Consider the following 60,948-nt stretch of genomic DNA (forward strand, 5'->3'; position numbering starts at 1 on the left):
TTGAAGCCTCAAACTCCCATAGTTTGTGATGAGTAATGCAAAACTGGCAGCTCCTAGGCTCTGTTGTAAAACTCTAACCACTTTGAAGAAACACCCATGAGTTACAGACCTAAATGTTGACAACAGAATCATAGGAGCACATAACCAAATGACTCACCATTCTGCTCATCAGCTTTACTGTTTTCTTCTTCCCTGTACACCCAGCTCTATGAAAAATGATAGCCACCAGGACATTTTAACATAAGTCATGCAGCTTAATTAGGGAACAAAACAGATTTTTTTGTTTTTATCTCTAAATAGGTTAGCAACTTGTGTTGTAATCTGTGTTGTAGTCTTGCTAATGCTCTGCTTATTCCATACTTAGCATCTGTTATGTTACCAGTTTTTATCATCTCTAAAAATAAAGTAATTTTTCGAAATGATTAAATCTACTGAGCAGGTAAAGAATGAGATTCTGGGGCATTGGCAGATGGCTCAGATCCACATGTATGCCTTTCCCAAAATGGGTCATGCATCAGTGAGCCTGCCTCCTGTCCCTGACTATTCTGCAGTTTTTTATAAATTGCAAGATGAATGAAAAGATCAAAGAGAGAATATAGAGTAGGAGATACCTTTTATTGGCTAATTTAGTAGATTAAAAAAATTACAAGCTTTCAGGACTGCTTAGGTCACTATACCATGCCTGAAGCAGGGACCAAAGTAGTCTTAAAAGCTTGCATTTTTTTAATCTACTAAGTTAGCCAATAAAAGACATCGCCTACTCTATATTTTCTATTTTTGTTTTATTGTACAACATTCTGCTATTAAGGGTCAAAGGGGAAAGGATACAAGAGCAAAGTTCTTTGCTTTATTTAGGTAATGTGAAATATTTTGGGATGCTCTTACTAAAAGTTCAATATATTTCAAACTATTCATTTTAATTAACTCCCTGGTGTTGCCAAAGAAATCTTTTGGGATAAGGAGCAGGTAGGTACAACTACTAAGGAAAGACTAGAGCACAAAGAAGAGATCTGGCAAACAGTCAGATGCTGATAAATGTGATGCACGTATACAAACTAACGTGAATTCTACCTATATAATGGAATTGTATTGGGTACCTTCTTCCTGAAGAAGGATTTGAAACATTTTTGCAGATAAAAGAATTTACAACTTTGTGCAGCATCAGTCATCCGCTGTTGATTTGAGGGATGAAATAATTTGTATAATGAGCTGCTCCTTATTGGAGGGCTTAAACCGCTGCAGTTTGTTTATGCAGATAGTTTCTCAGTAGACTGCTTGAATGAGAGAACACATTTTTTTCTGAGATCTTCTCATGTCTTGCACTGAATCCTGAATATGAATATTTTAAAGGGCAAGCAACTCCAAAAATTAAAGCTTTGTTTCAAAATCTCTAATCTTATTAGTATGTATACTGCCAAGCTATTTGAAAAACTCATTTACTGCATTGTACAAATATACAGAGCTGCATACACAGTAGTGTTTACACACACATATATATATATATATATATATATATGTTCCAACTGAGCCGCACTCCCAAATGGTAAAATATAGCTTTTATTAAAGCATTGTTAAAATCCGTTACAGCGAATATTCAAAGCAAAAAAGTTCATACTTATCAGTATAGCTTGCCATATACACGCGACGTTTCGGGGGCATTCCTCCCCCTTTCTCAAGCGTACCTCATGGCAGTCGCAAACAATGAATCATATACCTGTTACTTCCTTGTATAGCGTAAAACCGGAAGTGACGGGACGGGTCGTCATGGAGACGAAATACACAACACCAGTGTATCCAGTATACACGAGAGCCGTCACATCTACCCCGTATATAATGTGCATTATCAAGAAAACTTCTATATCCACAAGACATCTCAATATCATATAGTGGCTCCAGGAAATATATCTTAAGGCATCAGAGTCTAGCAAGTTTAAGTAATATTCAGCCCGGGACAAGGGTTAAGACACCCATTACTATTGGCTATTATCATAGACATTTACAATATATGCAAAACTCAACATAAATGATAAACAAAAAAAGGTTTTTCACAAAAGCAACATCACAAGAACAAATGTAAGTCAAAATCCTTATTTAACCCGTTTGGTGCTAAAGTATTTAGGCGGTGAATCCATTCCACCTCAGTTTGCCTCAAGAGTTTGACCCGATCACCCCCTCTTCTAGGGGGAGGAACATGTTGTATAACTCGATATCTAAGATCGTCCGATGTATGTCCCATATCTAAACAGTGCCTAGACACCGGAAGAATTCTGTTTCCAGTGTTAACTGTAGATCTATGTTGTGAAAATCTGTCCCTAACTTTTTGGATAGTTTCTCCAATATAGATTAGATTGCATGGGCAAATCAACATGTACACTACATAGTTAGTATCACATGTATAATGTTCACGTATTTTATATGATCTCCCTGTATGGGGATCACTAAACTGTGGCCCAACCAATACAAAACGACACTGAGAGCAACCTTTACATTTATACATACCTTCCCTGGGTGGTCCCAGGAAGGTAAATTTCCTCGGTGCAGAGGGAACCTCAGCTCTTACCAATTTACTACCTATAGTGTTGCCCCTGCGGTAAGACATCATAGGAGTCTGTTGAAAAGTTTCAATAGTGGGATATGATTCTCTTAATAGATGCCAATGTTTTTGTAAAATAGAGTGTAACCGACCACTTTGTGTATGGTATTGGGAGACAAACGTCATACGTTGTTCATTGCCACGTTTATGACGTTGGCCAGCTCCTTCCTGTCTGTTAACCCTTAATAAACTATCTTGTAAAACCTGCCGGGGATAGCCTCTACTTATCAGTTTCTTGTTCATTTTACAAAGTAGAGAATGCTGAATGTGGGTTTGATATAAGTAGAGTTGGTTTAAGATCACGTAGCCATTTTGTTCCCCCTACAACATACCCAGCAGTTGAGATGTATATTCAAAAGGTTCGGTCTGAGGTTGAGACTGATATTCAACATAGTGCCTCTAAGGGCCCGTATAATATGTCTAAAATGGAGATTGATGTATTAACTGAACTTAAATCGATGTCCAGTATAACTATCAAGCCCTCCGATAAAGGTGGTGCGATAGTTGTTATGGACACTGACAAATACATTGCTGAGATTGAACGTCAATTGGGAGACACTGGGGTTTATATCCTATTAAGGGGAGATCCAACGGAGCCCTTCAAACAGGAATTAGACCTTTTATTGAAAGATGCAGTACAATCTAATGTAATTACGCTTTCCACATCTCAATATATGTGGATTGACTTCCCTATAGTGCCTGTAATTTATGTCCTTCCTAAAATACATAAGGATCCTGTGAATCCACCGGGTAGGCCTATAGTTGCTGGGGTAGGTTCACTTACCAGCAATATAGCAGAGGTCTTGGATAAGATACTCAGCCCACTGATACAGAAAACACGATCATATATACGTGATACTCAAGATTTCTTACATAAACTGTCTAATGTGAGTGAATTGACTGGTGAGGTGTGGCTAGTGACATTTGATGTCGCCAGCCTTTATACATCCATACCCCATATTGAAGGAATTCTGGCGGTAAAGATGTTATTAGTGAATAGTGGACAATATAATGAGATGGAAATTAACTTTTTTGTGGGTATTCTTACTTTTATTCTATACAAAAATTTCTTTAAATTTCAGGACAGGTTCTATCTGCAGATACGGGGGACGGCCATGGGCTCCAAGGTCGCCCCTGCCTATGCCAACTCATTTATGAGTTGGTTTGAGGATGAGCACGTCTATCGTGATGTACTCTTCACAATGCATTGTTTTGCATGGTGGAGGTACATCGATGACGTGTTCCTCCTCTGGCGTGGTGACCTGGAGTCCTTGTCCGCCTTCCGTGATCAGATAAACAGGGCCCACCCAGATATACAATTTACAATGTCAGCAGATTCCCACAAGATCGTTTTCTTAGACGTTGAAGTTATAAGAAATGAACAAAAATTCCTCACTCGGATTTACACGAAACCTACAGATCGTAATCAGCTGTTAAAATTTGACAGCTTTCATCCTATATCTGTCAAAAAATCCATCCCTACCAGCCAATTTTCACGGGTTTACAGGATAGCCAATGACCCAAATATTACTAAAGAGGATTTGAGTAAAATGAACAAGAAACTGATAAGTAGAGGCTATCCCCGGCAGGTTTTACAAGATAGTTTATTAAGGGTTAACAGACAGGAAGGAGCTGGCCAACGTCATAAACGTGGCAATGAACAACGTATGACGTTTGTCTCCCAATACCATACACAAAGTGGTCGGTTACACTCTATTTTACAAAAACATTGGCATCTATTAAGAGAATCATATCCCACTATTGAAACTTTTCAACAGACTCCTATGATGTCTTACCGCAGGGGCAACACTATAGGTAGTAAATTGGTAAGAGCTGAGGTTCCCTCTGCACCGAGGAAATTTACCTTCCTGGGACCACCCAGGGAAGGTATGTATAAATGTAAAGGTTGCTCTCAGTGTCGTTTTGTATTGGTTGGGCCACAGTTTAGTGATCCCCATACAGGGAGATCATATAAAATACGTGAACATTATACATGTGATACTAACTATGTAGTGTACATGTTGATTTGCCCATGCAATCTAATCTATATTGGAGAAACTATCCAAAAAGTTAGGGACAGATTTTCACAACATAGATCTACAGTTAACACTGGAAACAGAATTCTTCCGGTGTCTAGGCACTGTTTAGATATGGGACATACATCGGACGATCTTAGATATCGAGTTATACAACATGTTCCTCCCCCTAGAAGAGGGGGTGATCGGGTCAAACTCTTGAGGCAAACTGAGGTGGAATGGATTCACCGCCTAAATACTTTAGCACCAAACGGGTTAAATAAGGATTTTGACTTACATTTGTTCTTGTGATGTTGCTTTTGTGAAAAACCTTTTTTTGTTTATCATTTATGTTGAGTTTTGCATATATTGTAAATGTCTATGATAATAGCCAATAGTAATGGGTGTCTTAACCCTTGTCCCGGGCTGAATATTACTTAAACTTGCTAGACTCTGATGCCTTAAGATATATTTCCTGGAGCCACTATATGATATTGAGATGTCTTGTGGATATAGAAGTTTTCTTGATAATGCACATTATATACGGGGTAGATGTGACGGCTCTCGTGTATACTGGATACACTGGTGTTGTGTATTTCGTCTCCATGACGACCCGTCCCGTCACTTCCGGTTTTACGCTATACAAGGAAGTAACAGGTATATGATTCATTGTTTGCGACTGCCATGAGGTACGCTTGAGAAAGGGGGAGGAATGCCCCCGAAACGTCGCGTGTATATGGCAAGCTATACTGATAAGTATGAACTTTTTTGCTTTGAATATTCGCTGTAACGGATTTTAACAATGCTTTAATAAAAGCTATATTTTACCATTTGGGAGTGCGGCTCAGTTGGAACATATATTATTGCACAATTGGACTCTTTGTGCTTGGAGCCTTTCACGCACCCACATTATCTTCCTAAGTTTGAGTGCACCATTCGTTGGTTTTTCTATATATATATATATATATATATATATATATATATATACACACTCACCTAAAGGTTTATTAGGAACACCAGTTCAATTTCTCATTAATGCAATTATCTAATCAACCAATCACATGGCAGTTGCTTCAATGCATTTAGGGGTGTGGTCCTGGTCAAGACAATCTCCTGAACTCCAAACTGAATGTCAGAATCGGAAAGAAAGGTGATTTAAGCAATTTTGAGCGTGGCATGGTTGTTGGTGCCAGACAGGCCAGTCTGAGTATTTCACAATCTGCTCAGTTACTGGGATTTTCACGCACAACCATTTCTAGGGTTTACAAAGAATGGTGTGAAAAGGGAAAAACATGCAGTATGCGGCAGTCCTGTGGGCGAAAATGCCTTGTTGATGCTAGAGGTCAGAGAAGGGTATTAGTATGGTGTTCCTAATAATCCTTTAGGTGAGTGTATATATGTATATATGTATATATATATACATACACAGTTTAGCAATGAATTTGCAATAATAGCTCTCTATATGCTAACAGGGAGAAAGGTAAAGGTGCTGTGCATTATAAGCTAGTAAAAAGGTACAGGGATTCTACTATTGGCTAACTTATAGCACCAAGTTTCCAGAAAATGTTGATTCTTTAGTGCCTGAAGTTCACACAGCTGGCAATCAGAACACTTTAGACTGTACTATCTTTAAGCAAGGTATTTCCATGCACACAGTCATGTTTGTGCAAGCTGGTGGTTTAAAGCAACGTGTTGAAACTATGATATCACCCCACCTCTCATAGCACACCCAGTATGTCATCAGATCATGAATGGATGGAAATGATGTAGGCATTTATACATAAAATAAGCAACTCTATTAACGGTGAAGCACACACCCCAAGATGGAATCTTTATGCAATAAATACATCTACCTATAACTATTATAGTGCTTTGGTACACAACCATATATATATATATATATATATATATAACACTATATCTTTATATACAGGGCAAAGGACGTCACTAGTTTCATGACCCAATTAAATGCATGTCTTTAAGGACATGTTACCCTCCCACAAAAAAATGTAATCAGTGAACAGCGTCTTTATTAAATACCTGCCATTCCAGTAGTTAAAAGGTTAATAGTAAGGCGGCAGCATCCTCTTAAGGTGGCCAAACAAGCACATCATCTCCTGATATGCCTACCTAAGGTGTGATATATTTGGCTAATTTGATTTCTTAGCCCACGGTGGGTGTGTATATGGGACATTGGCCCAAGGACTGCATCGATGAGCGATGCGATCCCTGACCTGATGGGAAAATCAAATCTGCCCGATCATGATATGCCCAATCTTAGGCCAGATACTGGTAGGGTAGGCCAGTCGCAGGTGCTTATACATGGTCCGATAAGCTTCCAGATCAGTCTGAAGGACCCGAATCGGGAGCTGAAATCTGCCTGGATATGGCCACCATTAATCATTTAGGATTTCATCTCCTCTTCTAATTCACTTGGCCCCCTCCCTTAGGAATTTACTTTGGCTCTTGGCTACTGAGCCTACTCAATTTTTCTCAACTCAGGTTACTAAACACACCCTTTAGTCTAGCAGCCAATGAAGAGGTGGCAGTACTGGATTCTATAGAAACTCTGCTCTTTTTGTGCACTCTGCTGGAGAACATGTTTTTCACCTAACCTCCTCTCCCGTCACAGTGCTTAATCCAAGCAGAACTTTTTATCAAAGTAAGTTCTGTCCGTGTAAAGGTGGCCATACACGTGGCGATCCGACGATGTTTCGTGCGACCATCGGTCGCACGAAACATCGTAAGATCCGCCACACACCATTCAGGACTGAATCGGCAGGTAAGGAGGTAGAAACAATAGGATTTCTACCTCCTTCTGCCGATTCAGCTCTGAAGGGAGAATTTTGGTCAGGCGCCTTCTATGGCGCCCGATCAAAATTTTCAAACTTGTCCGATCGGCGAGTCGTCCGATATCGGCAGCTTCCTGCGATATCGGTCGACTCGCCGACATGCCATACACGCACCGATTATCGTACGAAACGAGGTTTCGTACGATAATATCGGTGCGTGTATGGCCACCTTAAGCCTGCATTCTGCATTGCAAGAATGTTACAGCACATATGTGGTGTTTGCAGATGTAAATGTTACTGATAATGTCAGAGGGAAAATGGCTGCCGGGTGAAAGCTATTTGTTTTAGGAAAATGTGATGGTTCTGGGAACTGAAGGGATATATGCAGTACAAATGATGCGTTGTGTGTGGGGGAGATGTGCCCGACTTACATACATGGTAGGAATATGTAGGGTTTATGTGTTCATTAAAACTAGGTGGCTGCAAAGGTGCCCACAGCACCTTTGCCCGCAGCACAACCCAATTCTATGAACTTGTTTTGCCTGCCCCTGGCACTGCACATACTCAGTGTATCCTGGGCTGCTGTTAAGTTTGCTAAAAATGATCAAACATTAGCAGAAAGTGGGGTTACACCTGGCCTAGTGGCTGATGCTTCACAGCTAATTATGACTTGGCCCTGGACACCATGGGAAAAGCCCCTGCCAACCCATACCTAAATCCAACTGCCCTCCTCTATCCCTCCCCTGCTGCCCTCTTCCTCGGATTATGGCAAAAGTATGTATAATGTGCACACTGGCGGGAGGGGTGGGTGGTGGTTAAGTGGGTGGGCAAGGCCCACCGAGGACCCCACACTCCCTCTAGGGCCCCCTGGGGTTGCAGCCTCTGCATGCTTCACACACAGTAGCATCCCTTTGCTTTAGAGCTTTTCCATATGACTAAACAGAGGGAGAGGGTTTTAAGATATTCTGTTTAATTAAGTGTAATTCCACATCAGTGTTTTGTCTGCAACTGCAATTAAGGGGGGTGGCAGCATTCTTTTGCATCCTATGAAAAACAGGTCTCCTTGCAAAGAATATGTACTTTGTAAAAAAGTGTACTGTAAAAACATAAAGGTAGGCCTCTTAATTTAATCAGTTGGATGAGAAATATTATTAACAGTCCAGGGAAATGCATAATGAGATGTTATATTCCTTTTACTGTTCCACAGAGTTTAAATTCTTTAGTATCCATTAAACAGAATGGCACTGATTCCTCATGCAATCTATGAAAATGACCCAAAAATAAACTTGAAAAGAAAATATTTTAATATACTGCATAAAATATTTTATTACTGTAAAATATTTAGGAAAGTCATGCAAATGCTTTAGGCATTCTTAGTCAAGGCCAAGCTAGCAAGTACATTTCTTGTAACATTACATAAGGAACAAGAATGGGAACAAATATACAAATAAAATGAAAATACATTCAAAAGTGCTTTCTGTAGGACATCACAGACAGAGCCCCTTGTAGTTATGTACACTCACTTTACAGGACTGTCATATTTGCCAAAACATATTTATATCTCTATAAAACAAAAAGGTATTTTTATCTTACAAAACAAGCATAATGTCCGACAGGCAAGAAAAGGGAAATGTAAGGGTAATGACAAAACCAAGAGAAAACATGGCGACACAAGTAGATAGAGACTAGAGGGAAAGGCATTAAAACATTTAAAAATAACGATATTTTGCCATATGAAAACTTACATTTAAATACATGACAAATAATATAACCAGCAAAACTGCATTTGTCTTTAGAGCCTGTTTTTTCCAACATCACTGAAATAAAAAAAAAACTATTCGATACTCTTTTCCATACAGAGCATTTTAAATGTATCAATGGTCACCCAGTGTGTATGAAAACTAATCTAGTAAACAAACAGCAGCAATGTTTTATAAGCTTAGCAGTTACTTGTCACCCGCCACTCATCTAGGGTAGGCCTGTAAGGCAGACAACATTGAGAAAAAGAACATTTAGCATAAACAAAATTAGATATTTTTTTCAGTGTTCCTTATTGAAGATTTGCTTTGGGTGAAATAGTCAATGTGGTAAAGTTTATGGTTGCACTTCCGCCAGGGAAAACCTCTGATCCCTACTAGAAGGTGGCTGTAAAGTTCAGCAGGCAGAAGAAGGCAGTGGCCTCACATGTATCCTCCTTGGTAGGTATTGGAAATAGGCTGCCTAGTGCCCGGTCTCACAGTGAAGGTCATACCTGGGTAGGAAGTCTGCGGTCTACAATGGAAAACAAAAGTAAAACCTGTCAAATCAGTAGAAAAAAGCATGTATTGTTCAGCATTTAAGCACACTGTTGTATTCTTTCTTGCACCATTCTAAAAAATGTACAATATCCTTTTAATTGCACATGACTGGGATATCTTTTGTTTTTTTATATTCATGGCAGCAAACTGAATCCCATTGCAGTTGTACACGGTTTCAGCCAATTTTGGATGTAAAATATAGGTACTTGATGGTAACTAAGCTACAGTAATAGTGAGCAAACTAAGGAAAAAAAACCTGTTTCCAGGCCCCAAGTATTCTGGATAACAGATCCCATTCCTGTAGCTGTAAAATGTGTAAGTCCCCCAGCTTTAAGCCTTTGTTATACAAGCTGTTTGTAGCTGTATATTGGAAGCAGACATATGGATTTTATTTTTTTATTATGAGAGAAGATAAATGGTCTACAAATTACAATACTTCCTTAGTGGGGAAGAATGTCATCTCGTTTAACTCCCTAAAATTGTGATATGCAAGTAACTTATTTGGCAGTGCCCTAAAGAATTGAGCCAAACTTGCCAAAACATATTTTAACTTGGTAATGGTATGTAGCCAAATCAGCCATGCAGTGTATCTAGTTTTAAAACAGCGATAAAATAACTCCGTAGCTTAAAAAAAAAAATCAATGCGGTCTGTAATAGAGCTGATGAGCCCTGCAGCCACTGCTTCTCTGACTGCCCAGACTGAAAGCATGAATTGTTACTGTCACATGTTTGGTACATTAAAATCAGCACATAAGGTACTGTACTGCATTTGTTCAGTCTTTAGTTCTCTTTAAAAATAACCTTTCTTCTGCCTGTGATTGTTATAAAGTGCCTTTTTTCCCCATCATTTAGCAACATTTGCTTAGGACCTAATAAGCGGGGACAGTTGCCCAGTACCTGTTAAAGGCACCTGAACAGCAAGACCAATAGCCTATTGTCAGTCATTTGTAATTTCCAAGCCACACACAGCTCTGAATGCTTTACTGGTTATGGGCCCACAAGGCTTAGTAAGGCTACACTGTCGTACAAGAATGAGGAAGACATGTAATTGCTGCTGAATCTACACAACATTCTTGCCAAGCAGGTTCTAAATAAGCCTTTACCTATGAGCCACAATATATCATATTACAACAGAAAATGGCAGGGAAAAACACTTTAGTACATTAAATGGTTACCTTTCCAGTACAGCAAAGTACTGTATTTTATAACTAATACAAATGAGAAGGTGAAGCATGATAAAATGTATTACCTTTTCTTTTACTTCTAAAGTAATATATATACAGCACTTTTGCCCGAGCGAATGGCTGCGATTTGCATCTTGGGTTATATAAATAAGGAGGAATGGGGGAATTGAATTTATATAGTGTTTTTCTTTCATGGGGCTTAAAACACTTTTAAAGCAAGCAAGGCAGCTATTATAGTAGCACTATGTATGCTTATGTAATAAAAGGCACTAAGTTTGCCAGGAGCAGTAGTCCATAGCAACCAATCAGCAGGTAGACTTTACTGGTCACCTATTTAAGAGCAATGTGTTGCTACGTGTTACCGTTTCTGGGTAAAATGAGTGCCTTTTTTTACATATGAGCATGAGATCCCACATCAATGGCTCCTCACTTAACCTCTAAGCCAGTGTCATGGGGCGCAGGCCTGCCCTGTCCTGTTCTCTTGTTGCAGCTCATACTGTAAAAGTCCAAGTGATGGAAGTGTAAAATTAAAGTATAATTGTATTACACAATTTATCCACTATTTATAACATCACAAATATCAATTTTATTTCAAATAAGAGAAATCGGAACCAGAGGTGATGCACGCTGTGTTTTATTTTCCCTCCCTAAGATCAACCAAAAGTAATCTCTGAAATGAATTAGAAGTCAAGACAAGTTATGCAAAACTAGAAAAGGCCACAGACAGCGAGTGCTTCAATAGCAATAACATTTACAAAGAACTTAAAAATCAATCAAATGTTTAATGCTGAAAAGCTGCTTAAAACTATATTATCTTTCTTTATGCAAAATGTCATTGTTTTCATTAGTTGGGTAGAGTTCAACTTTATACATGTTATATGGAATGTTGTACAGGTATGAGACCTGCTATCCAGAACCCTCAGGACATAGGGTTTTCTGGATCAGGGATCTTTCCTTAATTTGGATCTCCATACCTTAAGTCTACCAAAAAAATGATGTAAAGATTAAATAAACCCAATAGGATTGTTTTGCCTCCGATAAGGATTCATTATATCTTAGTTGGGATCAAGTACAAGGTACTGTTTTATTATTGCAGCCTATGCAAGATGGCCTTCTTGTATTTTAAAACTTCCTGGATAACGGGTTTCTGGAAAGCAGGTCCCACACCTGTACTGGCTAATTAATGGCCGCAATTGCAAGTGTATGTAATATAGGGGTTAAGATTGTGCACACTCAGGTCTTTCCTTAAAGTGATACTGACACCAAAAAAATTCTTTTAAAAATGTAAACCTACTTCCAAACCTACCTATAAGTCATGTTGACTGTTTTTTCCTAAAAGTCATGTTTCTCTACATAAATCCTACTGAAGATCCTGAACCTGACTTTCTGGCAGCCCGACTGTAGCTTCTCAATCTGTCAAAAGGACTACGTCATAAACTGGGAACTTGCCGTTTGCTTCAAAGAGGTCCCCCTCCCTCCCTCGCATGGCATTGTGAACTAGATCGCAGGCAGGCTTGACCCTTCCATTGCCTGCCTGCTTCAAAGGGCTGTGCCCCCCTCTCTGCTCTTCGCACAAAGAATTTAAATAGCAGGCCAGTTTAAGCTTTCCCATGCCTGCCTGCCTGCCTGCCTGCTTCTAAAGGCTCTCCCTCCCCTTCCCCATTACACATAGACAACAGAGCTGAGCTGGTCACACACCGGCTGAAAGCAAAAGGGGCATTGCAGGTTTGTGATTGGGCATATTTATTCACTGGGAGGCATTTAAATGAAAACCCAGAAGAGGGGAACAAACATGGCTGCTCCGTGGGTGCTACCATAATTATGAAGCAAAAACACTTTGCAGATTTAGTTTATAAGGAATTTAAAGCTCATACAAATTAAAACACAACAGCAGGTGTAAAAAAAATTGTAATTGGCTGTCAGTATCACTTTAAAGGAACTATTCAGTGTAAAAATTAAACTGGGTAAATAGATAGACTGTGCAAAATAAAAAATGTTTTCAATGTAATATATAAGGGCTGGAGTGGGAAGCGGTATAATGGCCATAACACTACTTCCTTCTTTACAGCTCTGTAACCTGTAACCAGTCAATAACCAATCAGTGACAAGGGATGGGGGGTCATATGGGACATAACTGTTTGCTTTTAAATCAGACCTGTATGCTTAGGATCAAAAGCAAACTAACTGAAGAGTTACTGTATATCCCACGTGCCGCTCCCCACTCCCTCAAGTCGCTGACTAACTAAGAGGTTAGAGAGCTGAAAGTAGGAAGTAGTTCTCTGGCTATTATGTTAGATATCTGCTCACTCCAGCCTTTATAGATTACATGTTTGCCTAACCAACTATATTAGAATCATTTTTTTTATATTTTGCTGAGCTTATCTGTTTACCCAGTTTTATTTTTACAGATACAGATTTGAATCAAACAGGTAATCAGCCAACTTCTTGGATATATTAAACTGGAGTTTGAAGTGTTGATATGAGAAATACTTGCACTCCCCTCTATATACTCATACATTAATACTCTAAATCTTTGACACGAGTCTTGATTTGTACTTTACGGGGCAGAAGGCTGTACTTGTTGGTGTCAGTAACTCCTGTTAGTACTCTGAACACCACTGGCTTTGTTTGTAAGTTGCCATGTTTTTCACACTTTGCACCCTGCCCACTGGCAGCATCTCTGGATCCAAGTCCTGGTGTGCAAGGATCTACATATCCACCAAGAATATAGCACTGCTTCAGCAGATTGTTGGCACTCTGATCTGCACCTAGTCCTGGATCCAAAATCCAGCAGTAAGGGAAGACTACAGCCAGACCCCGAACACAAATGCTCTTTTAATGAGCGCCAAAAGCTTTAACTCCTCTCTTCTCTGCCTAAACTACTGCCCAAATCTTTCCTCTAAAAAGGATACAGGAAATACTTCTGAAATTTGGATGAGACAGACAAACCATATCAAATATAAATAGGTATAAACTAGTCTAAAGGTGGCCATACATACAATGGGTGGCCACCCCTTTGGCGATCTTCTCCTGATATGTCCACCTAAGGTGGGAGATATTGGGCTAATTCAGTCATTTGACCCTAGGGCTAAACAATAGAATTAAACCGGTGGCCCCGGCTGGCCAGATCTTGGTCGGGTAAGCCCGTCGGAGTGCCCATACACAGGCTGCCAAATTGGTCTAAAGGACCCGAATCGGCAGCCTAAATCTGCCTGTGCATAGCCACCTTTATACGATGCCTTTGGGTAATTAATTATTTGATTATACTTATCAAAAGTCTGCTGATCTTAAAAATTATCAATAAAGCAATATGTCCTCTTGGTCATACATCTTTTTTGAGATTGTTACTGTACTATATGTACTATGTGCATCTGGATATTTACTCCTTAAAGGAAAACTATACCCCCAGAATGTATACCTAACCAACAGATAGTTTATATCATAAGTGGCGACCCATAAATGAATCTTAAAAAAATGTAATATGTATTCCAGTTGATATTTCCCTAAGTACACATGAATATAAACTCATGCACTCATGAGGAGAACAACCAAATGCAACCAAGAGAAAGCCATGGTAAGAACCAACTGCAGGATGTCAGTACTGTCAGTCACCAGTTTTAAGAACTGCTCTCAGCTGCCAACTTCTACACTTAACTACTTGGTTATATTGAAATGATTTTTTATGTTATGCAGATTTTAAAAAAAGTTAAATTCATGGTAAGAGCTAAAAAGGGTAAACAAATAGTTAAATACACACAGGCTTAATTACAGGGGCATAACAGATCATGCAGTTGCTGAGGGGCACAAGGGTATAGAGTGCCACGAGGAGTGCTGAATGGTGGGCAGTTTTTGCATGTGTGTACAAAGCATATGACTTTCCTTATATCATTTGAAAATCCTATTGTGTAAATAAAAATGCATTTAGAATGCAATCAGTGCTTATTTAATGTGCCTATGATTTTGCTCTAGTTACGATATCCAAATAATAGGTATGAAAATTGTAACCTTCCAGATGTGGATTTTAGAAGCTGTAGTTTTGCATAAACTGGATGACCACAGCTTGCCCATCTTTATACCAAGGGAACAGAGATCAGTGCAAACTCGCAGATGAGAGACAACATAATAATACCCCACAGGACGTATTTCAATACTGCAGTGAAATATTAAAAGCACCTAAACGTTAATTCCCATGATCACCAGAATACACTTTGTTCTGCCGCTCTGATTGACTCAGCAGATCAAATGTAGGTGTTTAATAATAGGCCCAGTACAAAGGCCAACCTCCTCGTTGGTGTAACCATTCATTACTGCTATTCAGTGTCTAATACATTGCAGGTAGCTCCTGTAGAAGGCAGTAACTGCAGCAAAAACGGTACTGAAGCCATGGAAATCCTTTGTGTGTGAACAAAGAAGGCGATGCCTTAAAGTAGCTCCCACACAAAATTAGCCATTAAACCCTTCTCAAATTCTCAATGATTAATATTCATGTATGGGCTGCAAAGCTCCATCAACAGCGAAAAGACTAAAGGTGTATGCATTCTTAAAGTGGAAGCAGTACTAATCAAATAACATTGACGTAATATATATTGCGGAGCTTGTGCACCTGATCTAAGCAAGGGGTCTGCAATTTATTGATGCCTGGTACAGAAAACCACTGTGTCACTGAAAGAAAATCTACAGATAGAAATAGGGTTGTTATTGCAGCTTGTGCATAACTGATGAAACTGTTTGGATGTTTTAAAAGCACAAGCATTTGAACAAAAACCATCTGCTTGAAATGGCAAATGTCTCAGCAAGAAGTCCAATACAACAGATTCCCTTTTGGGAGGCAGCCCTGCGTGGTTCTATCTGAAGAAGCTAGGGGGCATTTAAGGGAAAACTAAAGCTTAACGAAAGAAGTAGGCTAGAAATGTTGTACATTATGTTTTAGGCTTCTGTCCCAGCCCAAGGCAACCCCCAGCCCTTTAGCAGGGAAGATCTGTGCCTCCCCAATAGCTCCCCATCTTCTTTTCTGCTGATTCTCTGCACATGCTCTGTGCTGCTCTCAGTTACTGAGCTTAGGGACTGACGTACAATATACTATATATATATATATATATATATATATAAATATATATATATATATATAAATATATATATATATATATATAAATATAAATATATATATATATAAATATATATATATATTAGAAAAAGGCTGAGGCACACACTTATAGGGATAACAACCTGGGTGCAAATCAGGACCGAAACGTTGATCTTAATAAAATAAGTATCTTTTTTTAAATTTTCCTGGTGTGCATCAGCATTTTTTACATATATATTATATATATATATATATATATATATATAATATATATATATATATATATATATATATATATATATATATATATATAATATTATATATATATATATATATATATATATATACAGTATATATATATAGAGAGAGAGAGAGAGAATATAAATGTCACAATATAAGGATGATTAGTAAATAATACAGATTATTAGTACATGGCAGCTCTGAAACCAGTGGAGAAATTAATAATTAGACCTCTAGCATCACCCTCTATAACAGACAAACTTCATTTTCTGCTTGATAATTTTCTGTGACCCCTAATCTTAGCTTCTCAACAGCTGCTCAGAACATACTGAGCATGTGAGCATTACAGACACTTCTAACAGATTCCAATATGGTGACCATCTCTGGCAACTCTGATGGCCTGCATCATTACTACTATAGAGGTGATGAACCTTTAGTCTGGTTCAGTAAGTTCAGTATGTGAAATATGGCATTTCTAGCAATATTCATTTTTGGGTTTAGTTCTCCTTAAATTCAGCAGTTTGTAGGGTGTTTCTGCAATATCACTGCTCATGTTGTGACTCACGGCAACTGTCTGCGCCGCCAAGTCTCACGGAGCAGTCAGCATGGGGCTCAGCAGTCACAATCAACTAATAAGTTTCACTCGACAAACCTTGAGTGTAGTGCTACCTGGCAGTCATGGTTCCCTGAACCTGGCAAAGACCATTAAAATGTATTGCACAAAAGTCAAATCCAGTTAAAAAGTAACTGGTGTAGCTATGCTGGTGCCTATGCATCTTACACAATTGTACCTGCTTTGTCATACCTTCGCAGTCTGATAGACTTGCATTGATTTCTACTTCATTATTCAATAAAATATGCATGTAAATAATTATGTATGTGGGTGCGGGTGTATGCTATTTATAGACATACATATATAATTAGACAATATACCTGTACATCCTCTGGAGGCTGACTGGGCTGGGTGTTTTGTCAGACTATGGCTCCAGCTCTTAGTCACATACTAGTGAAGTAGGCAACACCAGACTTTTAGAAACACACAGCAGAACAAATACTTTTACTAGTCCAGTAAACTAGCAGTCAATCAACATTTCATTTTAAAGGAAAACTATACCCCCAAAATGAATACTTAACCAACAGATAGGCCACTTAATATTATATAAATAGTATAAATATTGCCCTAGTACATCTTTACCCTTGAATCATATGATCCCAGGGGGCGGCCCTTAGTACTTCAAATGGCAATTTTCTATTTAGGATTACCCAAAGGCAAATGGTTTATTTAGAAGCAGGGTTTTACATATGGGCTGTTATATACAATATATTTTTATGGAGACCAACATAGTTTGCCGACATAGCAGGCTATAGTTTTCCTTTAACTATTCCAGCTGCTCCAGACCACTTCTAGCCACCATTTGGTTACTTTTACTGAAATGGGGAATGTTTTGCCTGTGTCACTAACATAGCCCCCTGTTTATTGTCTGATAGTTACTGTATACATGTATGCTCTACAGTGGCTTCCTCTGTTTTCATTAGTATCTTGGGTTTCTGAATTAGTTTCTTCTTGCATGCATTCTTTGTCTGTCAAAAAATCTAGCCTTGCTTATGCTGATGTATGATTACATGCTTGTGTGTGTGTGTTTTTTAATTGAGGAATGCCAATACAGCAGATGTATTTTATCAAAGCTACTGACGTTTTCAAAAGCTAATATTGCTAAAGGTGCCCATACATTAGAAGATTCACTCATTTGGTGAGACCACCTAATGAGATAAATTCAGGCTCCAATTACAACGACAGAGATAGGAGTGGTCTGAGCATGGACAATATCAATAGGGTATGATAGCTGATGTGGTCCCTGATCTGGCAAAAAAAAAAAAAAATGATTTTTTAGCCAGAAATCGGTTGGCTAGGGCTGTCTGGGGTCCCCATACATGGGTAGATCAAAAGCAGTCGAATCGGTCTAAAGGAGTCGAATCAGCAGCTTAAATCTGCCCATGTATGGCCACCTTTAGGTCTGTTATGTACATTTATACATTCATATAGAAAAGAAAAGCTTGTAACTATATAACATAATTTCATGTTTTAATGTATGAAACTGTATTCTTATCTACTAATCCATGGTGTACACACAAACTTACCTGTTTGGTCTAGAAACAGGATACTCTGGAGTTTGGGCTTTATATTTCATATCATTTTGAGAAGGTACCACTCTGATGAGATTTTCTGTGGACATTCTTCTTCCTTGTGCAATGAACCTTGGGGTAGAACTGGAACGTCGAGGATCAAGAACCATGGTTGGATTGGGCGGGGGTAGCCTATGGCTATATGATGCTGGCAAAGCTGCAGACCTTAATGTACTTGGTTTCCCATAATTTCTTGAACTCTCTGGCTCAGGCATGTACAGTCTTTTCTTAATTAGAGAGCCTTTTTGTGAATCTCTAGAGAACCCACTGATATAGTGATCATCCAGGTATTTGTCCCTGCTGTTCATTGTTTGCGAAATGACGGTCTGATTTGATTTATAATTTTGTTCATAGGATGGCTTACCGTAATCCGACATAATATTATCACCATAAAGGAAAGGTCTTTCTTTTTGTTGTGTATTGTGCACACTCATGTTTGACATTGTTGGACTATTCATGAACTCTGCAGGAGGTGGAATAATTTCATATTCTATTTCCTCATTTGACCTCAAAACTGGACTAGGTGAAGGATATGAAGAGATATTAAAGTTCTCTAATTTTGGAGACTTATTTTCAGCCATGGGGTGAACAATCTTGATTTGTGGATTTAAAGAATCCTGTAGTTTGTATGCACTACTCCAACTTCTAGAATTGTCCCCACTGGGATGCTGAGAGTCAAAAACTTGAATGCTTACAGAAGGCTTTGGTAGACCCTGATTACTCCACTCCAAGTTTTCAGATTTATCTGCACTGCTGCTTAAGGAGGAGGCAATGCTACTGTTTTTCAGATAAGGTGAGCTACCTTCTGGTAGTGTCTGTTGAGTGTTCTCTTTCATGGGCACAACAACAAATGTATTAGGATTTATTTCATTGTTCTGAGAATTTAAGGAACTTATCACAGCTCCATTAGCAACAGATATCTTGGGCAGATTACTGCGTTCAACAGAGCGTGGTCCTTTTTGTGCACGTTTCTTTGCTGCCATGAGTAAAGCCATTGGAGAGCCTTCATCAACCTTCTCCCCAGTATTAGGGTGATTTAATCCTTTTTCATTTTCTCTCTGTGATATGGATTCTGAATTTGTTAAAGATGTTAAAGGAGATAAAGCTTCTTTAGGCTCATGATTAGTGTCTGCTTTGAAACTTAAAACTGGCTCTGACTTAAATGCCACTGATGAGATCGGTTCTTTGGTCCAGCTGCCAGCAAAGACCCTTATCTGACTTGATTCTGAGTTTACTAAAGATGCTAAAGGAGATAAAGCTTCTTTAGGCTCTTGATCAGTTTCTGCTTTTAAACTCAAGACTGGCTCTGACTTAGATGCCACTGATGAGACAGGTTCTATGGCCCAGCTGCCAGCAGAGACCCTTCTTGCATGATGTGGTTTATATGATGGGACTGGAGTTTCACCAATATTTAACTCATTTGTGGATTTTGTTGGTGATGGAGCGGATTCTACTGTTGTCTCCTTGGTCGTGGTGTGTGGTGCAGGCTGTTGTTTATAGTGATTAATTGGTTTACTGGAAGCAGGCAAATAATCGGGCTCTGGAAAATCAATATCAGCCGAGTTATTCTTTGGATGCCATTCAGATGTATCAGCATCAGAATCCTCCACAACTGGATGATTAGGAAGAAGTGGAACTTTCATCATCAATGAATTAACTAGTGTGTTTTCTCCACCTCTAACAGGAGCTACTTTATCATTAGGTGTCTTTTTTTTATTTTCTAGACCATGTTGTGATTTTTTAAGAGTACCCACTTTGATGTCTTCTTTTTTGGGGGAGGAGAGTAAAGCTTCAAGCTCCTGTTTGATTTTTCCAACTTTGTTTTTTTGATCATTGTCAGTAGTTTTTAAAGATGGTTGAATATGTCTGATTTCAGTGGGTTTATCTTTTTCAGGAATCTCTTTTAAATTGTCATCTTTTGTATGCAAGTCCTTGGATAGAGTTAATGGTGATTTCTGAACAGATGGACTAACAAGTGGAGGCAAAGGTGGAGGTGCTGGAGGTGCTTTTGGTGGTGGCATTGGTGAAGCCATTGATGGTACTTCAGGTAAAGAGGCTGCAGCTTTTGGTGATAACTGAGAGTCTGTTGGCTGGGAAGCGGAGAGTGAAGGAAGGGGAGGAGGAGGAGGAGGGGGAGGTGGTGGTGTGGGTGTGGGGAGATTTGTGGCAGATGCCTTCTTTGATAGTAATAGGGGTGAAGCTGTTGGTAGAGGAAAGGGTGCTGTTGTGAGTGCTGTGGGAAGTGGTGGAGGTGGTGGGGGAACTGATAGTGGACTGGGTGCCATTGCAATTGGAGGAGGTGGAGGGGCCACTGGAGGTGGGGATAGAGGAGTTTTAATAACTTTTACTGGTTCTGTTTTTACTTCACCAATGGCTTCCATTGACTTTTGAGAAACATCCTCGTCATTTGTAGAATGTAGGTTGGTGTTAGATATATTTGGATTTTCATCTCCTATTATAGGTTTAAGTGAAATAATGTTAATGGTAGGCTTTGAGCTTTTTGACACCTCTGATACATAGCTGTCTTTGCTTAATGCTGTATTAAATGCTGTTGTATCCTTGGACACTTTAGGCCATTCCTTAACACTATTCTTCCCAGACATTGTTGATACAAAGTCATTTTTAATCTGCATAATCTTACTGGTTTGTTTCTCAGCATTATTATTGAAACCATACCCCTTAGAGGTATTTAATTCTGGATTTTCTTGGTTAGCACCATTTAAATTAACACTGTTGTCACCACTCTCAGTTTTTCCTGACAGTGTTCCATCCATTTTTGCTCTTATGTCTGTTGATCCATATCTCCCTGTATCAGCCTTAATAGCACTAACAATTTCATTTGTGTGACTGTGATCCATACTTTCACTTGGTGTATCCATTATGATCATAGATTTCCTTTTGTTCATTGTATCATTTAGTGAAGACTGTCCCCGACGTGTTGAAAAAAGTTTGGCCTGCATAGTCGGATTAAAACTAGATGGAACAGGAGATGGTGGAGGATCTTTAGTATATCTGGTATTATCAGCCTGCGGGGAAATATATTCTTGCTGTTGTATTGATGATATCCTTGTTGGGGCAGGAGGTGGTACTTTGAATAATCTTGGCAAACTGGAATTAGGGTCCACATTGGTATGTGTTTGCCCGTGGCTTGGTTGAAAGAGAGAAGGATTTAAAGAAAATCTGTTTGGTAAACCCACTGGTACATCATTGGGCAGGTTATTGAGGCCAGTTTCAGATTTCCATTTGGATGCACTCTGCAATTGCTGGTTACCAAGTGGTGAAATATTTGGGGGAGGGGGAGGTGGAGGAACAAAATTGGGCACCACAGGTGCACTGGAGTTGGGTGTTGGTGGTATAAAGTCTGGTGGGCTAGGGGATCCTGGAGAAGACTCTGAGGGTGAAGGTGGACCTTGATGAGGTGGGTCAGGAGGAGCCATGTTAGGAGGAGGTGGTGGCGGCACAGATGGAGGTGCGGGGATTTCTTCAGGATAATTGTCATAATGCATATTTGCCCTCAGATCTCCTATAGAGCTGTACATTCTGTAATTCCCATTTAGCTTTAGTCCATTCTCTAAAAAACAAACAACACAAGTAGTAAAAATATGGAAGTAAGCATATATAATACCTTTGCTTAGCTGAGAAAATAGGTATTGGCCCCATATCTCACCCTTTAGGGCATTGAGGCTAACGGACACACTGTTTGAGAACTACTGATTTGGATGATAACAGCCTTTTAACAGTGTTTGTAGTAGTGTTTTTCTATGCATTTTAGAACTGGTATGGTTTGTTAAAAAAACCCAACAATCTTACCAACTGGAGTATGTTCAGCAAAACCCTCTGGTACATTAGGCGTGGGTACTGCCATGCCCTGTGTATCCATGCTCTGGAATTAAAAAAAATATAATAGACATCAATGATCAACACCTCATTAAAAGAATATACAGTGTCAGTATAACACACATACACAATAACATGAAAGCTATATGACTTACTTTAATAATGAGGGGAGATAAGGGGAATTCTATCACTTCTATTTCAAAATTGGGCATGATGTGGCCTGTGTTTAGGGTTCTGTTATGGTCAATGTCTAATAAGCCTTGAGGGGAAAAATCCAGTATCTCAACTAGGGATTCACTGAATCCAGGATTCGATATGGAATTAGGTCAAGATTTGCCCTTTTGCGGCAGGATTCTAAACCTTTGAATCCTTAAAATCACATGACTTTTTGTCAAATAAATATGGAAGTTGAACATTTTTCACCATGTGCTTCACATATTGTTCTCTTTGACACCTCTGTGGCCTAATTTCAGATTTTGTTCGGTATTTGGCTGATAATTTTTCCAAAGTATCGCAAAATAGTGACCTAACCCTAACCTTACCCTAACCTAACATATAAGATATGGATAGAGTTAAAGGAACAGTAAAACCAAAAAAGTGTATTAAACTACTATGTATTATGTACATATGTATTGCTGCTGGGTAGCCATGGGGCAGCCATTCAAATTGAAAAAGGAATAAAAACAGAGGTTACATAGTAGATAACAGATAAACTCTGTAGATTCCCAATTGTATTCTACAGAGCTTATCCCTTCACTGCTGTGTAACCTGTGCTTTTTCTCTTTTTTCTCTAGCTTGAATGGCTGCCCCCATGGCTACACAGCAGCTTATTTATATAAACTATAGTAGTGTTGCTGAAGCAAAGACACAACTTTTTCCACTGCAGGACTAGGGTTGCCACCTTTTCTGAGAAAAATACCAGCCTTCCTATATTTGTATCTTTTGTTCCTATTAATAACATTGGAATCAGGCATCATTTTTACTGGCCAGGCCTGTAAAATACCAGTCAGGTGGCAACCCTATATGCATTATTATTATATTTTAATTGCTTTAAAACATTTTCATTTTTTGGTGTTACTGCTCCTTTAAGGCCTTGCTAGATTAGCAAGCATGTCTCAAGTGAAAATGGCCTCATGTCATTAAAGCAATTATAAAAGGGGCCTTTCATCGCTAAAGCATGTTGCAAAAGACACTTTAAAATTTACTGCAAATCTCTTTTTGTCTAATAGTTTTTGAGAACTGGTTTAGCAGCACCTTCCCTAAAGTGCACAACTCGGTACCACAGTTTGGCAGTTCAAAAACACAGACTTATTCAGAAAGTTGTGTACAGCAGGAATAAAATAGCCTAACTGCTGTTACACACAGGGGCCTATTTATTATCCTGTGTAAAACTAAATTTGCTGAAAATATGGTGTAAAAAGCTTTGTAAAATAAATGGCAAATTTAGCAAGGGAACATATGTACATGCATACAAAAAGAGAGAGGGATTGATCAATGCACATTCCCTGGTCCCGTTTCATAAGTAAATTATCTATGCTAGTGCATGTGTTTACAAAAAGAGGGGTTTTTAGTTACAAAATTATGATCATAAGATTGGTTAGCCGCCATACCACATCAAGGTAAACCCCATATAGCCTTGGAGTGCTCCCACAACCCCTTTCTGTGTATCTATGTATTTTAGCAGAGTTATTCTGCAGGAAGAATGGCCAAACTTCCATGTGGGTTAGCACCCCCACACCTGTCCCTTTAATGGTGATCTTATGCCTTTAATAAAATGGGTGTTGGTTAATGGGCAGTCTTCTCCTTTACAAGCCGCAAGCGGGGGAGGATTAAGCCTGTAGAACCAAGTTGTGGTCCTGGCAATCTCTCTCTATAAAAGCTGAAGGCATGGGAGTGACTAAGCCCTCTGACTCAAACCAGCCCCCAGGTCAAGAATGGCAACAGTGCACGGGAGTGCCAGCCTTTGAAAAATATGACCAGAGGTAAATAGATAGGACCACCATGCGGGGTTTACCTTGATGTGGTATGGTGGCTTACCAATCTTATGATCATCATTTTGTAACTAAAAACCCCTGTTTTTTGTAAATACATTCACTAGCATAGATAATTTACTTATGAAACAGGAGACCAGAGAATGTGCATTGATCAGTCCCCCTCCCTTTTTTGTATGCTTGTATTTAATTTGGCCAGATCAGTCGCACTTCCATTGTACTTGTATACGCTATTTAGCCTTGGAGTGCTCCCACAGCCCCCTTCTGTGTATCAACATATGTACATGCCCAGATTAGAAACGACTTATGTCACTTCAGACAAATGTTTATTTATTGCTGAAAATTATTCTTTTCCTTCATGACATGGGGTAAAAGAAGATCAATTTTAGAATATGCCACATATTCGGGGTGATCTTTGTGTAGATCATTAACCAGACCATTAGCTATCTATTATGGATCTATTTGTAGATAAGCCATCCAGTCAGGTGTTAAGCTTAGGACCACCTTAATAAAAGATCTAAAGGGTAACTCCGGTAGCCCACTGGGACTGTGATTGCATTACTTTTAACTCCTTCCATATTATGAGCTAAAGCACTTGATACAGTTTTAAAAATTTGATAGAGATTAGAATGTTACTTATTAATTTTAGAAAGATTGGCCTGGAACATAATATTTGTACTGGATAGAGAATTGGCTGAAGGATAGATTACAAATGGAATATTTTCTACCTGGACTAGTGTTGTTAAAGTGGCCACACATGGGCAGATTTACGATGCCTATTTGGCCCCTTCAGTCAGAGCTGGCAGCTTATTTGCCCTTGTATGGGGCCAACCTGGACAAAAATTATCCAGATATTCTGGCAGGTTTAAAAATCCCATTAGGGCAAGGACCACATAGGCTCGACCATACCAATCAATTGGATCTTCCAATGTATGCCTACCTTTGAGTACTGCAGGGGACTGTCCTTGGCCCTTTGCTTTTTAACTTGTTTATTTATGACCTGGAGACAGGCTGTAAAGATGCTGTTTATATTGTTGCTAATGATAATAAATTGTGCAAAATTATAAGTTCCATGCAGGATGCTGCCATTTTGCAGAGCAATTTGACTAAATTGGAAAACTGGGCAGCAAACTAGAAAATGAGGCTCGATGTTGAGAAGTCCATTTTGATAGAATGAATACATTTGAGTTATACACTATGGGGCTGATTTATAAAAATTCGAGTTTGCGATATTTTTCTCAATTTGTAATAAAAAAGAACATTTTTCAATAATTGCCATTTATCAAGGGAAAAAAAAGTAAAAAGTCACAAGAAAAAGCTAGTTTCTGGGAACAGATTTGAGCAGCTGGAGATTCAAGCCACCATATGTAATAAGAGGTACTAAGTTTGCCCAGGAGCAGTAACCCATAGCTACAAATAAGATGTTTGTTTTTAAACAGGTGACCAGTAAATGTTACCTGCTGATTGGTTGCTATGGGTTGCTGCTCCTGGGCAAACTTAGTTGCTTTTATTACATAACCCCATATGTCTTTAAGAGGGGCTATGATTTTTTTGAAAAAGCATAATATTTAAGGCTATTGTATTCTTAACATCTACAGTTTGTTCAGTACAGGTATGGGATCAGTTACTCGGAAACCCATTATCCCGAAAGCTCCAAATTATGGGAAGGCCATTTCTCATAGATTTCCATTTCCTCTGTAGTAATAAAACAGTACCTTGTACTTGATCCAAACTAAGATATAATTAATCCTTATTGGAGGCAAAACAATCCTATTGGGTTTATTTAATTTTTAGATTATTTTTATTAGCTTTCTGGTAGGGTGATCCACACTATGGAAAGACCCCTTATTGGGAAAACCACAGGTCCTGAGCATTCTGCATGTGCACTGCAGGTCATTTGGAGGGGTTTAATTAATGAACTTTTGTTTTTACAACCAAATTAACTATGTAACATTATATTGGTTTCTCCTATAACTTCCTCTTTATAAATTACATTAGGACAAATATGTGCTGCGTACCTACAGATTAAAGGATAAGCTTTGGTTAACTATAGCACAAATAAAGCAATATTTCTGACACAAAACACCTAGCTTTTCACCTGAGATTGTGTCAAGAGGAACACAGATAAGTGTGTAAATAAGAATCAAATATTTTCTGAACTCATTTTCCTGAAAGTGTTTGCTTAGGATGCAAACCTTGGCAGTTTCACAGCTCCGCCATTTCAGAAAATTGGCTCATTCCCTGTGAAATAATCTGTGGCCAATAAATAAATAGAGGGTATAACCGGTTTGTAGAATAGAATTGGCTGTGTCTTTATTTCAAGGAGCCGACCGGCTCTCTTTAAACCTAAGCGCAAATATTTGGCAATTTTGTTCCCTGGTTTCTTTTCTGATCAAGAATAGAAAGACTCATAAATGACTCAATATCCTATATGACACAGCAGTGAAATAAGTAAGTACTTTCTGCCCCTAAAGTAGCATTTGCTGGTGTCTTGCCATCAAACAATCATGTAAACATGAAAGAACATGAGAGTATCTTTCCTCCTATGTGAGCATTACTGTGTAGAGCCAACAGTTTCTGACATGACCAATATCCACAGTCAGTATCCAAATTATGTATAAATGCTAATATGAAGGTACCTGTTGTTTGTTCATAACCGTAATACTAAAAAGTCTTGTTGAGAAAGAAAAATAAGAAGAATGGCAGACTATAACAGAAATGAAAATGCATGGTGGTAATTTCCCATTATATGCATTTCAAATCCCTTTGCTTTATTTTACTTTACTTATTCATAGAGAAAAGTGGCTTGGTATAATTTATGAGAAGTTATAGACCCTCTGTTCTCTCTAGGAGCTCTAATGTATTCCTCCAATGAGAATGAAGACAGGGGTACCCTCTTTTCATTAAACTATGTCAATATGCTGATATGAATATCGCACAAAAGCACTGTTTTAGAGAGGTTTTCCAATATAAGTACAAAATGCCATTAACGTGTTGTTATATATTGCCAGTGCATGCAGAAAGACAACTTATCTGATATACATAAAGTGGGCTCAAAGTGCTCTGATACAGTGCCCACTGTGTTGTTATACAAATTATTTTTTAGCTTTTATCACTACTGGCTTCTGGCACAATAATTCATGGTGGGTGCTCTAATACTGCTACTATACAGAGGGAGACACCCCTTTGCATTAATATACAATATGTCTGAGAATTGATAAAAGGAAAAAGGATTTGTAATGAACAAGAAAGGATGAAAGATATACAACCAAAGATACTAGAACAAACTCTAGCAAAGTATGGTGTCCGAAGGCTAGTGGCACACAAATGCTCCACTGGCATATTTCTACCACCAGAGAAACACTTCATTGACATGAATGGCAGCTGGTGACAGGTGGATATGGGTTGAAAATGCAACAAATGTGTACTTTCTAGCCAAAGTCTGCCCGTCACCACGCCACTGGTGGGCAGCAAGGATGACAACAGGTATTTCTTCACGGGGGGGGAAACCATAGCACTACCACTACCTGAAGCCTGGTGGGTGTGAAATATATGTGCCTTAGGAATTTATATTGAATAACCTGTCCCTAGCAGAATTGCAGGTTTTAAATTGGCTGTTATCAACTCCCCTGAGAGGTGAGGCAAATATCATCTCTATTTAAGATACAATGGAAAGGAGAGACTGTGCACATAATATGAAAAGTATATATGCCCGCCATTGTTTTCAAGGGGTTTTACGGCCCTTTAGTGAGAAGTGCAAATTTTTCAATGAGCGTACACAGAACTCAGCTCCAAGTCTCTGCTGGAGGCAAAACAGAGGGCACTTTGCAATTTCTGCTTAAAGGTGAACTAAGCCCCCTTAACTGGCCTGCCTCGACACCCCCCACCTCTCCCTTATCGCATAGTCTGTAACTTAAAAAAATATCCCCATAGAAAACCACAACTATAGATAAAATAGAGAAATACAAAGTATAACAATAAATACAAATAAATACAAGGTACAGTTGCAATAAGTTAAAAATCAAAAGAGACAAGAGGATGGAGGTGCCTGTCCAGTAGAGCTTACAATCTTACAAAACCAATCAAACCAATGCCCATAGTGCATTCCATCTCCTATGCCCAGCCAGCCCAGTGCTCGCCATTTATGTCTACAGACTCTTCTATAACAAAATTGCACAGCCATATACAGGTTGGTCAGGCCTGGGCTGGCAATCTGTGGTTTCTGGCAAATGCCAGAGGGGCTGCTGTAAGACGCCATCAACAGTTATTATTTATTGGGCATGTAGGGGGTTGTTTGGGCTTCTGTGTAATTGAGAAACCAGGGTGTGTTTTGAATCCCAGTCCAGGCCTAATGCTGGTGTCTGGCCCATTGTTTTGTTCCTGTGGCTCACAACCAATTGTGGCAATTAAAACCTGTATGATGGGAATAGGGCGAGCCAGACATCAGAAATTGTTCTTCTAATATCAAAGGTGGAGACGTTTCACATGAACACTTTTCCCTTAGGGACCAAGGTCCTGAAGAAGGACCTTAAATTAATGGTATGCAAATAGGTGAGACAGAGACTTGGAACGTGCTTGAAGCCAGTGATGCCCTTACTTCTCTTCAGTTTTTGTTGTCCTACTCTGCATAGTGGAGGGGGTGATCTTCTAAGCACTAAATGAAAACTAGCAATTTGTATTATTCATGCCAAAAGTAAAAATATACAGGGCTACACTTAAAGCTTAACTAAAGAATAGGCCAGAAACTGGGTAAATTACGTTTTGTGCTTCTGTACCAGCCCAAGCCAACAACAGCCCTTTAGCAGGGAAGATCTGTGCCCCCGAAGATGCCCCAGTAGCCCCCCATCTTCTTTTCTGCTGATTCACTGCACATGCTCTGTGCTGCTATCAATTACTGAGCTTAGGGACCAACTCACAATATACTATAGAATATAAATGTCACAATATAATGATAATTAGTATATAATTGAGATTATTCAGCTCTGAAACTAGTGCATGTAGCATCAGCCCTGTAGCAGCAGCTTATATGACAAACTTCATTTTCTGCTTAATAATATACAATGACCCCTAAGCTTAGTTTCTCAACAGCTGCTCAGAGCCCACTGATCATGTGCAGTGCCACTGACACTCCTAACAACAGGGGAACTCCTGTGACAACTTTGAAGGCCGAGATCATTACTAATCTAGAGATGCTGAACCTCTTGGCCGGTGCTATTTCAGTATATAAAATATTGTATTTCTACCCATATTTATTTTTAGGGTTTAGGTCTCCTTTAATGTGAACTTCCCTATTACAATATGTAGCAGCAAGCAATTTATACCAATTCAACCTTTAGTGCACTAATAAAAACTAAAAGCACAAACATCTTCAAATATTTACCCCATGTATAATGCAGCCCCACCCTACCATTCTGTCACTGTTTAACTAAGTGGTGTCACTACATACTGTACCTTAGGAGTCTGTTTCGTATGGGTTGGTTTGTGAAACCCTCAAAAAAAAACCAAAACTTATACATAACACATAATATAGCTACACAGCTACAAACTATACATTATATTGTATGTATGTGTGTGTATATATATCCAAAGGTGCAAATAAAGAGACAAACATTCACAAGAATATACAAAATTAATAAAGCTTTACCGTGTAAATGAGGTTTTGGTTTTAATTTTCACCATCTGAATTAAGACCACACAGTAAATGATATTATTTTTTGTAAGTTCCTGTGAATGCTGGTCTCTTTATTTGGATGACACACATGATCCCATGTGCAGTCTAAATTTTTAAAGAACTTTAAGGTCATGCCATTTTTTCCAGGTGGTCCTTAGATAAAAATTATCTAAAAAGTCAGATAGGTTGCACCCTCACAAGTGTTTAAGTGTGCCTAAGGCCTGTGCTGGATGCAGACTGTAGTGCATGTTGCGTTCCAATGTATCTAGCACCAGCCTGTTGTTCTTGCTGTAGCAGGAGTGCATTTGTAATGTAACCCTTTTTGTGCCAAGAAATCACACTATGACATGGACAGTGTCTATAAAGATGTCCATCTTTTCTTTCTGGTTATTAAGTTTGCAGAAGGTAGGTTTTCTGTCACTCCTAGGGCAGCTAAAGACCTCCTATATGCACCATTTGAAGCTAGTAGTAGACTGGATTTTCTTTTCTGGCTGACCAATGAGAACACGCAATGGGCCCACTTAAAGGAGAACTAAAACCTAAAAATGAATTAGCCTAAAAATTCCATATTTTATATACTGTACTTACTGGTCCAGCCTATAGTTTCAGCATCTAAATAGCAGCTGTTGAGAAGCTGAGCTTAGCAGGGCCGGAACTAGGGGTAGGCAGAAGAGGCAGCTGCCTAGGGCGCAATGATTAGGGGGCGCCAGGCAGAAGCCTCTGCTGCTTACCACTAGTTCCCCTACTTTGCCATTGCCCCCGCCGCTAATGACAAACGGCGGGGGTAATGACCCACGGCATGGCATGCGCGCCAACGGAGGGGGGCGGGCGAGGTGGCCGGCCGGGTTGCCTAGGGCGCCCAGACGGCTTGGCCCGCCCCTGGAGCTTAGGGTCGTCGCAAATTATCAAGCAGAAATTGAGGTTGGCCTTTAATAAAAGCTCAAGCTACAGGGCTGATTATTATATTCAGATACTTATTGCACTGGTTTTATAGCTGCCATGTAGTAATTATCTGTATTAATTACTAATAAGTAATTTAGTAAGTTTAAGTAATTTAAGTAAGACATTTAAATTCTATATATATTGTATAATATGCGTCTGCTGCTAAGCTCAGTAACTGAAACCAGCACAGAACATGTGCAGTGAATCAGCAGAAGATGGGGAGCTACTGGGGGCATATTTGGAGGCACAGATCTGACCTGCTAAAGCACAAAGAAAAAATAGTGCACACCCTTAAATGTACGTAGAAAGGTGCTATTCCTAAGGGGGCCGCCCAAAGAAAAGCCCCCTAATTACTAGTAACAATTATTCAAAGAGGAATGTACACTCTTACAAATTGAAATATTTATTAAATTACAAAATCAAAGCATAATAAAGCCCATTATTATTATTTATTATGCTTTGATTTTGTAATGTAATGTGCATTCCTCTTTGAATAATTGTTACTTCCCTGCTAAAAGGGCTGTGGTTGCCTTAGGCTGGTATGGAATCCCATAACATATTGTACAGGTATGGGATCCCTTATCCGGAAACCGTTATCCAGAAAGCTCCGAATTACGGAATGCCCGTCTCCCATAGACTCCATTTTAATCAAATAATTCAGAATTTTAAAACTGATTTCCTTTTAGAATTCCTTTATAATTAATCCTTATTGTATGCAAAACAATCCTATTGGGTTTAATTAATGGTTTATTGATTTTTTAGTAGACTTAAGGTATGGAGATCCAAATTACAGAAAGACCCCTTATCCAGAATACCCTTGGTCCCGAGCATTCTGGATAACGGGTCCTATACCTGTACAACATTTCTAGCCTGCTTCTTTAGTTAGGCTTTAGTTCTCCTTTAAGAAAGAGTGAAGGTTTCACCATTCAGTTTAATCATAGAGTTAATCTTAGTGTTTTGGTGTCTGGTGTTGGCAGGCAGTTGGTGTGTTGACAGGGGAGCCCAATGTTATGCAAAGGAAAATGGGTTGCACTAAGTAAATATTGTGTTTACAGACAAATTTTTGTTCTTAAAAGGAATCATATTTTACTGTGGCGGAGAGTTTCTCCTTTTCAAGAGAAAAGGAACAATATACATCTAAAAACTGAGCACATTAAATAGGACGTGTGTGGAAATTACATTCTGCCTATTGCTTCGATAAAAAAAAAAAATCGATAAAAATTTTTTTATAAAAAAAAGGCAAGTTGTTCAGAGTTCCCTATCTACCTATGAAGAAACAAACCCTCTCTAATCAGAAGCCTTAGAACAGATCATTATCATGGCTTTTCTCAGTGGTAATTAGTTTTAGCAGCAACTTTGAAGTTCTTCAGGATCAGGCAGTATGAAAGTGAAGCTGGCTTCATGTTTTTGTTTAATACCAGTAATAACAGCAACCAGTTATTGCTTAATTAAAACAATAAGCAAAAAGTAAGTTCAGCACATGCTCTATACATTCAGTTCATGTTGAGAAGGGGTGCATACTGCCACTTTAAATTCTCGCTTCTTCCGTCTTTTTTCGACGATTGCATTATTATTGTAAGGATTCTTTATTGCTATAGAGCTGACATTTTGTAGTGCTTTATGAAAATGTCACTCAAATGAGTCCCTCCTCCAGTGGGGCTTTCAATCTATAAAATGCAAACTGTAAAACATCAAAGTTATCTAAATTATACACCTTATTCTTCCTGGTTTTGAGATTACTGCCAGCAGGTGCCAGGTTTGGGGAAAGATATTTCCTTGTCTGTGTAACAAACAACATCTGTGCAGCCTGTACTTTTTCACTACTGTACAAAAGAATGAGTTCCCAGAGTTTTAGGTGGATTCATATAGCTTAAAAATCAGTGCAGTCAGCAGCACATATCTAAATTCACTGCAGACTAGCCATGCAGCTTGTGGATTTTCAACAAACCTTGTTTTAAAGACGGTGGAGTAACTACCATGAGGGTAGGGGGTGGGATTGCACCCATGCCCACACTTCCCCAAGGAGCCCCTTTGGAATCCCAGATTTAGATTAGAAGACAGGAGGAGGGAGGTATAAAGTATGTTTGTGGGTGCGCGTCAGCTGGGTGGGATAGATGTCTGGTATCCCTACAGTAGGCAGTCCTCTAATTTATGGAAATGTGTGAAAGCAAATATTGGATTATCTGTGTACCTTTTTTTTATAAATTAAACACTACAGAAGAGGGTCAAGGAAAAGCTGAAACAAATAGGCAGCTTCCTTGGTAGCCAGTTGTCCAATGCAATAGGAAATATTGAACAAAGTCTAATACAGATGTCCCCAACCTTTTATACCTGTGAGCAACATTTAAGTGAAAAAGTGTTGGTGAGCAACACAAGCATGAAAAAAGATTCCAGAGGTGCCAAATAAGTGCTATGATTGGTTATTTGGTAGCCCCTTTGTGGACTGGCAACCTATAGGAGGCTCTGTTTGTCAGTACACCTAGTTTTTATGCAACCAAAACTTGCCCAAAAGCCAAGAATTCAAAAATAAGCACCTTCTTTTGAGACCTCTGGGAGCAACATCCAAGGGGTTGGTGAGCAACATGTTGCTCACAAGCCGCTGGTTGGGGATCACTAGTTTAATACAATGTGACATAATGATCCCAAGTGCAGTGATGCACATTAAGGAATGAAGGAGGTATTCCCAAGAACCCAGTTAGATACCAAAACAGACAACATACAGACCTTCTTCCTTCTACTCATGCCACAAGGAGACAAATGTGAAAGAGAAAAAGAGATATTACACATATACATGCATGCATATACTACATTTGGTTTAATCATGTTAAAAAGGGTAACTTGCATAAAATATTCCAGGCTCTTTCATATCACAAGAAGTGATGAGCGAATCGGTCTTATTTTGCTTTGCTGAAAAATGCAAAATCAGCAATACATTTGCAAAGGGCGATGGCAACTTTTTCCATCCATATACCAGTTGTCTTCAACCAATAGCTATGATGTAACATGTTGTTCAGCAACCACTTTGGTTGGTGCCTATTTTAAATTTATGGTTTGGTTGGAAGCAGGTTAGCAGCCATATCGGGCTACAAATAGCCATTCACAGCCCTCATTTGACATCCTTAAGGAAACTTTTTTCATAATGGAGTGGCTCACCAACACTTTTTACATCTACGTGTGATTAAAAAAAGAAGTAAAAAAGGTCGGGGATCCCTGCCATATACAGCCCGATATACAGAAAAACACCTCCAGTTCTTTACAGTCCTAAGTGGATGACCAGATTCCATGAAGATAATGATCATTACTAGCTAAAATGGGCTAGACGTTCTGCAAGCTGCATAGGCCGCTGCCTTAGTAGCAAGAAGAATTGCACGTCCATACAAAGTTTATCCTATGTCACAAGCCCTGGGTACACGTTACTGAGAATCAGATATTTTGAAGAGCAATGTTAAACAGTGTAATTTGCAGAGGACCCCTACAAGCGTACAATAGGTTTCCTTTAGTCTGGTGTTTCACTATATCCTGTGATCATTTTACTGTGCAAATATGTTTGTTTGCACCCTATTTATAGTTATTTGTGAAGTCTCACATTCCACACGTCTCATGTCGCTCATCACTTTCTCAACAGTTCAAGAGACTGACATGTTAATTGACACTAGAGGTGGGTGAACTTTTTGAAACTTCTATTTTGCTTCAGTTTAGAAAGTACTCATGGAAACAACTGTTTCTCAATAAAGGATCAACATGGTCACTTGCCTGTTTGCATTTAATCTATTTATATTGTTTACCCCATGCATAGTAATTGGCATGCAGCCTTGTTAGGTTAGAAAGTCAAATGGAAAAATGTGAAGTATTTGGTCTATTAGAAATACAATTGAACATAAAAATACTTCTCTTCTGCATTATATTTAACTTTGCTCCTCTTCAACGGTAATCATGTAGCTTATAGATTTGACGTTTGACGGATTTTCAAAGGCAACAATCTGTGTAACAGCCACAGACACTTACATACCTTGAATAAAATAACGTTTCAAAAGGTCAGATTCCTTTGCAGCGTGTTTACTCAGCAGTATACAAAGGGCACTTTTAGAATGTGTACTTTCATATACGCATTTAAGTGAACTTATCTGCCAACATACAATGCATACCAAGCAGGAACAAAATGCAACCTTCATAAAGAGCATTATACCAGATATGGCTTCTGAAGTAATACTCCAGTATACATGCAAGACAAAGGATGGGGAGAGTTGGGAAAGAAAAGTTTGCCGCCAAGACTATTTATTACTTTGGCTCATTTACCCCTGTGAGTGCAATGTGTAAATTCTAGTGCAAATGGACATGTTTTCCCCCCCAGAATACCAGCGTCAATCAGTTTGCCGGGGTGATCACAAAGCAGACATTAGCGATTTGGCCTGAACTGAAAGATCTTTCAATAAAATCTGTTATTTCTGCTCACTGTCAGAAGGACAACTGTGCATAATTCTTTAGGTGCAAATGTACTATGTCTATCGACATAGACCAATGGTCATAGAAACAATCGTTATTGGTACATCAATTCAGGGAGCCCTGTGGCTGAAGCCATACATGTGATTTGCACTACAGATGGCACTGTAGTTCATCACTACCCACAGCACTACAGATTATCCAGGAAATTATATATATATCTTCCAATATCAGCACTTAACAGGTGCCAACACACACACACATATATATATATATATATATATATATATATATATATATATATATATATACATATACACACATACACACACACACACAGGTATCGGACCCCTTATCCGGAAACCCATTATCCAGAAAGCTCCGAATTACAGAGAGCCTGTCTCCCATAGACTCCATTATAATCAAATAATTAGCATTTTTAAAATTGATTTACTTTTTCTCTGTAATTATAAAACAGTACCTTGTATTTGATCCTAACTAAGATATAATTAATCCTTATTGGATGCAAAACAATCCTATTGGATTTAATTAATGTTTTATTGATTTTTTAGTAGACTTAAGGTATGAAGATCCAAATTACGGAAAGACCCTTTATCCGGAATACCCTTGGTCCCGAGCATTCTGGATAACGGGTCCTATACCTATATATATATATACATATACACACACACACACAAAATATACTTATCTAAACCTGCATTTTACTTCTTGTTTGAACCGCCATCTCATCCCTTCTGAATAGAGACACAACTGCAATGATTTGACTAGAAAAGCTGGATATTAGTTTTTAACCTAATCTTTCCTATATACTTGTTCTAATCTCTGACACAAAGAACCCCAACTATGTATGCAGTGCAGAAATTCTAAAAGACCATACCATTTAAGTGCCCTAAGCAACAGAAACAGCAGGTTAGTATTTTGAGTTAAACTTTAGTTTAACTGAGGGTATTAGACTTTTGCTGCTGCTATTTGGCTCCTGAAATGAAGACTAGTGCTCTTGCACTGTGTAGTTTCCAGATCTCTTTAAACAAGCAGAATTACTAATAATCTATAAGGTAAGTGACACAGCATATAGAAACAGTTATGCCACATACTACAGTCCAGTTAACAGGCCTGTATGCTTTTGGAGTGTGGGGAAACCAGGAGGAAACCTTTGCAGATATTGAGAGATCATACAAACTCCTTGCTGACAGTGTCCAGACTGGAAGCAAACTCAAGGTCATAGAGCTGCAAGGCAAAAATGTTAACCATTGAGCCACCATGCTGCCCTTATAACAAATAATAAACAATAATAAAGTACTTACATTTGTAGTGACTGGAAGCAGAGGTCTGATTCGAGGCCCAGGACGAGCTTTCAAAGTTGCACTCCCAGAATCCTCTAAAAATGCATATGATGACTGCATATCTAGGGAAAGACCACAAAATCAGGAACATATAAGACAAGGATTCATAGCCTGTTCTGCTGGTAAATATGTATCTCAAGAAGTTACTGGGTACAATGTTACAAACAGATATCGTAATTACACATAACATACTGCTTAAAAATCTATTGGGTTTAAAATTAAAGGGGGAATTTACATGCATTAACTTTTTGAGATGTAGATATTAATATAATGAGGGAAATAATTTATGTTTTTGAATTTGTTGCCTTTATATTCAGTTTATAAACAGTTTAATAAAGGAACCTGATGATTTTTTTATTTAGTCCATTAAAAGTAGCAAGTAAGCATTTTCAGCTAGTAAATTCCTTCAGAGGGATTACACATGAGGTATTTTAAACAGAGCCATGAAGGAGGTAGAAGAATTGCCTAGAGATCTACTGACATATCTCCAAAACCCACCCATGACACCCATATACCCAGCCCGTATACTAATTCAAAAGGAAGGTAAGGTATTCTGCAGAACTGTGAATCCATATGGACAGTGTTTTTGGGCTATGTAGGACAGACTTCAAGTCAGGGGTGCTGCTGCCATGAGGCAAGTTGAGAAACTTTAATTAACTGGTAACTTTAAAAGCTGTATTTCTGTTTTATAAATTGGAAATTTGGCTTGTCTAGTGCAGGAAGCACAATCAAGCTTCTCTTCACTGAGGACGCAGCACTTCCTTGACACCCTCTGGCGCTTTAAAGGTAAGTGCGGGGGCGGCATCAAGAAAGCCACCTAATGCGTCACTAGGTCTAGAAACACCCCTGCTTCAAGTCCCATACACTTTAGGCTGAACGAGCACCTATAGAACATTAAAAATGTGGCAGGTAAGGAAAGCATTTTATGGAATATAAACATAGTGTAAGATAATTAAGGAACCAAAGCCACGAGCAGCTGCAAATTGGTGATTTAGGCAACCAGCACCAACTGTTGCAAAGGGCACTATACTAAATGACGATTCTGTAGACCGCAGCACAAAAAGGGTTTAATGAAAAAGTGTGTTTTGGTTGTTTTTATAATTAAACTCATCCCATTATTACTACATTCTGCAGATTCTGATGGAGAGGATGGTATCAACATGCAAGATAGTGATTATCTTCTCCTCTGTACAGTAAGTACAACTGAGTTATCTTCATGTACCTTGGGTTCATTTTTCGTACTATGGATAATCACAATGGTTGGTTCATTATGCTGAACTACAATCGATTACGTTACTCAGATGGGACTGATATAAATCCCAGATTCAGTTCAGTATTCGACTAAATCTAAAAAAGTGCATATCTAGGGTAGACCCACATACCCAAAACATTGTGCTCTGCTTCTTTGGTGCCTGGTATTTACTCATTAAATCTTCTATGAACACTTAAACTTTAGCAATGTGGGAGTCAGCTTATTTATTCCACTTGTCAGCACCTCTTCCCCATATGATACATAATCCTTTACTAAATAACGAGCATTGTGCAGAATTATGCCGACATAAATCTTTCTTATTAAAAGGGAGTGTGCTTTAGATGGGCATATTCAAGGCAACTTTTCAGCTATGATATAATAAAATTTGCAATATTCATACCTTGTCTGAGAGGTAACATTTGCTGTCAAATACCTGATAGGTCTAGTAACCCATAGTAACCAGATACAAATTGTATGACCTATTAAATGACTTCTAAGCAATGATAAATATTTAGTTTCCTAATGCTGAAATGTTAAGCCAGCCCACAGATAGGAGTTAAGATAAAAGCTATAAAGAATTTTGACATTTAAATAATAACAATATTTGTTAGGGAAAACAATAGCTGTTTATTTTGACAACTATATTATTGCCACAAAACTTCCATTACCCAAAGTGCATCTAGATAGCAAATAACTGTGTTACAGACTAGACAACATTCCATGAATTCCCTTCCCTGTCCCTCCAGAAATCCTGAAATACAGGTAAGAAAGAGATACAAATAGCTATTCAAATACTTTATAGAATTCGGTGGGCAGAACCTGCAACCCAGAAGATAAAGTGAGACACCAAGCAAGTCGACCAGCTAGTTATCATTAGAATTCCAGAGATTAACTTCAGAGAAAAAGATAGGTACCATTTTCCACAATAAGATTAGTTTCCTGCAGACAATCCTACACACAATCTAGCATTTGGTTCAGGATTCAGGCTACTTCCAGCATTTCTTAAGCTGGCCATACACGTGGCGATCTGACGATGTTTCGTGCGACCATCGATCGCACGAAACATCGTCAGATCCGCCACACACAGTCAGGGCTGAATCGGCAGATAAGGAGGTAGAAACAATAGGATTTCTACCTCCTTCTGCCGATTCAGCCCTGACGGCAGATTTTGGTCAGGCGCCTTCTATGGCGCCTGATCAAAATTTTCTAACCTGGCCGATCGGCGAGTCGTCCGATATCAGCAGCTTCCTGCGATATTGGTCGACTCGCCGACATGCCATACACGCACCGAATATCGTACAAAACGAGGTTTCGTATGATAGTATCGGTGCGTGTATGGCCAGCTTTACAGAATTGGGCTTCAGTCAGATCTTGAGTGACTGGGTGAGCAAATTTCAGATCTTTAATGTCATGTCACTTTAAAAAATGAGACAACTCATGGCAATTAATGACATTTTCCTAATGATGTTTTGGGGGATTTTGCTCAGATTTGAATATGTAAATTAGAGTTCCAGTTTGGTTTGGTTATGTATTTGAACAATTTTTTTTGCAGAGGACTGGATATTTGGAGAAGGCCAAAAATGGTGAATACAGTGCATCCATATTACAGAATCCTGTGAATTTTGGCATATTTCCCTAGCATAAAATCCAATACTGCTGAAATAATGGGGTATACCACTGAGTGTCCATGTACATTATAACACTACAGGGGGCGTTTGAGCTCTCCGACACTGGGCAGGCAACAAAAGGGTCTGAAACGCCACTGATTAGAATCTAATTAACCCACCAGAAGGTTTTTGGAGTTTGGGAGAAATCCATTGTACCACTAGAAATCCCACACAAACATATTACCTCCTTGCCAATAGCACCCCAATGTTGCTAACTACTGTGCCGACCTTGATACATATGAAACAAAGCACAGGCGTTATAAATGGACTTTAATGATTTTTTAAAACCCAGCATGGGAATGTCCTGTAATTGTTATGGGTTCTCAGCAAGTGTTTGATAGTTTGCCACTAGGTAGTTAGTTATTAACATGGTTGTGTTTTATTGCCTGTTTATTGAGTTGTTTATATTGCTGTAAAATTGCCATGTCCTTATTTGCTGTTACAGCTGTATAATGTTATCAGTCCAGATTCCTTCTAGTTGGTAAACGCCATGCTACTGCCAAAGGTGGTAAAAGCCATGCTACTGCAAAATGCACCAGCAATAAATTGGTTAGGTAACTGACAAGGTCTGACCACTCCTTTGAAGCGAAACGCTCAGCTTACCTGTCATGTCTAGTGATGAGCGAATCTTTGGCGAAAAATCTGCGAAACAGCAGGAAAATTTGCAAAATGGCAAAAAATCTTTTTGGTCGCAGACATTTTTTTTTATCCGACCACGCCTATTTTTCATGCACGCAAATTTTTTCTGCGGCATATCTTGGCTGAAGTTTCACAAGACAATTCGCCAATGGCAAAATGTGGAAATTTGCTGCAAACCCATGCCTGGCATAAAAATTTGGTCGTCAGTAGTCATGTTATCAGTACTTCATGTAGGGTGGAAGCAGCGATAGAAGCCACTGCTGATAATGTAAGCTTATATCTCAGTATATCAGTAAAACACCCTGCAACTGTTTTTGCCATCAGCAACTATTAAATTTGGTAAAACAAAGCATTCCTTTGCATCCTACTCACTCATAATGACTTATTCCTATGGTCATTCATCCTGATCCGCACACCAAGGAAATACTTTATGAGGCCTGTTCATAATGAGTCATGGAATTCGTTACTCTATACTATATTATTCCAGATTTTTAGCAAGATAGTGGGTTAGGTTTACTTTGTATGACACTGATGTTCATGAGTAGAAAACTCCATCTGGTCAATGGCCTACCCTACCCTCCATTTTATTTTTTTTAAACACCAGCAGGACAGGAAATTTACCCAGCATGCTGACCACTTTTGACAGCGGCATGGGGACAATGTACACGTTAGGCAGCAACAGGGCGTGGAAAGCGGTGTTCTAAGTGAAACACTTCCCTATCCTCAACCTGACAGGCCTTTAATTATTATCCCTATATCAATAGCTGGTTTGGTAACTTTCTATTAGACTACAGAAGATTTTCACACAATGTCCAATGCAGATACCAGACATTCGATTTCCAGCTGTGTTCTTCTGTATTCTACAAGGAGGTGGTTACCTAGCAGTTGCATTACGTTATACACAAACACTTGCCAGGTCTCATTCCAGAGGGATCTTTGGGAGACTGTAAATTATGTTCCACTGTATAGCCTGAATAAAGAAATTTCTGTGACAAAGCTTATTCCCATGTTAGTAACAGTACAAGCTGCTGGAAATCCATATTTATTTTATATATGTATTTTATGACAGAAAGCTGCCATATTGCTTGTGTAACAAAGTAAAATGACATATGATATCCATGTAGTGAATAGACTGTAAAATTGTGTATTACTTGCATGAAATTTTTCAATTAGTGACATTTTAAGGTTAGTTTAAAGTGAACTTCCCCTTTAATGATGAAGGTGTGGTTCCTACCCACAGATCCAGCAAATGTAAAGTTTCATATAAATCTGCAGGCCCACACCTTAGAAAGAAGAACAGTTAATAATGGGTGTTGCCTAATACACCTGGAGGATGCCAGGATCACCTTGAGCACTAACATGTTGCTTTCTGCAACCAAAACATGACAGATCTGTAGTGATCTTTGCTATTTTACTTTCATACATCCCCTTTATTTAAAGCATTGAATGTAATACCATAAACGTTCTGACTAGAATGCAACAACTAATTGTATCTGGCTGGCATGATTTACCTGAGATGTGTTATATATGTATACATGAACTCAACAGCTTTTGAATTGAGTTTTTTATGGTTGTTGTGCTTTTAAATACTGGAAATCTAAGTTTTGGAAACTCATATTTGAATGAACAATTCAAATCATGGCAAAAATGCAGATTGGAATGTTAATAAATCTGCCCCTTGGTGTTAGATGTCATACAGATAGACATGCCTTTCTTCATTCCTACATGCCTACTGGAGGGGGGCAAAACAAAGTCATTGTGTCCCATGGGCATTTGCACAACTGTGGGTGACTTAGCTTTTACATAAGCACAATGCCATGGATGGGGGAAGTGGGCACCTTTCACACTGGTGCTTATAGCTGTTATTGTAACTGAATAGAGTTGGAGATTTTGGCCAAAGACAAAGCTGACCAAAGACCACAGATATTTCATTGAAATCAGTCATTTTCTGTCTCTACTGTAATCCTCAATTATCTGTGCCCAGCACAAACTGATTACTGATTAGAATGGCCAATCATTTGACACATTAAAAGGGATAGACCAATTATCCCACTCAGAGAATGTGTGATTAGTTTACTATTTTTCAGCATGGACTAGTGTGTGTGTGTGTTTTTTTTTTTAAATATATATTTTCAGTGCTCCTTATTCCAGGCAGCAAATCACATTACTTATTCATGTAGAAAACCAAAGAGAAAATTAAGGACTAAAACAAGGTAAGTACAAAGTTACAGGAACAACAAAAGTCTGAATCTAATAAAGGCTCAAGGAATTCCAGTAAACTACAGTGAAACCTCAATTTTACATCCCCTGATTTTAAAGTTTTGCCTCATTTTACAATTTTTGTGGCCCCACCAATAGATTTTTTACAATTTTACATTTTCCTGGATTCTACACCATTTTTATACTGTATTATATCTAGAACAGGCTTCAAAATGTTAAATTTCAACTATAACTTTGCGGTACCAAACCACAATAACTGCTGACTAGTGCTATGGTTCAAATGACAACTTTATTAAAAGCAATAGCAACATTAGCATATGCATAACTCCAGGGGCGCTTCTGCCATTAAGCGAGTTGAGAAACTCGCCTCAGGCGGCAGAAGCGCCCCAGTTACCAGGGGCGGCAAAAAGCCGCTCCTGGTAACTTTAAGAGCCGAATTTCCGGTTCTCACCGCCCCCGGACCCGCTCCTGCGCTCAGAAGGTAAGCGCTGGGGAGCGGCATCCAGAAGCCACCTCAGGCGGCGATATGTCCAGAATCTCCCCTGCATAACTCACTGGAAGGGGCAGACGTCATACATTTTTTACTATTGTTTCATTTTTGAATCTGCACCACTATAGTTTGGTATTTTATCCATCTGGCTACAAGCAACCAGTAGTGAAACAGAAGAGAGCCTAAAGAGGCATAAAAAATATATAAATAGATCATTACATTCATGTTTTGGTTGCTTGGGCCACTAACTGTAGCAAACAAAAAGCAGTTTAAAGGGACACAGTCTTAAAAAAAAAATATTTTGTATTTTTCCCAAAAGTCTTCTATATATAGACCTTAATAGTGACAAGCTCTACAAATGCTCAATTATGCACATTTGGCAAATGTATTTGTAGCTCTGTAAAGACTCAAAACCCCACATTAATGTTAACAATATTTCATATAGAAGTCTAGGTTTTGTCCATAAAGCACAGAACTGCTGCTATGTGACCTATACTAAAGGAAAGTGATGAAACGTTTAAATATGATTTCCCTTCCCCGTTTCACCCCCACAACGCCTTTTTGCTACAACTACTTTACTCAACATACTTGCTATTTGTTGGCAAGTGTTATATGATAAGTTCCTCACATGGGAATATTTAAAAGGTGGAATTATAGGATGATAGCATCGAAAGCATCCCTTTATGTTAGAGAACAGAAAGGCATATAATTAAAAAATAAATAAATCTGATTTATTGTTAATTTGTTTAAGGTGCTGAAATATCCAAATTGGTGAATTAGTGATGGTAACCTGTCATTTAACTGAAAGTGCAAAGGCTTGTTTGAGCATGTGATGAGCCAGACAGAAAAAAAAGCTTGCAATATGTAATTTATGCCCTTAGCAATACACACCCAGTTGTTAGACATATAAGCTAAACATATGAGCTAAACAGTATTCACAGTATTCCTTAATCAAAACAAAAAAGCTAGCAGTGCCAATGATCTTGTTTAGAAATAACTGTCTCACCATCATGGTGAACACAAAACACAGTTCAAAATCACTTGTATAAGACTGCAACAGGCACTTTTGATTTAAAGTTAATGGAGCCATTAGCATCAATGAGTGTGTGGGAGATAATAAGCCAACAGGAGGTAGAAGTTGCTGCAACTTGCAGCTAAAACTAAAACTGTGTGCCCTGGACAGTTAGCAATTGGTGCATCTGAATTTTGGGCAGTGCGGTGTTGTCCCAGTAAGGAAGGCCATTTTGCAAAAGAGTAGATCAGTGATCCCCAACACATGTTTCTCACCAATGTTGCTCCCAGTGTCCCCAAAACAGGTGTTTATTTTTAAATTCCTGGGTTGGTTGCAAGTTTTGGCTGAATAAAAACAAGCTGATAGTGTGCATAGAGGCTACCTAATAGCCAATCACAGCCTTTATGATGTTTGTGTTGCTCCCCAAGTCTTTTTACATTTGACTGTGGCTCAAAGGTAAGAACAGTTGGGGACCCCAGAATAGAGAATGGAGAGAGACAGACAACATGTATTGAACTGGAAACTGCAAACTGCAGGAGTGAAAAATATTAAATAGGGAACAGCAGTACCTTAAGTTACTTCACAGATCCATTCAATAGAACATAATTGTATGTAAAAAGTGAGAATCTGTTAATGTCACAACAAGCAAAGACAGGGTAAAACAAATAAATGTGCATCCAGTTATAGAGAGTACCAGATCTGTGTTGGTCAAGACAGAAATGATAGAGAACAGAGTGTGCCACATCCCTGCACACATGTAAACAGTAGTTGAGTCACAGGGCAGCCAAACCTGAACCACAACATAAACTCACGAGACATTAAGCAACTAATCAAAGGAAAGTAAAATCACATCCAAGTTTTCTGCAGCAAGGCCTTTGCTCTGCAGTTACGGGAGGTTTTTTATATGACAAACCTGCCTTGACATTATGCATATGGAAAATGACACATTGGTTATACTGAATGAACAGTAACCTTGAATCTATAAACTTTTGCTTTGTCATGTGTTTCAACCAGACATCTCAGCACTTACCTACAACCGCATAGGTCTGATCCTGCAGCAAGTATGTCTGTATATAAACAAAACTACAGGATTGTTTCTGCTTGTGCTGTGTGGCAGTCTTTTGCATTACCTACCATTTTAGGCTAGCAATGACCTCCAAAATTAATCATTTAATTATGAATTCATTTCTAAATTACCATTTCCCTTCAAAGGCTAAAGGGCAAAACAAACAGTTTAAATATTAGTGGAAAGAGAATGTTGAAAAACATTTTGTGATACCAACAGTATTGCTTAATGATCCATCATGGAGAGTTATGTACAGAACATAAAGAGAAAGAGATTTTAGCACTCGCCCCAACCACTGTAACCTGTAGGATATTATACCATGTACTGTTTATCAGTAGGGCTGCACCAGATTAATGCAAAGAAAAATGCGTTTAAACTTGTATAATGTAGGACTGCATATATTTACATTTAATTCTGCACAGTCAAGTCAACTAGACCATAGGTTTGCTGCTCTGCTATGGGCTAATGGGCCCATGAGTACGTGCCCATTTGGCAAGAAATGCGTTAGGCTGGGCAGTGATGGCATAATAAAGAAGTTTTTCTTTAATTTTACTGTTTTTTTTGCCAACTTTATTTCATTTGTGATGCACACACAACCTTCTTAATTTCCCTGCTCTTCTCCCTGACTGGAGCTCCCTGGCTTCCAAGAATGGCCCTGCTCCCCTGTATCAGAAATCCCATTGCAGAGCTGAACAGCAGGGTTGGCAACTGCCATGTTTGGCTGCTTCAATTCTGACCTGGTTCTGATCATCAAACAGGAGCCTGTGCACTGGAACCAGCAAGTAAGCAGCCCTAGGTATAATCTTACAGATATGAACAGTCCAACTGGCGGCCCGTGCGCCGCATGCAGCCCTCGACCCCCCTCTGTGTGGCCCCCCACCTGTCTGGCTGCTTTGATGGCTTAACTTTGTGTTAGCCTTAAATGGCATCAGTACTGTGATTAACTGGCCCCCTGCATGGTTATCACCTCAGATTCAGGCTGTAATCCCTCTGTATTGTTTAAAAATGTTATCCCCTGTGCTGTTCACACCTTTTAATCTCTGTATTGTTCACCCCCTGCAGGGTTCACACCTCAGGCTCAGGCTGTAATCACCCCCATTGTTCACCTCTTCACACCTCAGACATTGTATGTACTGCCTGGCCTATGCTGCCTGTGTATAGGCAGCATAGGGTAGGCAGAGTATGGCACATAGGTAGCATAGGGCAGGGAGGGTATGGCACCCACAGGCAGCATAGGACAGGCAGAATATAGCACACACAGGCAGCATAGGGCAGGCAGAGTATGGCACCCACAGGCAGCATAGGACAGGCAGAGTATAGCACACACAGGCAGCATAGGACAGGCAGAGTTCTGCCTGTGTGTGCCATATGCTGCCTACCCTATGCTGCCTGTGGGAGGTGAACCTGGCAGGGGTTTGTTCTGGGAGTTTGTTAGCAGTTGGAAATAGCCATTAAATGGTCCCTAAGGTGTGTAATTATATGCTGGGGGTTGCTGTGCTATCCACAGGGGAGGAGGAGGCATATGGATTTAAGGGTGTGTCTTAATATGACATAATATAATTTTTCAACATATGAATGATGGTTGATATCAGCGACCATTGTGATAAAATGGGTGTGGTTTGAAGTGGGTGTGGTTTAAAATGGGGGAGTGGCCAAACTGGCTTCCATTAGCGGCCCTCCACCATATATGTGAGAGAAATTCCGGCTCTCAGCACCACAGAAGTTGGACAGCACTGCAGTAAAGCATTCAAAGGCCTTTTAATCTCTTAATTTTTCTTTAGGGTAATGGCACATGGCAGCATTGCAACGTCAAAACTGTTCATTTTGCCCTTGCAAAGAAGTGTTTGGGGCCCAACCCTACATCATATTACGACAACCCCCTCCTGTACCCACAAGGGAATGGATCAGACAACATGGTTGAAGGAAGGAGGGAGGGTGCCACAGAAATGTGGGTTCTTTCTGGGCCCATTTCCCCAGGGGCGCTTCTGCCATTAGGCGAGTTGAGAAACTCGCCTCAGGCGGCAGAGCTGAATTTCCGGTTTTTAAACCGGAAATTTGGCTCTTCTAGTGCACTAGCGATCTCACCGCCCCCGGACCCGCTCCTGCGCTCAGAAGGTAAGCGCTGGGGAGCGGGGGGGGCGGCATCCAGGAGCCGCCTCAGGCGGCGATATGTCCAGAATCGCCCCTGCATTTCCCTAGCAGTTGTGCAAGGGTTGTGACTGTCAGTAGGTAGTTATGCCACAGAGTGAATTAAGAGCCACGTTTTTTAAGAAATCTGAAGAAGTAACCAAAGTACTTCTAATTATGCTCCTGCACCACAAAATGAGTTAACCATCAGCAAAAAAGGTATGTTGCTTATGAGCTCAGGTCATGGCCTTAAAATGTTTGGACTTTTTGTTTTTAAATGCTGGCAGGCATTTTTTTTCAGAAGTAAATGGCTTTTCCATAATCCAGAGTTTTCTGGATAACAGGTTTCCAGATAAAGGATCCCAAAGCTGTATTTCATTTTTGTCAGTGTATTCTGCTTGCCTCCAATCTGGACTTCAAACTGCTAATTGCTAGGGTTAATAGTCCCAGTTTAAAAAAACCTGTTTAACAGTGGGGCTAGAGTACTAATTATTATTATTACTACTACCAGCTAGGTCCTATTCCAGTCTATCATTCAAAACACTTCCTAGGCCATACAGCCATGCAATCACATATCAATGTGTTCAAAGGAATTGACTACTAGGAAGATGGAAAAAGGAAACTGCCTTATTATAACATCAGATATATCCTTGTTTCAGCTAAAGGAGCCAGTAAGGTGGAACTATTTAAAATGCCCTGTTTCACTTCAAGTTTCAACTAACAAACTATCACAAAAAAATTTCTTTCACCTTTGTTTCATGCTACATAATTTGATTTTGACACTTTTGCAATGTAAGATCTTAGTAAGCTACTTACATCAGTTTACCTATAACTCCACCTAGATGAAAAACATTCATACAATATTCCTGAAATGTTCACACAAACTCACCAATTATGCCTTTTGTCATCTACTAACAGTGGTCTCCACCTCCCTCCCATTCAACTTTCAATCTGTCATTTAGCCACTCTCTGGTTTTTAGGGTCTGTAGAGCAGTGATCCCCAACCTGTGGCTCGTGAGCAACATGTTGCTCACCAACTCCTTGGATGCTGCTCCCATTTGCCTCAAAACAGGTGCTTAATTTTTTAATCCTTGGCTTGGAGGCAATTTTTTAAGCATAAAGACCATGTATACTGACAAACAAAACCTCCTGTAGGCTGCCAGTCCATATAGGGGCTACCAAATAGCCATTCACTGCCCTTTCTTGGCACCCCAGGAACATTTTTTCACTTGTGTTGCTTCCCAACTCTTTTTACATTTGAATATGTCTCTTAGGTAAAAAAGTTTGGGGATCCCTGCTGTAGAGCCTAGAACCAGATAAGATATAACTGGAGAGGTGCACAACAATCATTAGAAAAACAAAAAAAATGAAGACCCGCTGCAAATTGGCTTTGGATATCTACTTATCTAACCCATAGCAACTCATTAATATCTGTTTTCAAACTGCTGTCCAGTACACAGTAACAGCATAGGACTGGCCTGCTGGTGCACCAAGAGAAAACTCTATAGGCCCCGGTCCTGTAGGACCCCATGGTTCAGGCACATAAGCAAGCTATGTAGTATAGTGGTGGAGTGTGGGGTGCTGTCATTGGCGGTGAAAGTCATCGGTACTGGAAGAAAGGGGGGTATCAGGTAGTGTGGTGAAGGGACCCTTAGCTGGGCAGTGAGCCCTTATCTTGGGCTTTCCGGTGGGCCAGCTTCCCCAAGTCCAACACGGTTTACTACCCTCTGATTGGTTGCCATGGGTTACAAGACAACCATTGCACAATTTACTACATTATGCCTTAAGATTTAAGTTTACACTGGAGAAGAGGCGCTTAAGAGGTGACATGATAACTATGTATAAATATATAAAGGGATCATATAATAACCTTTCTAATGTTTTATTTACCAGTAGGTCCTTCCAACGGATACGAGGGCATCCACTCCGTTTAGAAGAAGGGAGGTTCCATTTAAATATTCAGAAAGGATTTTTTACTGTGAGAGCTGTGAAGTTGTGGAATTCCCTCCCCGAATCAGTCGTACTGGCTGATACATTATATAGCTTTAAGAAGGGACTGGATGGATTCTTAGCAAGTGAGGGAATACAGGGTTATGGGAGATAGCTCTTAGTACAAGTGAGGGAATACAGGGTTATGGGAGATAGCTCTCAGTACAAGTGAAGGAATACAGGGTTATGAGAGATAGCTCTTAGTACTAGTTGATCCAGGGACTGGTCCGATTGCCATCTTGGAGTCAGGAAGGAATTTTTTCCCCTCTGCGGCAAATTAGAGAGGCTTCAGATGGGGTTTTTTTTGCCTTCCTCTGGATCAACTAGTAGTTAGGCAGGTTATATAAAGGCATTATGGTTGAACTTGGATGTATGTCTTTTTTCAACCCAACTTACTATGTTACTATGTTACTATGTAAGTGTACTTCCACTGTAATACCTCTGTGAGCTGCAATTACATAAGAAAATGTATAGAACTGGATAATATAGGAAATAAACAAATATGTTAAAATGGTTACATTACGGTTTTTTATTTTTAGATAATATTGTGTACAGGCAACTGGGATTAGAATTAACTGGGGAACAGGTGGGCAATTGTAGTGCACCAACAGCTGGTGTATACCTGTAAATTACCTGCAGCACCAGCTTATGGAGCCATAGCATCTTAGTGTCATTTTAGTGTTGTGCCAAATCAGTAAACTCTTAGCAGTAGGATGATCTATGCTCTAAGTGTAAACAGTGTACACAGTGATGTTATTCTCCTAACTGTATCATGACGGTAAATACAAATATTACACTGTAAAATACCTGTCATGCTATATACACGCTATATACACCCAAAATATGTATTACAGTGACTGTATTTCCATCCAGGATTGCATTGTGACACATATTTGTCCCTTTATTTGTAGTGTATTTAATTACCCAAATAATATTCTCCAGTACGGTTACCTCCCCCCCGTCCTGCTGATTGCTGCCCATACATCAAAGCACATTTTCTATTGTATTTAAATAGGCAATTTATTCCTAACAAGGTTCAGATTTCCTCCTCCAGTGCCTATTGAAACCTGGCTGATGGTTTGTTTTTCTCCAGAGAAAATCAACAAGAGAGAAGCAGGTGGTTACGCACCCACAATAGTTACAAATTAGGCCCTCATTTAGCCCATGTTTTCTGACCCACGCACGCCATGTAGAGCTGAGACAGTTAATTAGAACTTTGCTTTTCAATCAAATACACAAGAGGAATGGTTTTTTTTTTTGTCACTTCAAGATTTGCAGAAACAGGCATTGTATTCAGGGTTGCTACTTATTCATGTATAAGGCAGAACAATGCACTAATTTATATTTAAAGGTAATAAGCAGGTAGACACACAGGTGCTAAAGTCATTCCTCCTAATCCCCCAGTCCCAGTTACTAACCATGATAGTCAGCTGAGCCTTTCTTATATCCCTGGGGAAGAATCCATGGTGGATTTTCTGCATACAGCGAGTTGTTATTGGCATTTTTCTTCCCAAAAAGCTTATTCAGGGTTCCCTTCTTCATGGTGTCTGTAATAATATATCCTATCAGCCTTTGTACATAGAATTGTCTTCAGCAATAAGGCATCCTTTTCTTTATCCAAAGCAAGCGAGCAGCCTGCTGAATGCAACGAAACAAGTCTGTGAGGATTATACAGAGGAGGAATTGAAACCTCAGACCCACCTATGTAACAGGTAAATAGCTCATTCCTGTTGGTTCACTTGCTTACACCCTTTTCCTCCTGACCCCTCCCTACACAAACTGCACCGGTCACATTCCTGCTCTTACCAAGCACCACCTTGCAGAGGTAGGACTGTCTACGTTTAACCTCTCCACCACTGGGGTAGTTAAATCATCACTCATTCCATATCTGCTAGCATTGGGCCACATCATGTTATCTGTCTAAGTGTGGTTAATAATTGCTGTCAGATTGTCAGTATTTCATCTGGAATTCTGTGCTCACAGATCATGAGCAAAGCTAAATAAGTCAGAGCCAGGAGTATTTACACAACTTTAAAGTGACGTAAATGAAACATTATTCAGTTAGAAATATCCTTATATAAGAACAAATAATGTTACTGTTCACATGGAAGACAAGTTTTAATACAATGTATATACTGGCATATATTTTAAGGCTATATAGAACATACTTTTTATTCTTTGTGAGGTTTTTTTATATTTACATTTATATTTTGATTGCCTGGTTGCCTGGTTGCTAGGGTCTGTGGTTTTGGCAACCATATAGCAACTATATTGCTCTCTATAATAAACTGGCTCTCAAATAACTAAACATGGCTTTTAAACTGCCTATATGGTACCATTTATGGCTTGCCCACCATTGAATCAGAAAGAAGTTCAGGCTCCTAACAGACATCACATTTCTAGGTTACTCTTTAATATATGCCCCACAAGGGGTCATGCCTGGCATAAAGAATAGTCAAGGTCATTATATAAAACAGGCACAGTAACTATGGCAGATATTTATTAGTATACAAACCAGCTATGTGACCCACAAGCATGTATTGAATGGAGTGCTTGGCATTCAAATGAAGTTGTTCACTGTGATTGCTTATAAATGAATATATCTTCTCTACCACCACATCCTTCCCTGCAATTAAAGACATTTAAAATGCCATGTAGTTGTATTTATATGAGCAGTGTCCATTCTAAACAAACATGTCATGCACTGGCAAACGCTTTTATACACAGGTTCCTTGTTTAGGCCAACTGCTTATTACTGATAATGGCTTATATATATATTGCAATCAGGAAGCTGGCCTCTCTACAGGGATGCTGTCAGCTTTTACCAGATAGTGTGCCACAATCAGTTATAATGATTTTTAGGGGAAAAAGTATATGAAAATGAAAATGCCATTCAAAAACATCTATAGAGCTGAGCCACATCTGGTCTTTGAGCTGTTAGTCAGGCATTCCTGCTCTGAAAAGTGTTTTTAAACATATTAATTTACAAACATAGTGCATTATGCAAAATGCAATATTTGGACTCACACCCACATTACATTGCCCCTCTATTTCAGGGTAATTGAAGCCGTGCAGGTAGGGTGCCCAATGCTGTTGTGCCCCATGCATCAAACTAATGTAATTGTATGTGGTAGCACTTCTGATGCAAGTAGACTGTGAAGCAACTAAACCCCCCCCATGACATGACACTATACAGTGTCTAAAGGTCCCCATACACGGGCTGATAGTAGCCGCCGATATCGGTCCCTTGGACCGATTCGGCAGCTAATCGGCCCGTGTATGGGCACTCCCGACAGGCCTGTCTGACCGATATCTGGCCTCAAATCGGGCAGATCTTGATCGGGCAGGTTAGAAAATCTAGTCGAATCGGGGACCGCATCGGCTCGTTGATGCGGCCCCCGGACCAACATTTCCTATACCTGGCGCTATAACGATCGAATTACCCTGGAATTACCCTGGATTCTCCCGATATCGCCCACCCGACATCGCCAAGCGAGCGGATCTTATGGTGTATGGGGACCTTTAGATCAGAAATGATCTGTAGTAAAGCAATGCACATTACTTCTAGTGGGCAGTAGGTGAGTTAAGATAAAGGGTAAAAGGGTAAGGGGTATCATATAGCTAAGTTCCCTCTATGAAATAGATATTTTAAGAAAAGCAGGACAAGCATAACATTGCATACTCCCCTCAATAATACAGTGTATTTATAAAAGGCTATTCATCACCAGATGATACTTCAGTTTCTAAAGTCACTCTTTAGTGCAGGGGTCCATAAAGCTCAGTTTAAATCATAGTTACATAGTTACATAGGGTTGAAAAAAGACCAGTGTCCATCAAGTTCAACCCATCCAAGTAAACCCAGCACACCTAACCCACACCTACCAATCTATACACTCACATACATAAACTATAAATACAACCACCCCCTTAACCAGTTTAGTTGCACGTCTCTGCACTCTCTCCAGTTCATTAATATCCCCCTTAAGGAGTGGAGCCCAAAACGGCACTGCATACTCAAGGTGAGGCCTAACCAGGGACCTATAAAGGGGAAAAATTATGTTAAATCATAAGAGTTCAGGCTAGGACACTGGCAGCTCACAGTGTACACTAATAAACAATTCCCGCCCAGAGCCTCTCTGAGCCTATATTTCTTCATTCATCCTTTGTTACAGACTCCTGGCTCTAGTGCTTACAGAATGCAACTGTTAGGCCACCTCATTCTCCTTAGGGCCGTGACACACGGGGAAATTAGTCGCCGCACGACAAATCTTCCTTGTCGCGGGTGACTAATCTCCCCGCAATGCCAACCCACCTAGATTGTAAATCGCTGGTGGGATGGCATACGCGGCGCCTCGATTTTCCGAAGTTGCCTTGAAAGGAAACTTTGGCGACTTCAGCAAATCGCGGCACCGCGTATGCAGCGACTAATCTCCCCATGTGTATCACAGCCCTTAGTGCCTTTTGTACTTATCAACCACTCTGATAACCCTGCACTGCTGCAAAAGCAACTGTGACAAAACCAATATACTAGGGGTGTCTAAGGCACACACAGTGGATATCGGCAAAGAAACAAAGAAGGCAAAGAAGGGTTTGCATTTCAAAGCCAAAATTTGCCATGTGTACCTGTACCTGTTTCAATGGTTCCGGGTGCAGTTAAAGAAGAAGTATCTGATGCCAGTGTGAGGGCTGATTCTAAGGCTAAGGCTCATGCCGCACAGGATGGATTCTCAGGCTGCGGAACTGCAGAAATCTAATGGTAGCTAATGGCAGCGTTAGGGCTGATGGCAGATAATTGCTACGTTGGGACTAATTCTCGGCCTAAAGAAAAGCCCCCGTGTGGCATTGGCCACAATGTATAAGATACATACACTTAAAAGCAGACTGACTTCCATTTAGGGTTCCTCACATTAAGGGATGCTATCACATTAATTTTAAATTGATAGGTTCATCATGTTCAACCACCAAGTTGGAACAGGTAACTACAGCTACCTCTTTGATAGGCTGTCAGGGGCCCACCTTGCCTTGAACCTCAGGTCTACTTTCCAAATAATTTTCTTGAGTGACATTACATACACACTGTCCTTTCATATCACACCCTCTTTCTCTTATACATGAACAGTGAATGGCCATGGTATAGACATACAAGGCCACATGGTTGAATAAGCAGGAGGGCCCACTGACACCTGGGCCCACCAGGAGTTTTTTTAAGCATAGCGAATGTTTACAAGCAAGTTCAGAAAAAATAAAATCATAGTCAAAGTCATGCAAATCTATGGTTTAAGGCCATAAAAATCTCATGAAGAGCTGTATCTGGTCCTGGGATCACTAACTGGGTAGTGCTGCCACACATTGCTGAATCACTGTGATGCAAAAAATACCAAACATATTGATGAGAACAAAATCTGAACATCCAATTTGCATATGCAATCAGTAAAAGTAGCAATTAAGGGGCATATTTATTATAGTGTGTAAGCCAACATCACTGGTGATGTTGCCCATAGCAACCAATCAGCAATTCGATTTCAACATTCACCTACAAGTTAGAAAACAAATGCAAAGATCTGATTGGTTGCTATGGGCAACATCACTGGTGATGTTGGCTTACACACTATAATAAATATGCCCCTAAGTGTACAAAATTGGTAACTTTCATTGTCACATGGTCTAAAGTTGGAATCTGTGTCCTGACCAAATCCGAATCTGAGTTTTGGTGCACCCCTAACTTCTATACAGTTCACATCAATCACTCCCATAAATCAATCTCTTATCACAGACTGAATATCATTTTGCTAATGATGTTCCACATTTGTTTATGACACATAATGGCGAGCATAATATACAAGGGGACAAAGGACAGCCCTGCTAAAATTCCTTCACTATAAAGCAAGAATATTCATTCACTGATGCCAATCTTAGTCCCCATCATATCTATTTAGCACTATTATTACAAGTGCTTATTGCTAAATTGGAATTTACAATCGTACACTAGAGAAAGAATGTCAGTCTGTCACTTTGCACATCAGTCAAAAGGTTCTTTCTGTGCAGGGCAGATATCCCCATTTCTTTAATGTATCTTTCTCAAACCACATCCAAGCTCAAAAATTGTGAAATTATATATTCCAGCCATTAGAAGATATTGTTTGATGCAAATGACATTTATGTGCATAGAAGCCTAGAACACATATATTAGGGAGTCCTAGAACCCTTTATTAGTTGGAAAGAGAGGTTTAAACCCCCCTGAAACATTTATTGTCCCCCAAGTTAGTCTGTGACTTAATAAACCTGGCTATGTGCCTGAAATAATAGTAAGTGCCGTTTGCTATTGCTGTGCTGTAGAGTGATGCCTGGCTGGGTGTCCAGGAAACTGGAGCATTTCTATGTGCAAAACTGTGTTCTATTTTTAGCACATTTAAAGTTTTCCTCTTTTTGTGTTAGTTTTATGTTATATTACTAAGTCGAGCACTTGCACAGCACCTGATCTGGGAACCAGCACTTATATTGCATTGTCACCCACTGTGACCTACAGCACTTATATTTTCCTATTTGTATCTGTAAGTACCCTCCCGTATAGATTGTAAGCTCTACGGGGCAGGGACAGGCCCGGATTTGTGGAAAGGCCACAAAGGCCCGGGCCTGGAGTGGCACAAATTTGGGGACTTTTAACTTATTGCAACTGTATCTTGTATTTATTTATTTGTATTTATGGTTATACTTTGTATTTATCTATTACTATCTTAATAACCCCCTGTTTGTATTAATGTATTCTACTGTACAGCGCTGCATACATAAGTAGCGCCTTATAAATAAAGATATACATACATACATATATAGGATACAAATTATACAGAATGTTATCAGTTTTTAACAAGTATCCTGTAAATTATATCCTTATAAACACTGTTTAGTGATATCATCAGTTATAATCAGTGTGTAGTGATGTCATTTGTCACTACTCACTGAAACGTATTATTTCAGTTGCCTTCCCCCTGCAATCCCACCGGCGAACATGTAAGTCGTCGGCGGGATGGCGCGGCGGGGCGATTTCGGGAAATCGGCGAAAAAGCCTCGCGAGTCTTTTTCGGCAATTTGCGCGAAATCGCGCCGCCGCGTCTGCCATCCCGCCGGCGACTTACATGTTCGCCGGTGGGATGGCAGGGGGAAGGCAACTCGGGGAGATTAGTCGCCCGCGAGCAGGGAGTTTTGCCGCGGGCGACTAATCTCCTCGTGTACCAGAGCCCTTAGTCATAAGCTAGTTATTGTTAGTCACCTCTGAGTTTCATGCCCTGTAAAAAAGCAAAGGGCCTTTGCCCTTGTGACTTGTGGTCATGGAACTCCTCGGTGACTTTAACTATAGGGCACACATTATTCCCTATATATTATATAAGCATACCACTTCAGAATATTTGTAGCTAACACTGGTTCTTTAAATCTATCCATAGATAAGTGAAAGCATTTCCCAGTCGATTTATTTATTTGTATTTATTGTTATACTTTGTATTTATCTATTATTATCTTAATAACCCCCTGTAATGCATTAATGTATTCTACTGTACAGCGCTGCATACATAAGTAGCGCCTTATAAATAAAGATATACATACATACATATATAGGATACAAATTATACAGAATGTTATCAGTTTTTAACAAGTATCCTGTAAATTATATCCTTATAAACACTGTTTAGTGATATCATCAGTTATAATCAGTGTGTAGTGATGTCATTTGTCACTACTCACTGAAACGTATTATTTCTTAGTCATTAGCTAGTTATTGTTAGTCACCTCTGAGTTTCATGCCCTGTACAAAAGCAAAGGGCCTTTGTCCTTATGACTTGTGGTCATGGAACTCCTCGGTGACTTTAACTATAGGGCACACATTATTCCCTATATATTATATAAGCATACCACTTCAGAATATTTGTAGCTAACACTGGTTCTTTAAATCTATCCATAGATAAGTGAAAGCATTTCCCAGTCGATTAGGCAAACTTCTATTGGTAAAAGGGGAAGATAATTTGCAGATGCTAAATCATGTTTAAAGGAAGAAAGCAAGCACATTCCTTCTCTCCAGTTAACAAAGGGCCGCTTGTGTCTTGGCATTTTGTGAATTGGGATAATTCACCTGTAGGGAGCAAAGTCCTATTTTAAGGTAGTTACCCAAATGATAGCTCTTTTACACATCCCTCATGCCCAGCTCTTAATCCTTGAATGTTGGAGATAGAAAATAGCCCATCAGATTGTTAGCTATTGGTGTGACAGTGTTAATAATTGATTCCCAGACTGCTGAGAGTTTAATACATACACAGTAAGTAGAGAGTTTAATGATACATAGTAAACCTGCAGTGCAGTCTGCACACAGTTTGTGGTGGAATGACTAGGACAGGGACTTTTAGCTATTTTAGTAGGCTAAGTTACATTGTAACCAATACAAAGGCATGATTTTTTTTTAGTTAGTTTTTATAGTTGCATATATACGTGGATAGGCAAATATGCCCCTAACCATTCATCGAGCTACATGAAACACTGCACGTCAGTATTGTCAGCAGCCTCCACTCATACAGATAGGGAGTACCAGCAGACTGAATTTCTTCTGTGAACAGCCCAATTGTAATTTTATTGTATTGCAGGAAGCTTTTTAAGACGAGACATATAGAATAACTAAGAACCTCTCCAATCTTGTAGGCAATAAAGAATAGTATATGGTGCTCCCTGGTGTCTGTCCATGTTTCAAATGAGGGTTTGGCATGTTCTAACATTCCCTGCTAGAATTATAGCAGAAGAGGGACAGCCAATCACAGCCCTGCAGTTACACAAGCAAAGAAAAGCTTGAGCTCCCTATCAGGTCAGGCTAGCTAATGATTAGTTCCTATCCTACAGTGCAGTGTGCCAAGTGCTGCCAGCCCCCCTGCAAAGCCTGGGAAAGGAGGCAGCAAGAAGTGGAAAGTAGGGTTTTGGGGGGAAATTTCAATATATCAACCCAAAAGACTAATTTTCTCAGCATATTCCTTCTATATTTGTGATTTTCACAAAATATGTCTCTTTAAAAAATTGCCTCCCTAGTGCCCCATATATCTGGAAATGGTCAAGTAATATGAGCAAAAATAGCCAAACTTCACAGTCATATCCATTAATATACTGTATAGCCTCCCAGCCCAGGCTGGCAAATGCCAGAGCTGTACAATACCATAGACAGTCACTATTTTTGGGCCTGTGGGGGGGGGGCTCTTTTGGCCTCTGTGTACCTGAAGTACCAGGGCCTGTGTTAAATCTCATTCCAGTTGTAGTCACCACTATGTAAATCAATTTCCAAGTGTCCAGAAACCACTATATGTTGATCCAAAGGATTTTTTTTCAAAAACCCTTAGTAGCCCAATTTAACCACACAAGTGGAAAAATAAATGTCCTTCTAAACCTAAACAGCAACCAAAAGTTTTTCTTTAATAAGTATTATATAACTTCTATTAACTAAAATGATATTTCTGAATCTGACCACTTATCTGGGTACAGAGGTCAGAGGTTACAATTGAAAGGAGCTATATAGTTTATTCACATTGTCTTGATGTATGTATGTATTGTGACAAAAAGGCTTGTCTCAGTGAGACTTGTCTGTTGGATGGCAGGTATATAGCACCCAGGCTGAGGTACTGGCTCCTTTAAATCTCCAGGGCAGGAGAGGCTAAGACCCTGAAGTCAGAGAATGCTGGAGCCAATTAGGCAACACCTGATGCATTTAAAGGGAAACGAAAGGTAAAGTCACTTGGGGGTGCCAAAATGTTAGGCACCCCCAAGTGACTTTAACCGCTTACCTCGTACCCCGGGCTGGTGCCCCTGTTGGGAGAAAACAGCATCAGCCCCGGGCACCTGGAGCGCAGCGCTTCCGTGTTCTGGCTTCCTCTTCCTGAATGCCAGCGGTGGGCGCATGCGCAGTAGAGTGAAAAGCCGACTTTAATGTTTAAGTTCGGCTTTTCTCTTTACTGCGCATGCGCGCGCAGCGAAACGAGAGGAAGGAAGCGCCGGCAGCTACCCCGGGCTGGTGCTGTTCCCTCCTCACAGGGGCACCAGCCCGGGGTAAAAGGTAGGTGGTCAAAGTCACTTGGGGGTGCCTAACATTTTGGCACCCCCAAGTGACTTTGACTTTCTTTTCCCTTTAAGGTGAGCCTGGGTGTGCAGCAAGGGGGAGAGTTTTTTTCTGAGTGACTCTGTGAGGGCTGGACTGGTTACAAAGACCCCTGTTTCTGGGACCCCAGAACTTTTTACTTTCAAATACCATGTGGTGGCATATTGTTTGCTGTGGAAAATAAAGCACAGGCAGGAGCCTGATCCTTTTGGTTGCAAACCAGAGTTGCCTGTCTCATCTTTGAAGCCCAGATTTCCTTCCGCTACCGGCTGCTACCAGCTAAACCCCCACAATTGGTGCTCGGATGCGGGCAGATCCTTAAAGAGACAGTGTTCTTAAAGGGATATTCTGTTAAGCACTCTGGTGTGATTTCCCCAAAGCATTGCCAACATGGAAGAGTTGATAAAACTACTGGTACAAGCCAATGCACAGCAGCAGCAAGCCAATGTACAGCAGCAGCAAACCAATGCTCAGCAGCAACAAGCCAGTGCTCATCAACAGCGGACTACTCAAATGCTGGCGGAGGCTGCTCAAATGGCCAAGCTGATCCAGTGGATGCCAATCAAATGGTGGCCTTGGTGGAGCACTTTCTCTCCACAGAGGGCTTGCTGCAAGGCCCTTTGGCTAAAAGTACTGGCCCTAAGAGTCAAAGGGCACCGGTCACAGGTAAAGTAGCGCCGGCCACTAAGGGGTGGAAAGATACCCCAAAAGGCAGGCCGGATGTGGTAAGGCCTGAGAGATGGCAAAATCCTTAAAACAGACTGGCAAGTTAAGGATAAGGGACAAGTAATTTGTTTTCGCTGCCAGGAGCCAGGGCATATGGCAGCCAGTTGTCCCATCATCCAGGAACCTATGGACTGCAGCACCGCTCAACAACATTGGTCCCTATTTGCTAAATCTGTGTGCCTTGCCCACCCTGATTCAGAACTGGAGCGACAAATGTGTACTGTAAAAGTGGAGGAACATGAAGTGTCTGCCCTACTTGACTCTGGAAGCCTGGTAACACTGGTTCATGCCAGCCTGGTAGACATCCGGAAGTTACAGCCATTCCAGATGGGGGTTGTTTGCATTCATGGGGATGTTAAAAATTATCCCACTGCTATACTGTCCTTTGAAACTGCTAGCGGAATTTGTATTCATGAGGTAGCAGTGGTAAAAAACTTGTTGCATAAGGTTATATTGGGACGTGACTTCCCTGTCTTTTGGGACTTGTGGGGCAAAATGAAGGGGCTTGCAGGGGAAGGTGTGCCTCCATTGTCCATTCCTCCCATCTGCCCTAAACAAGAGCCAGAGGAGGAAGAGGTGGCCTCAGTGGCCATACTCACAGCGTGTCCTGAGCCTTTAGAGTCTTGTTCCCCCATTGAGACTGTAGGGGTGACCCAAGATGAAAAGGAAAATTTTCCCCTAGAGGTGTTAGCTGGGGATACAGAGTTGCCCTCAGAGTCCTCCGAACCGCCCGCTATGCCGGATTTGGAGGTTTCTCGGGATAACTTTGGCACATCCCAGATGAGGGATCCTACCTTGTCCAAGGCTTGGGAAAATATTAAGGTAATTAATGGTGAACCACAGGAACCAGGTGTTGAGAGTATCTTTCCCCATTTTTCGGTCAATCAGGATTTGTTATACCGGGTTGACATGGTCCAAGGTGTAAGAGTAGAGCAATTAATAGTGCCCCAACCCTATAGGAGAATGGTGTTGGATCTGGCCCACGCTCATGCCCTGGGGGGTCACCTGGC

General features: G+C 39.8%; 1 protein-coding gene across 1 annotated transcript; it reads right to left on the minus strand.

Annotated features, from left to right (window-relative positions):
- Window positions 1-8,681: 8,681 nt before the first annotated feature.
- Window positions 8,682-50,852, minus strand: LOC100489670 (uncharacterized protein C6orf132 homolog). The gene is made up of 5 exons (XM_031896776.1): window positions 50,514-50,852; window positions 36,595-36,695; window positions 22,199-22,271; window positions 18,344-21,959; window positions 8,682-9,671 (listed from the first exon to the last, which is right to left on the minus strand). The coding sequence occupies exons 1-5, from the start codon at window positions 50,635-50,637 to the stop codon at window positions 9,581-9,583; spliced, it is 4,005 nt and encodes a 1,334-aa protein (XP_031752636.1). The 5' UTR covers window positions 50,638-50,852; the 3' UTR covers window positions 8,682-9,580.
- Between the last annotated feature and the right edge of the window lie 10,096 nt (window positions 50,853-60,948).

Source organism: Xenopus tropicalis, chromosome 2 (genome assembly GCF_000004195.4).
Source record: "Xenopus tropicalis strain Nigerian chromosome 2, UCB_Xtro_10.0, whole genome shotgun sequence".
Lineage (NCBI taxonomy): Eukaryota > Metazoa > Chordata > Amphibia > Anura > Pipidae > Xenopus > Xenopus tropicalis.

Coding starts and splice junctions, on each gene's coding strand:
- LOC100489670 (XM_031896776.1), bottom strand. CDS start 50,637: ATGAAGAAGGGAACCCTGAATAAGCTTTTTGGGAAGAAAAATGCCAAT. Junction 36,696..50,513: donor AGGCTCAGCTGACTATCATG/GTTAGTAACTGG, acceptor GTCTTTCCCTAG/ATATGCAGTCATCATATGCA. Junction 22,272..36,594: donor TGCTTCCAGTCACTACAAAT/GTAAGTACTTTA, acceptor TTTTAATTCCAG/AGCATGGATACACAGGGCAT.